The sequence below is a fragment of the Barbatula barbatula genome (genome assembly GCF_947034865.1).
Source record: "Barbatula barbatula genome assembly, chromosome: 9".
Lineage (NCBI taxonomy): Eukaryota > Metazoa > Chordata > Actinopteri > Cypriniformes > Nemacheilidae > Barbatula > Barbatula barbatula.
Window position 1 is genome coordinate 2559523 of NC_136772.1, and position 60948 is coordinate 2620470.

The 60948-nt window shown below is 38.3% G+C and overlaps 7 protein-coding genes across 9 annotated transcripts; 5 read left to right on the forward strand and 2 right to left on the reverse strand.

The window, feature by feature from the left end:
- Positions 1-17276: 17276 nt before the first annotated feature.
- Positions 17277-21293, forward strand: gpbar1 (G protein-coupled bile acid receptor 1). Its single transcript, XM_079464166.1, has 2 exons — positions 17277-17372; positions 18877-21293. Exon 2 carries the CDS (start codon positions 18937-18939, stop codon positions 19957-19959), a length of 1023 nt encoding a protein of 340 aa, XP_079320292.1. The 5' UTR covers positions 17277-17372; positions 18877-18936; the 3' UTR covers positions 19960-21293.
- A 3259-nt stretch (positions 21294-24552) lies between these two features.
- On the forward strand, positions 24553-29099 carry LOC306899133 (keratin, type I cytoskeletal 18). Of its 2 annotated transcripts, XM_079465187.1 has the most exons (8): positions 24640-25116; positions 25594-25676; positions 25760-25916; positions 26297-26461; positions 26570-26695; positions 26770-27008; positions 27504-27538; positions 28696-29048. In XM_079465187.1, the coding sequence occupies exons 1-8, from the start codon at positions 24772-24774 to the stop codon at positions 28893-28895; spliced, it is 1350 nt and encodes a 449-aa protein (XP_079321313.1). In that variant the 5' UTR covers positions 24640-24771; the 3' UTR covers positions 28896-29048. The 2 variants fall into 2 exon arrangements, with proteins under 2 accessions (XP_079321314.1, XP_079321313.1); XM_079465188.1 differs by lacking the exon at positions 27504-27538 and having other exon boundaries at positions 24553-25116; positions 28696-29099.
- Positions 29100-29210: 111 nt separating this feature from the next.
- On the reverse strand, positions 29211-35136 carry arpc2 (actin related protein 2/3 complex, subunit 2). Its single transcript, XM_079464557.1, has 10 exons — positions 34877-35136; positions 33994-34028; positions 33726-33838; positions 32465-32510; positions 32203-32389; positions 31862-31955; positions 30941-31067; positions 30256-30356; positions 29932-30032; positions 29211-29631 (listed from the first exon to the last, which is right to left on the reverse strand). Exons 1-10 carry the CDS (start codon positions 34948-34950, stop codon positions 29610-29612), a joined length of 900 nt encoding a protein of 299 aa, XP_079320683.1. The 5' UTR covers positions 34951-35136; the 3' UTR covers positions 29211-29609.
- Positions 35137-36778: 1642 nt separating this feature from the next.
- Positions 36779-39973, forward strand: cxcr1 (chemokine (C-X-C motif) receptor 1). Its single transcript, XM_079464942.1, has 2 exons — positions 36779-36985; positions 37448-39973. The coding sequence occupies exons 1-2, from the start codon at positions 36949-36951 to the stop codon at positions 38533-38535; spliced, it is 1125 nt and encodes a 374-aa protein (XP_079321068.1). The 5' UTR covers positions 36779-36948; the 3' UTR covers positions 38536-39973.
- Positions 39974-40601: 628 nt separating this feature from the next.
- cxcr2 (chemokine (C-X-C motif) receptor 2) lies at positions 40602-43123 on the forward strand. The gene is made up of 2 exons (XM_079464943.1): positions 40602-40665; positions 41615-43123. The coding sequence occupies exon 2, from the start codon at positions 41627-41629 to the stop codon at positions 42656-42658; it is 1032 nt and encodes a 343-aa protein (XP_079321069.1). The 5' UTR covers positions 40602-40665; positions 41615-41626; the 3' UTR covers positions 42659-43123.
- Positions 43124-44378: 1255 nt separating this feature from the next.
- mettl5 (methyltransferase 5, N6-adenosine) lies at positions 44379-55038 on the forward strand. 2 transcript variants are annotated; one of them, XR_013787090.1, is made up of 9 exons: positions 44379-44647; positions 45082-45196; positions 45310-45491; positions 45746-45828; positions 46028-46079; positions 46280-46329; positions 46435-46479; positions 52915-53079; positions 53404-55038. XR_013787090.1 is itself a non-coding variant. In XM_079463507.1 (7 exons), exons 1-7 carry the CDS (start codon positions 44548-44550, stop codon positions 46474-46476), a joined length of 624 nt encoding a protein of 207 aa, XP_079319633.1. In that variant the 5' UTR covers positions 44379-44547; the 3' UTR covers positions 46477-46661. The 2 variants fall into 2 exon arrangements, 1 of the variants encoding a protein (XP_079319633.1); XM_079463507.1 differs by lacking the exons at positions 52915-53079; positions 53404-55038 and having other exon boundaries at positions 46435-46661.
- On the reverse strand, positions 46475-51430 carry klhl23 (kelch-like family member 23). The gene is made up of 4 exons (XM_079463506.1): positions 51124-51430; positions 48765-49982; positions 47555-47707; positions 46475-47430 (listed from the first exon to the last, which is right to left on the reverse strand). The coding sequence occupies exons 2-4, from the start codon at positions 49975-49977 to the stop codon at positions 47120-47122; spliced, it is 1677 nt and encodes a 558-aa protein (XP_079319632.1). The 5' UTR covers positions 49978-49982; positions 51124-51430; the 3' UTR covers positions 46475-47119.
- Positions 55039-60948: the final 5910 nt, after the last annotated feature.

A 60948-nucleotide genomic window follows, 5' to 3' on the forward strand; every position in this document is an offset into this window, starting at 1 on the left:
AACGACTAACCAGAATTGGAATCATAAGATTCCTAAAGTGCACCTATCATGCCGTTGGCTATGTAGGCATCTCACTAGGTTTTGGAACAAACCCTATGCATCAAGAGGAAATACACAGCTAACCCAACTTAAACATTGTCTAGATCACAGAAAACTTTACAATGAAACAGCGAGACAGGTGCGGGCTTGACCTCAAAAATCGTAATCTTAACTTGAACAAATATTGCTGTGGCAGAACAGATAACCTCAGGTAACAGAGTATGCACAAGCACAAAGAATGACTTTCAGCGTATGCGGTTGTGGTGTTCTCTAAAAGTCAGCCAGGGGTCAGATATAGTTCCTGACACATTGATACTTTCATTAAAGGATGGAGGGAGCGGATCAGAGGTCACTTGCAGGAGTTGCCGTAGAGACCGCTCACAGAGGTAGCACTGTTTTCTGCTGGCCAGCAGGAGACTGGAATGTTGGGCGGGATTGAGGCTAACTTTCACTGCACCACATACCTTATCAGATAATTACATAGCGGAGGCGGGGGGTAACATTGCCGGCGGTCCGTCAATCGCAAACAACGCGGCACGGTGTCTGACAGACCTGCTGCTGTTCTGCCAATGCACATGTACAGGAAGTGACACTTTGTTTGTTTGAGTGACTTGAGTCGGTTGCCAACCGCATACCACTTTCAGTTTATAATGAACAATATTCTTTCATCATTTACTCGCCCTCGTGTCATTCAAAACCTGTATGACTTTCTTCCGCAGAACAAGAACGATATTTGTAAGAACATTGGTAACAAAACCATGGAGACATTTCTCGAGACAAAAGAAAGAGTCATATTCAGGTTCTGAATGACATGTGGGTGAATAAATGGCTTTCATTTTTATGTAAACTAGTTTTCAACATTACTTTTCAAAGCACCATGGAAAGAAGTAGAACACTATACTTAATTCTTCTGGTTTCATCTTAAAAATCACTTTGTACTGACTTAATGTACAGGGCTCCAACTCTCCAAAGCTTGAATATTAGAATACATTTCATTGTTTTTTGGCCAGCATCCTAACTCCTCTCTGCCCTTTGGCACAGACAAAGAAAACACTATCACAATGGAAAGTTTCTAATCAAACAAGCAAACAGTATTCAACATGGCCTTAACTCAACACACACATTTAAAGGGCCAGAATTAAAGGGATACTTTACTACCAAATCAAAATTTACCCATGTTTTTCTCATCCTCAAGGCATCCTAACTAAATATGGTTTTCTTCTTGAAGAATAATGCAGTCGGAGTTATAATACCACGTATCATTTTACTTCAAAGCAGTAGAATGGGAGTGAATGGGTATTGACTTTTTGAAGCTCCAAAAAGTGCATCCATCAGTCAAAGAACTTCTCCACACGGCTCTGTGGTCTTAAAGTGATAGTTCACCCAAATATTTTAATTATTTCATCATTTACCTCATGTAATTTCATACCTGTATTAATTAATGTATTTGTTCTGGCAAACACAGAGAATACAATTTGGAAGAATGTTAGGAATTTTCAATTTTCAGTTCTGGAACATCATTGACTACCATAGTAGGAAAAATTGTAATGGTAGTCGAAGTGCCCCAGAATTGTTTGTTTTCCTAAATTCTTCCAAATATCTAAAAAACACTATCATAACTAAAAAATATATAAAATAATTTTCTGCTATGGTAGTGGATGATATCCCAGAACTGCAAAATTGCTAACATTCTTCCAAATAGCTTTCTCTGTGTTCAACAGAACAAAGAACTGTATACAGGTTTGAAACAACATGAGTGTGAGTAAATGATGACAGAATTTCCAATTTTGGGTGAACTATTCCTTTAAAAATTGTCTTCTGAAGCTAATCGATGCGTTTGTTTAAGAGAAATATCCATATTGAGTGGGCTATTAACGTTGATGTCTAGCTTCATCTCTCGAATGCACGTGAACCACAGTGCAAAAGTGGCTATAAATAGTTTTTCCTGGTGTCATGGTAGCAAATGCATTGACTAATGTTAACAAATGAGACATTTTATAAAGTGTTCCTAGGTCTGGTTTCATGCTAACCGTTTTCTCCCTTGCAGGGTTAACAAGCATGGCATGCTAGTCTGCAAATAAAAGAGAACCGAAATACAGGTGTTCCACAAAATCTGCGTTCTTCAGAAAAGCACTTCACGAACAGGGCAAGGCTTCCTTTCTCTACCAAATCTACCACACCTGAATCTGCAAAACAAGTCAATCCAACACAAGCCGTAGCACCTGGGGCAGTAAAAAAAAGCTTTTCCTGAACTCGAGTCAATCCAAATGTGATTGCACGAGAAAGACCTCAAACAGGTGGAAGTGATTTAAATTGACTGTTTTTGTGCTCCTATTGGTCCTTCATTAGATGGGCACTGGCAGATTTATCATATAAAGCTTTTAATGGGTCATTATGAGCATCTCTTATTTTGGCCCCTGAAGGAAGCAATACGATCACTAGAATCGTCTTTAAAATTGTGTCAAAAATGGTACAGTGTGTACCCGGGGGATCAGAGAACCGTGAGAGGCTGCCTTTGATCTTCCAAGCCTAGTTGTAGCTAGAGGCTAGGGGTGTGTATTTTATGAAGATGGGTCTAAAAATAAAGAGAAGCCATTCATCTTGAGAAACAAACATGACATTGACCAAAACGGCGGACGTGAGAGCCAGGAAAAAAAGGGGGCGGGGCGTTTGGGAGATGACTTTAAACGGCACATGTTTCTACACCTGACTGGCTGTGTTTTTCACTCGGGAACCCTTTGTGTCGCACACAATCGCTCTGTGATAGCACAAAGATCCAGGCAGCCGTGTGTGGAATGACTGAACCGCGTAGTAGGGGAGGGAAAGCCGGCCCCTTTGAAGCTCTGCGCAGAAGTCAGACAGAAATACACGAGTGTGCGCTAAGATAAGACCAAAACACTGAGCTGACTGTCTGACAGAGGCAATGTGATTCAGCCAGGTGCTGACAGATCATCCAGAATATCCATGTGTGAGAAGAATGATGTATAAACACAGCTTCACAACATCTGAAAATCTTGGAAATGTAACTGTAATTTCTAAAAAAGAAGTTCACATTATTCAGTCACTCTATGTCATTGCAATCATCATTTTTGTCATCATTATTAAAAATCATAATTACTAGATCAATTTTTTAAACAAACTTAAATTTATATTAACATTTTATTATAGAGCGTTTCAGAGGCAACCACATAAACAAAGGCCAAACTTAACTTCTGGTGGACCTCAGCAAAGAATCTATAACTCTCACGTAGTTTTTAGTTTAAATTTAATACAATAAAATATTAATATTCATATAAAAACATATTACTAGCCAGATCAAAAACCCAACAGACCGTAAGGTAACTTAGGGCCTTAGTGTCCTGCGATGTCTGGTGTGACAGCAAAGATTCTGTATACAAACTGTATTAATTTAAATAGTCTATTTAAATCTATTTATAATATAAATAGCAGAAGAGAGATTTATCGTCATTATTAGTTTACAATGTCACACCATAGAACACAGATTATTTGTCAACAAAACTAAATCAATAAAAATTAAACGTTAAAATTTTGTTTTAAGAAAGCAATACCCCATGACTGAATTTCCTAAAACAGTAAAAGTACCAAAACATGGGACAACATTGGCTCAACAATTCCTTACATTTGGATCGAGTCTGATGACAGATGGAGAGAGTGTCTGAAACTTGTTTGAAAACAGTCATTATTTCTGCTGTTCTGCTTGGTGCCACTTTAACACAGCCACGCAAAACAACTGCATGAATAAACTCTTGCAGACAGGAAGCACATTAAGACATCAAAGATACCTAGAGATGCAAAAATATTCCAAAGAACCGCCTGGTGTTTCTGTCCTGCTAATGCAAACTCCGCTGATTACTCAAGATCAAGCACCTTTTCATAACCCCAACACAGCCCCAGGATTCATGAACTCAGTCAAATCACCACCCCAACACATAAGACTTCAAATTTTTGTCCAGACAAGTTAAAAACTAGAAAGTGTTGGGCGTATCTCACTGTGCCCAATTAAGGGAGCGGTTCTCCATTACCCTGGTGTAAAGTAGGTTAAGTGCCCTTGTTCTGTGCACTAACAAGTGTTCTAAACACAAACTACCCAGAGTCTTGACCTACAGAGCTACCTGCTGCAGGTAACTGGAATTTCCCTGGAATTTCCACCTCCCCTTGGTTGTCAGTCTACCCCCAACCCTGTCTAATCCCACCACAGCGCCGTCTGCTTGATTTATTCCCACTGGAGGGATGAAAGACACCTAATTCTGTTATACACCTCTGAGCTATTCCATCGTCTCATTCAAAGCACGTGGATGTATTCATCTATTTTTTTTAAACATTCTCATGCGCAAACAAATGCACATTACAAGTGAAGTGTTCCTGCAATGCCTCAATTTCCTCTCAGAGAAAAGCTTTGATATCTTATTTCAAATTTAATTGAATTAAAATGATAATTACATGCATAAGGATCATAAAATAGACTTGTATGCAAATGTTTTAAAAAGGCAGCAGCACAGGTCTCTAGACAAGTATTTATCGCTTTAAATAAGACACATCGCTCTCATGATCTCAATGCACATTCAAGAAAGGAACAGTACCGAGTCCATAAGACTACTACTACTGTATGATCACCCTAAAACATATTGGGGTGAGCCAGGTATAGAAGCCAACGTCACAATGGGAAATCCAAAAGGAAAAAGCATACAGCATCAGAATACAGGTCTTCAACAACATTCCTCTTGGAGCTGGTCCGGGTGAGAGCAAAGCAACAATGCAGACCTTGTTGCTCGATTCTTCCTGCCCTAAATTACGCCCTGACTGACCTTCTAAATCTGACCCCACCACCCAGCGAAAGACCACCCCATCACAAGGGTCCCATTTTAACCATCTTCAAGAAGCACAGATACACTTGTCAAACTGGTTGTGCAACAGGACAGAACATTTTGCCACAATATGCTATAAAACTAGACTTAGTTAGACTTAAATCTATAGGCCAACTAGTATGGGGTAGTTGACAAATATACTGTACCCCATTGTTTGACATTTAGAAAACAAACTGTTAATAATATATTAGTTTATTCTTTATAATAAAATAGCATAAGAGGGATTTATCTTGATTGTACGTGGGGTTTTTTTCAAAATCTTTGCTGTCACACCATAGGACACATTTATTTGTCAACTATCCGTAGATTTATACCTTCGAAAGCATCTCAGATGCACCCCATGAGGTCAGAGTTGTAGCCTGACTGTGACTACTTTCAATGAGCTCAAATATGAGATACTGTAGATTTTATTATGGTCACTACATCATTCCTATAGCTCCACTGGTGTTGTTTGATTTATGCTATTCCAAAGTGTGAAAATACTACAAAGAACGTGTAGGTGCGTCAAAACATTTGACTACAAGTGCATGTACTATTTTCACCCAGTAAATCGTGTTACCTGTACGATCGGCTGATTCGTTTTCTCAAATAGAAGCTGAACCCCCTTCTTACCTTAGACAAAAGCCCGTTTTCTTTCTTCTTCTCCACATGTTGATCCAAAGGCATCTGCAGAAAATCTTCTTCACAACAGATGAAGCTCACGGTGCATCCCATCCAGACAGGTTTAGATGAGAGCTATAACGACCCATTCAGCGCGAACTTTACAACCATGAATCCTCCTGAAGGTCAGCGCGACAGGTAAGAGGCGAGCTCCTCCGACGTGTTTTATCCGAGAGACCGTACAGTTACACTGGCTACAAGTAAGACCCACGCGTCTCTTTAAACTATCCGAGTCTATGAAAGCTTGAACGCGAACGAGGATCGTTTTCCCTCAAAAATCCCATTCATGATTCCGCAGGAGCGCGTTCCCGATTTTCAGGAACAGGAAGGATTGGAGTGCGAGAGGAAAAGTTGTTCATCTGGGATGTGTAACTCCACACTCCTTCCAGAACATGCGACTGGCGCTGAGTGGAAACGCGCCGCGCTACATTGTATCACTGTAACATTAACACTGTAACATCAACACTAACATTGCAACAATGTAACACGCGAAACTTATAGGCTATTTCATCAAGTGACGCGTAGTGTTCTTAAACGTGCCTCGGAAATAAAGACACCTGAATTGTACGTCAGATTTGAAGTGTTAAATCTGTAAGCACGCCTGGCATCGGCTATATTGCCGAAATAACTGATTATAACTTCCCTTAAAAAGCGAACTTTACCATTTGAAGGTTGATTTTACGCATCGTCTAGGCGCTTAAACGGTGCAGTGATTTAACCAATGGTGTGAGTCTGAGGCGGGGCGATCTGTTTGTCCGACCTATGACAGACAGAGGGAGTGTTCAGACGCGTATTTTTTACCTCAAACCGATGTGAACGTTTATCTGTCCTTTTATCAGTGAAGTAAAGTCGTAAACGGCGAGAACAAAGCGACAAACAGCAGGCGTTTACCTACAGTTACTGATCCAGGTACTGTTTTCATGATATGAAGCTTCAGAGGCTGGAATATAAGTGTGCATTAAAAGGGAATGCGCCATTTGTGAGGGGGTGAATGTTTGCCACGCCCATTAATGTTTGTTAAAATAACCAGAACAAATGGTGAACAGATCTCGGGGGAATTCATTTATTTTAACCCACAAGACTGTTTAGGATTGGGGTGAGAATGCCGCATTGTACTTAACATTTAGCACAATTCTTCTGATTTCTTATGTGTACGATCTGTAGCTTGTGTGTAATGTTTATTGCTATTTCAGGGCCGTAGCCAGCCTTGTGGTTCTTTTTCTTAAAAAGTGAACTGTTTTGTCATCTCCCCCCACATTTATTATTTAAAATAAATAATTAAAAATAAGAATTATACCTCATATTACCAATAAATGCTATAAGTCATTCAACTTGAATAAATATAATGAATAATAAAGTTAACAAATTAGAAACGTATACCTATAAACAGGGCTTGATACTGTGGCTAAGTTGACACTGGCATGCTGTGAGATCATGCGGAAAAATAAAAACGAAAATGTTCCCTTATGTTGTTGCAAAATAAATGCCTGATATGATATGCGAAAATGTAGAAGATAGTGTGGCAAAAGGTGGGTCCAAACCTGGTTGATAGTGTTAAAGGTAATATCACTTGACATACTATATGTCTTACTCACTGCGCCACTGAATCTGCTGACAAAGTAGTGTTGTTTTTGTTATTTAAAAGGACGCATTTTCACTACTAAAAACGTACTTAAATTCTGGACCTTTGACAGTGAGAGGTGGGTCTTTTGAACCACCCGAACCCCCCCCCTGGCTACGGGCCTGTATTTGTGCATTATATCTAACTGTATTCTGCACTGTCTGGAGCACTCGGGATTTCACCCACCTCTGTACACGTGCTGTTGGTGATGGGGATGATGAAAGTGATTTATCCTCAGAAAATACTTTTCTGTTTATTTATAGCTCACATTTATGGCAGTGGCTACTAAAGTGGTCTGAAATGGAAAAAACAGGGTTGTGATTAAAACGTGTGTTCCTGGGTCGCCTTTAGAGACCTTTTTTAATTGCGCTTAATGGACAATTTCAATCCCCAAATCGTAATCACATCAGTGATTCAACAGGAAGAAAGTGGTCCATGTGAAAGCTTTTATCCAAAAAGGATGGACACATACTCCTTTTACATCTGGCAGCTGAAGTACCCAATTTGTATCCTGTTGTGTTAAAATTTGGTTGTTCAGGCCAGTAGGCTAAATTGCATTGACTGATAAGTAGTATTTTATATAATGACTTCCTTCCTCGGACTTCTTATTAATGCTGGTTTGTTTTGGTTTTGCAGTGGGAGTTATTCTTTTATTTTGTGTTTGATGTGTCATCATTTATTTCGCTGGTAATTTGAATGGTCAAGTTTAGAATGGTCAAGTTTCGGTAAAATGCATTCGGCCATTTCACTTATAATGATGGAACACTATTCACGTTCGGTTGCCGAACATACGGTGCAACCCTACAACTCGCTGTCTTTGCAATGTGTCGTGTTTTGAGAAGTCATGCTATGAAATTGGTTGTCTGTTTTTATCTTCTGCTGTTGGCAATTTAGAGGACATTTAGCGTATTAGCGCAGAGGTGGGATGGCACCTAATGAAGGATAACTACATTAGTGCTGCAATAGCCAAGGTCAAAGATCAAAGGGCCTCTCTCAATTCATTACACAGCCCAATTTGTCTTCGTCCCTTTCCCGTTGACCATTGACCATTGATTCCATTAGTATTCAGCTCGGCTGAGGGAGAGAGTGAGAGTAATGACACTGAGATCATTGAGTCGGCTTCTTCCTCGTGCGGTTATCTGAGGCAGATGTATATACAGTACTTTTTTTTCTGAAATAATCATCCTTAAACATTATCATTAGTGCATCAATGAATGAAACATATGCTTTTGTATTTGATATTCTTGAGATTCAAAAATATTTATACAAAGACAAATGGCAAAATGCCATAAAATTGGTCTGTATGATTTAAGTGCTAATTATGGTGCTTGACAGCTGTGGTCTCTATGTATTATCTTTTTATTGAAATCATTGATCGAAAGACTCTTTAAAATACTTCCTTTTTAATGGAAAAAATGACAGCGTACTGTAGACATTTGCACCTCACAAATGCTTATTGATACACTTTACTTTCCTTACGGGATCTTAAGGATTGGCTATAAAAACAACCCCGATTCACAGAACCTGCTATCTCTTTTACAGTACAGGCATCCATGGGAACCAACTTTATTAGCTTGATTCTAGATCAGAAAGGTTATCTTTATTGTTATCTTTATAGGCAAAGTGCCGAAGTGTTGTTACTTTAAATGAGTCTTGGCGTATATAAGATTTTATAGTTATGTTCAATAGAGTTTGTATTAACGTGTATCTCAGCTTCGCATACAGTACCGGCCATAACCCAGCCACTGTCTATTCAGGAGCATTAGTCGTATACTTCAAACAACAAAACTAGGTGTTCCCGGATCGTGCTATCAAATCTTTGTAATATATATATATATATGTATATATGTTTGTGCCTGTGGGTTTGGGCGAGAGAGAAACATACATGTTTTCAAAGCAATGGAGGTGTACTGTAGATGATTCTTCACATTCCACAACTTGAAAGTAATCTTTTGGTCTGGTCTGTAAAAGATCGACAGAATGATAAGCCGCGTTGTCTGAAATTCTAGTGTTGTTGTTTTCGGTAGTTTGCCATGCTCATTGCCAAGAAACACACCTGAAATTGCACAATAAATCTGAAAGATATATCAAAATGCAAATAAATGAATCATTACTTGGAGAAATTGACAATACGGAATGTATCTTTTGTTTTTTGCCTCAATGTTTGCTTTTGTTCTTTTGTACCTTCCAGGGCTTTTATCTTTTATTTACCAGATGAAAGGCGTCTTGGGAGACAAAGACGCAGCCCTGTCAGATGTGTGTTGTCTTGGCACAGCCCTTGTTCTGTGTGTGGAGCAAAGCCGTTGTTGGTACACGTGGGAGAGAAAAATGATGCACAAATTGCATTACAGTTGTTTCTCAAATGCTTTTGGATTGATGTACAGAAATGCATGATCTAATTGGCTTTATAATAAATTGGTTTATTGTTGCAAAAGCAAATGTAAACATTATATATAAGGAAACGTTATTTGAATAGGATAGAATCGAATAGACTGTTCAGCTCCTCAGAATAACAGCACGCATAAGACCAACATCAGATTTATTTCTATAGTGCTTTTCACAGCTTTGAATTGTTGCAAAGAAACTTTACGGAAACATTAGAATAAAGCAGGGCTAGTCAACTGGCTTCCCGCGGGCCAAATACGGCCCGCCAATCATCTTTACCCGGCCCGCCTTAACATTTCGAATAAGTAGTGAGACTTTAAGAACGGTGTGCTTTAAGAAATGCACGTCCACATCTTTGAAAGTCCAAAACGCTTCAACATTCAATACGAAAGCAACCTATTTAAACTTTTGGAATCTGTTCCTCAAAGAAAAGTAGTTGAAGACATATGGGCATATGGGAAACTGTTTAAAAATAAGAAGGTAAACAGGAAAATGTAATTAAGATTTATGTATATATCAGATGTACTGTATATTTTATTTAGGTAAAAAAAATTGCATTCTGTCATATACTGTAGTAGACAGATTTTATTCCTGTTTTTTTATTTACACCAAAGTCACCCTAATATAAAGTCACTAAAATATTGAGATGCATAGAGAACCTTTTTCATGGAGAATTATTTTCATTAATCAAAACTGGATCGAAACCTGCAGGAGGAATGAAAGACCCCTCCCTCTATAGACCATTGGACAGAATAAAAGAACGCAGAAAGGTGATACATACTTAACCGCTGAATGACATGCGGTCATCTGAGATATTAATTTGCTGTGATTATTATGCCGTACATTATTCTGTAAAAGAACATCCTCAAATTACAGAATGCCCTACAATCATTCCCTGACCACAATACCCAATATGTGCTTTGCCCTACAACATCAAACGTCTTTGTTGAGGAATTGTCACAAGGTTATTTTTGTTAGTCCAGCAGGCGATATTCTGTTTCGCAGATGAACGGACAGAGAAAGAGAAATTAAGCTTTATTGCCCGGAATATCCTTTCATTTCTATGACATGTTTTGGGAAGGTTAGGCTGCCAGGATTTATGTCGGATCGTTGATCTTTGTGTACATTCTTTTGCCAGACATTTCCAAGAGATGGTAACACAACATCGGCAGGCCTTGTCATGTTTTGTTTTATGTTGGGGTCTCGAGCAGACGGCACTCTCATTTTTCCGATATATTCAAATGTCTTTATCTGTGTTCATCAGAACAAAGAAATGTATACAGATTTGGAACAACTCGAGGGTGTTTTCATAAACCTCATAAGATTTCACCACATACATTAAGTAAAGAAATGCGCCTGCAGTTCTAAAGTATATAAAATGAACATTGTTTTTTCTTTCAGATGAAACCATAAATCTGTACTCAGAGATAATCTTTCCTGTGCTATAATCCAGCACTGACAGCAACATCGAGATTCCCAACCAATGCCCATCGCCGGCACTACTGGGGACCACAAAAGGTCTCTGTGGGAGACGGATCTGGGGTCAGACCGGTGCTGCTTTCATGTCTGGAGACTTCGGGACTCCTCCGGTCACTTAGATCCACAGGTGCTGAGAGGCGACGTCTGGGCGCTGCTCGACCTGCTCAACATTCCCAGGGTGCTGTTAGATGCAAAGGTGAATCAGAACATCCCGGAGCTGACGACTAAACTACATCGAACTTGTTCAACAGCTCAGCAGTCACATGTACATCCTGCTCATGGATTTCAGATGCACGATCTCCGTTGTTTATTTTATTAACAGGTTAAATAGGAAGCACGTGGATCATGATGCAAGTTACATACCTTAAAGGGTTAATTCATCCAAACGGAAACTTCTGTCGTAATTTATTCACCCTCATGCGAGTCAAAGTCTGTGTATGACTTTCTCTCTTCTGTGGAACACAAATAAAGGCATTTTAAGAAACGTCTCGGTGGCTTTGTGTCCATACGTTGAAAGTCAATGGGTCATGTTGTTTGGTTACAAATATTCTTCAGAATATCTTATTTTGTGTTCCACAGAAGAAAAGTCATACAGGTTTGAAATACCGTGATGGCGAACACAAGATGTGTAGACAAACATCTTCCTGATATATTGTTTATAGGCGTGATATAAAAAATTTAAATTATCTCTAAAACCCACAATAGATAGCTGGAGAAGGATATCTAGGGAAAATACCATCATGATTCCTTGTCTGCTAAATACAAGGGAGGAGAGAAAAGGAGGAAAACAGAGAACTCTGAAAGAAATGGATTCAGGCATTGTCCTGTCAAAGGTCGAGCTCAAGTTACGAGTGGACATTAGGACACAATTGTGTTGGTGTGTAGAAAGGTGACATTTAAAGTCCAGGGCCTTAGCACCAATTACCATCACTCACTTAATCCAAACATGAAGGCTGGGGGCGGCAATGATGTGCGGAATTTGACTCCAAGCCGAAATTTGGCAGGCCTTTCAAAGGGGCCAGTTATAGCCGGGGCCCTGCGCTCTATGAATATACAACTCGGCTTTTAAGAAGAATGTTACAGGCCTTACGCCACAATGCAACACCACAGGATAACAAAAGCGGTCAGACCATAATGTCTGTGCCGTCCCTTTCCTTAATTAAAAAAATGTATCAAGTCTTTTGTGTTATATTACAGTAATGGACTCCAAATGCCCTCGCTGGCTTTCCATGAATCGCCTTTCCTCCACCAAACAAATGACAGCTTTAAGAGAGCAGAAAAGACCTTCTCTAATTTCTCTGCGGACTTTTCTAATTCATTTATATTGACAGAAATGAATTTTCTTTTTTGTAATGATATTGTGTTAACATGTAGGGTCAGCTGCTGTGTCAGCGGTTCTTTCTGACAGTAATATTAAATGTAGATTTTTATCAAAGACTGCCCTCTAATGGTCAAAGAGTAAAACAAGCTGGTTTGTATAATCATGGACAGAGCTGCTATTTTCATTCATCTCTGTGACAGTTATTTAACTGGCAAAGGTTTACCAGAAGTAAAGAATTATTTCACTTTTGATCATGGGCGTTATACTTTGGGTACCCTACAAAACTTCGGAAGATTTTCCACCTGACTTAGCCCATTTTGTGCTTTTATGATGACTCGCAACATATTTACATTGCATAAAGTAGAAGCTCTTTTTGAATGGCCATCAATGGAGAAAGATGCTTTTTGCCTCTAGATCGATGTAGTTACATAATCTACCACTAGGGGCTAGCTGGCCCATGCCATCAACCAGCCAAACCTTAGAAACACATTGGAACCCATTGTAATTTTACATTTTGTCCACACTGGATGAAGAAAACAGCTGTAGATGGTGCTGCCCAAACATGAAATTGTCCACTAGATGGTGCTGTACACACATCAACCTCTCATGCGATTTATTCAAGGGATAGTTCACCCAAATATAAAAACATCTGTTCATCGTCATCCTCACTTTTTTAAATTCTGTATATGACTCTTTCGTCTGTGGAACACAAAAGACGATATTTAGAAAAATGTTGGAAAAAGTGGTTTTGTGTTCATACAATGCAAGTCAAATAAGCTAATGATTCTTTTAAATATTAAAGTGTAATATATTACTTTGAAATTGTGAAATTACATATTTTTTCCCCATGACTCAATTTGCTGAAAATGATACTATTTTATGATGAGTGATGACTACAACTCCCATAATGCAATAGCCAAATAGTTATAGTTACATTTAGCAGATGTTTTTATCCAAAGCGACTTACAGAGAGTTCAGGGAGCAATAAGCGATATGTCAAACATACCTGCTGTTTCTAGCAAACCTGTCAGTTGGCAAAAATATTTGGCATTATTTTCCATCATTATGTAGTTTAACATAGTTTTTTAATAATAAATATAATTTCGGGGTGTCACACCAAAGCACAACATTACATAAAACATTTATAGTGGTTCCGAAAAAGTGAAATATTTTGTCACGTGCCTTTTGAATTGAGGTCTTTTTAGCAGATTAACGGATTTTGAGGATTTACATATTTAAAATCAGGATGACATGAGGATGACAGACGACGTGGTTTTCAGTGACACAATGTATCAAGTTCTATACGCTTTTGGATGAAAGAAATGATTTTGATCACTTGTAAGATGATGCCTAATATATTTATTAACATTGTTATGCTTTTCTTTTTAATTAATACAAGTTTTAATTTACTGAATCATGCTTGAGACAGTCACACCATACAGTTTTCAGATTTTGCTCAAATAAAAACAAATCTAAAACCAAGCAGTTTTATAACAACAGGTCAATGTAAGATAAAGATATGATTAACAATTTACTACAGTTTAAATGACGACCAAACTAATCATATTCTTTTTTTATCTTATATATAGCCTATATATCATGCTTTAGTGGATAGGACGGTAGAGATTGACAGGAAAGGGATCACGGGGTCTGCAAAGGACCCTGAGTTGGGATTTGACTCCAGTCACCAGATGTGCAGTTGCACTATATGTCAACAACCACTAAGCTTTAAGTGCCGACTAAATGATATGATTTGCTATTAAATTTGCAAATGATTCTGCATTCTCTGCGTCAATGAGTTAAAACTAAACATATAAAAAACATACATGTGTAAAGATTCACATGTAAATTTGCATTGCTTTTGCCACGGTAGGATATTTTTCCACATATTTTGGATGATGGATTTTTTATAGTAATTGCTTAACAGTTTTTGTGTTTGTTAAATGGATATAGCCTACTGCAAAAAGCCATTTACAACGTCATTTGACTGCCATGAAGTGCTTGACCTTTACTCTATTTCCTGTTCTTAGTGATAGTCAATAGAGCATTTGGCATGTATAAAATTGTTGTTAAACATTTTGCTCATTTTATAGCTTATAAGCGTATGTGAGCGGCAGAGCAATCCTCTGAAAGACTTCTGGGAAAAACATAGTAATTGTTTTTTGTGAGATTGTTTTTGTGGGAAGCTTCTTTCATGTTCCATCGAAAAACCTCCCTGTATTATCTGTGATAAGCTTTATTTGTAGGTTATTTGCACTAGATAGAAGCCAATTAGTAGTCGATATGAATATTACCTTGTATTTGACGTCATTTTATACTGAAAGGTATAGCGCATTGGGTTATAGATAGTTTTTGCTAAGACCAACTTTATAAAGTGCTGGTGGTTAAAAGGATAACTCATCCAAAAAGGAAAATTGACCACCTTTGAATGGACACAAAACCACTGAGACATTTCTCAGAATATCTTCTTTTGTGTTCCACAGATGTCACATGCAGGTTTAAAACAAAGTCGACAATAGCGAGAGGACCTGTTGATGGTCAAGCACTACTTTTATTTACTACAGGAAAAGTACAATTGGGGTAATAAATAAACGGCGCTCATGAGTTTCCGTAAACATCAGCATGTTTTCACGTGTCTAAAAATACACTTGAAGCATTTCTCTTCTGCAAGTCTTTGTTTCGTGACAATACTCTTTCCTTCTAGATGGTGAGCATCTGACATAAAATGAGGAACGTCTTCCATCCATAACCCTGTTCCACTTCTGACCGCTGAGAAAGAAAAAGTGTCCACATCCCGTCCTCATCTCTTACCCCGTCCCAACCAACTCATACACAATACATACTTCATGACGGAACACTGACACTTCTCTTCGTCTTCCTCTTAAAAGCGTGTTTATGTGCTGGTGTGTGTGCGTATAGAATTGGTTATACTTGTAAGCAGTGTTGGGCACGTTACTTTAAAAAAGTAAAAGACTCCGTTTTCAAAGGTGTGAGACTACTTTTTAAGCGGCATGTAACTCTGTGCGACTGTAACATGTCTCGTTTCGGAAGGCTGCGTCCTCCGGAGGTCTCATTTGAAGCCTGCTACGGCTCGTTTCATGAAAGCAAAAAGGACACTCCATATGCACCCTTATAGTGCGACCTACTTTCACAAGAATTCAGAGGACACATGAGGTGTATCCTTCCTTCTAGAGATAACCCACAATTCTTTGCGTCGGCCAACATCTGTTATTTGAACCAGCAGCAGGTTCACATATGACAAATATGTGGTGTTTAAATGTTACAAATGCAACTTGTCATGTTTTTTTTAATCTTAGCAGGCATATGTAGTAAATAGGTGTATGTAGTTTAAATGCTTTAAAACAGTAAGGCAAAAACGGTACATTTGTTGAACTCTTTTAGCATTGTTAAGGGTAGAAAGTAACCAACTTTTCACCTCTTAAAATCATGTACAAGTCATTTTTATTAATTAGACATGTTGTCATAGCAACGTGGTTCGTCCTTTTTCCATTTCTGCCAGTATGTCCTATGAAGGATGTCTCGTTTAATTCCAAGTTGAGGATCCTCGTATACCGCATTCTTTCGAGGCCTCCGGAGCACACAAGGACGCAACCTTCCGAAACGAGACACAGCTACTTAAAACCCGCCCTACTCTGCCTCTGGTTGGCATAAGGTGAAAATGTACTTTACCTAAGCCAATCATCATCAGTTATGCGGTTATCCCACCCAACTCACACAAACCAATCGAAATCAGTTGAAAAAAACTTTGCAGGTCCTTTGGATGAGAGAAGAGCCTACTAGTATTAGAACTGCTTCAGTGAGCTCAACTATATTAAGGCATGCAATGTAAGTCGCACACAATGTAAAGCGTCTGGCGAATGCATAAATGTAAAATGCAAACATTTATCTATAACGCCGTTATTGCCATCGCTGCTTGTAAGAGACACTGTTTAACAATTATTTTTAGTGGAATACTCTACGATTTTTTTTTAACTAGACTCAAAATCTGAGCAAAAGTCTTGGCCTGTATTTTATCCTTTAGAAATTTAGGAAATCTCTAAAATGCATCATGTTTTATTTTAAAGCGAATAATGGTTCAGGTTTGTACGATGGTTTAGTTCATGGGTTTTGAAATATGAATATGAACAGTCTGATAAAACAATGGAAGTCAATGACACGTTCTTATTAAAACAAGTGCGCGCGCGTGTGTGTGGTTTTGTGGTTTTTGTGACGTTGCATATCTCAGGCATGAGGCAAGCCAAGCGGAAGCTTATGAAAATGTGACACAGAGTTTGATAGATGTGTTTGAAATGGCAGCAGGCAAAGCAAGCCTGACTTTCATCTGCCTGCTTTTCTTCAGCAAACGCTGTGGTTTTCTCATCCATCACTGACGGTCATTTGTACAGTGAGTAAAGAATTTGAAGAGGTGAAGTGTACACAGTATGCAAGGCCCTGTGACTCATAACATTATATATTGTGAAATGTCACACAGCGCATTAAATGCAATACAGAATTGTCCAAGCAAGCCACACGGTAGCGTGTGCCAAAAGACTTCTGCCGTTTTAAGTGCACGGCAGGGCGAGATTTATGCGTGACACTTAAAAGATGAACTCTCTTGTGAGTTTTTGAATGTGTATTGCTTCGTTTTCGCAGGAGAAATATGTAATATGTCATGTTTTATTCCACGCACAGCTGGCCAACACTCGTATCGTAAATTGTGGGTAAACGTTGACCTCCTGAGTATAACACCTCTCCTGTGGTGTTTTTGTGTTCAAGTCAGAATGAGGTCACTGTTCCTTTAAGAAGCATCCTGCTCGACTGTATGACTTCTGTCAACTGGGAAAACTGGGCTGCAAATGCTGGTGTACGGTGAGCACAGAGACTGTTTACATGTGAAAGGATTAACACTGGATCACAGATCAAAACATGGCTGGAACATCACACGTGTCTCTGTTGAATGAAGCCTAAGCATTGTTTTCAGGTGAGTTTGTTTTACATTTACATTTTTGCATTTGGCAGATGCTAGAATTTGATAGTCTTATTTAATTAACTCTGCATATAGTAATTTATTGTGTGTCTGATATTTGAACTGTGTTTTGACTTCCATAACCTTTTATGTTTTACTTATAGTCAATGTTTTCTTGTACAGCTGCTTTGTAACAATGAAAATTGTAAAAAGCGCTATATAAATAAAGCTGACTTGACTTGACTTGACTTTTAGGCAAAGTGACTTACATTGCATTGTAATATAATTTTTTTGTTTCTGACTATGATCCCCTGAGATGAAACCCATCACCTTGGCGTTGCTAGCGTCATGTTCTAATGTCAAATGGAAAAAAATTGTTAAATGTGGTCTCAGACTTTTAGATCCCACTGTATAAACCACCAAAAAGCAACATAATTGAAATATGTGTTGAATTTCTTAGTATACTCTATTTCTAAACTATTAATCCCTTTTCAATATTAAGATAGTTATTGAATATGTCAAATAACATGTCATGTAAAAGGGTAAATTAAAATAAAAGCAACAAATCCAACAGATCACCTGCTATGATTGAACATAAAGTAGGACATTTTCTTGATAGTAGATTTATGTCTTTTTTAGTTGTGGAAAGCCAGGTGGGTTTTGTCTGAAATAATCGTTTAATACAAATGGCAACATGACACATAAATATTTAAACATTAGCCGAATGCGACCATGCAGCGTTGACCCATTCAAACCTGAGATAAAGTTTAAGATGCTCTCTGTTAGACTAACACATGATGTTGTGGTAATAACTATTTTAAGCAGATTGTATTTAATATGTCAATCATTAAACATGGTTTAAGTTTAAACTGTGCATTGAAGTTGTGCATCATGGCCAGATCAAATCTGTTATACAGTGATTAAAATATGAAAATGATGTGTCTATGTGATATTTTTACAAGCCTGAAACTAATTTTCATATTCACCATTGTTGTATTAATATTTATGTATGTTATTTCTACTTAAAATCATAGTTCTATTCATATTTGTTTCTATTTCCATGTTTGTATTCATATGCTAATTAATATTCATATTTGTATAAACATATGTTATTCATTTTCCCTGTTATACCAAAAATGAATATAAACATAAATGTCTTAAACAGGTTTTGATATAATTTATGTTGTTATAATTGCTTCCAATGTTTCCTCATCTGTAAGTCGCTTTGGATAAAAACTTCTGCTAAATGACTAAATGTAAAATGCCAACTCAAGAATGAGATCGTGGTGAAATGAATGTTTAAAAACGAAACTGTGCTATGTAAATACAACAGCATGCAGGTTTAAAATGACTCATTAATGATTAAATAATGTGACTATATACATTTGAAAGTTGACTATTACTTTTACACGCTTTTTGCGACCCAAATGCGTATATAAGATAAGGGCAGAAAGTATACAGCAGGTTTACTGTGTAGCTGATAGAACTATGCTATAAACATCTCTCCTATTTCTTTCAGTGTGAATGGGTTTAGTCCCGCCTTGGTTTGGTCCAGCGGAGAACAGGTTTGAGCTCCAGCATGAATCCGCTTGACAAGCCGAGCATTGAGAACCTAATCTTCTATATCACCGTACCACTGTCTTCAGTTATCATCCTGGCCAACCTCTTCATCATTGTGGGCATAGCCTGCAACCGCCAGCTGCACAACACCCCCAATTACTTCTTCCTGAGCCTACTGGTGGCCGATCTGTGCACGGGCATCACCCTGCCCTTCATTCCACGCATGGCCCTCGATCGGCTCCTGGATTTCAAGAGCTGCTTGCTGATGTACACATTACCCAATTTTTTATTTCTGTCCTTCCTCTTTAATCTAGTCATGGTGCATTACGAGCGCTACCTGTGTATCGTCAGTCCTTTGCACCACAGCCAGTTCTGGGTCCATCGCTGCTTCCCCGTGGCCTTGTTGATCGTCTGGCTCCCCCCGTTGCTGTACGCATCACTTCCTGCCTTCGGCTGGAACAACTGGGTGGACCTCAAAGGCAACAAGAGCTCCGACCTAAACGAGACTTTTGTGAGATCCTCCACATCTGGGAACTACTCTGGGACGGATGAGGTATGCTCCTACAAGCAGGTGTTTCCCGAGGTGTTCATTTACTTGGAAGTGTACGGGCTGGTGCTGCCCGCCATGCTGTCCATCGCCGGAATGACGGGCCGGGTGTTGTGGATCGCGCGAACACAGGTGAAGAACATTTGTAAGCTTCAGCGCGCCGTGGACCGTCTACAGCAGCAGTCGGACCACGAGCAGCAGCTCAACCTGCGCTACGCCAAATGCGTTGCCGCCGTGTCCCTCACGTTCCTGGTGTGCTGGGTGCCGTACATCATTTATCAGCTGATGTCCGTGACGGCCCTGCAGAGCGGCGTGAGCGCGTCCAGCTCCTCCTTATACATCATCATGTCCTGTACGGGCATCGGCAGCATGGCCATCATTCCACTCATACTGGGGCTGGCGAATAAGCAGTACACAGAGCCCGTCAGCAGAGTCATGCGTAAGCTGAGGAACCGCTGCAGAGCTGGACAGAACAGCAGAGATATTACTCTTTGATGAGCCGAAACATGTTTCAATTAAACGTGTCAAATGTGACTTAAAACTCAACAGTTCTGTGGTGCATAAAATGCTTTATAAAGTATTAGAACAAATATCTGTCTGTCTGTCTCACTCTCTTTCTGCCTATCTGTAGTATGTCTGTCTGTCTATCTTAATATGTCTGTCTGCCTGTCTATTTATCTATAGTATGTCTGTTTGTCTGTCTGTCTGTCTATCTATAGTATGTCTATTTGTCTGTCTGTCTATCTATCTATAGTATATATCTTTGTCTGTCTGTCTGTCTATCTATACTATGTCTATTTGTCTGTCTGTCTGTCTGTCTGTCTATCTATCAATAGTATGTCTATTTGTCTGTCTGTCTATCTATCTATAGTATGTCTATTTGTCTGTCTGTCTATCTATCTATAGTATGTCTATTTGTCTGTCTGTCTATCTATCTATAGTATGTCTATTTGTCTGTCTGTGTGTCTGTCTATCTATCTATAGTATGTCTATTTGTCTGTCTGTCTATCTATCTATAGTATGTCTATTTGTCTGTCTGTCTATCTATCTATAGTATGTCTATTTGTCTGTCTGTGTGTCTGTCTATCTATCTATAGTATGTCTCTTTGTATGTCTGTCTGTCTATTTGTCTGTCTATCTATCTATAGTCTGTCTGTCTATAGTATGTCTCTTTGTCTGTCTTGTCTGTCTATCTATCCATCTCACACTCTTTCTGTCTATATCCAGCCATCTGATCTGGTCTATCTTAATTTTTAGTCCAATAATGCAAACGTCTAAGGGCTTTTAATGTAAAATAAACAAATCTTTCAAGTCCGTTAGCAGGTGAAAAGCATCATGGATAGAGATTTTTGTGAAATTACACATCGAAATCTAGTTGACTATGATGTGTTAGTTTACAATACATGTCACAGCGTATAACTCGTACTCTAAACATTTGTAAAACATTTACAATGAGACATACTTTTAACGTCACGAAGAGCTTGTTGTCATTAATGAACAAATACGGAAAGCATTTTAATAGGAAAATGAAAGGCAAAAAACAGATGTATGAGTGTTTTCCAATAGAGCCGTATACATATTCCCAGAAAGTGTCTGTACGCTGACAAACTCATTTATCCCAGTGGAAGTCTGGAGAATGTGTGTTTCTGCCAAATTTGAATAGTGGCTAAACAAGAGACAAAAGACAAATTAAGATGCCTTTATAGTTTGTGTTAGATGTTGTGAAACTATGAAATATGCTGTGTACCTTGTGAGTATTTCAGTAACGTTACTACAAACATTGTCGACTGCACTCTAATGTTGATCATCACTCAAATACACATTTATATAAAGATAAAAGTGTTTCATGGTCATTTTTAGTTTGGGTTTGCCTTCTACAGAGAAATTCTCTGACTCATTGTTCCCTAATGGTTTAAAGCTAAACAAGGTCAAGAGTATTAAAACTGCAGGACACACACAAATTCATCTGTTGCACATTCTTCCTCTTCTTGTTTCTCACAGAGCTTTTAGCATGAACATTTATTATATCCCGGGCCGGCAAATTATTTTCGGCTTTTTTGACATTCATCATTTTGACTTTCAAGAGGTTCCCATAGCTCAAATGCATAATCTACCTAGAAACACCAACAATATCCTTGCAATGTTCTGGTCAACACCCAAAACACATTAGCAACTCCCTAGCAACCATTCAGAACATCCCAGCATTGTGACAGAGAGTTTTGAATGAGCACGCACCTGTTACCTTTTCATCAGAACATCTTGTTAATGATTAATAGTTTGGGATAAATACAAAAGTTAAGTACGCAGACAGTTGTTTTTGTGCCCACTGTTGGTGCGGTGACTCAATATGTGATGCTTCAGATGATGTGCAAAACTGCAACTTACAAAATGTGGTCCCTCCTTTGTTTTTGGTGCAAATACTGTAAGTTCAAAACAAGAAGTTAAAAAAATGAACATTAATGTTGTGCAACTTTATTTAAACGCTGTATTGGGTTAAGTATTAGATCAGAAATATTATTTTACATTTTTGCAGCATAAAAGGAGATAGACGGAAGTAGATGGAAGAAAGCATGAAAAGATATCTCAGTCAAGGTGAGGGAGCGCTGAACGGGTATGGTTCAGGTAAGAAATAAATGTTGGGGAAATAAATTCAGTACTGTGATGCAATAAGACTCGGGTTTACCTGAGATTCACCTGTGAATAGAATTGCTCCCTTTCATCTATTGGCAACTGTAATAACCCATTAGAGAGTAAAAGCCGAAAAGCAGGTGCAGATTCATTACCTGCTCGACTTATATTGTGCCTTCATTTTAAGATCCACATCCTATAAATCAGATTATTCTGGGGCCAATGATATTGCAGCGGTAAATCAGAACTTTACATCATAATATTGTCCTCAGACCAGGACAATAATTTAACTTAAAATGTAACTAGATCAATATAAAATATACTGAACCAAACTCATTGTTTAATGTTTCCTTGGCTCTCCATCTTCTCTAACTGCTTTACTGGCTGTCAGGATGTTATTTATCTCTATGTTCTTTTAGGTCGCCGAGGCATTGATGTTCAGCAGATCTTCTGAATCAAAAAGATATTCAAAACGTATTTATATTATTATAATATAAAGTTTTCATTATTCAGACTTAATAAAAGAGAAAAAGGGAAGTTCGTTTTTAAAATATCTGTACACAAATCGCTGAGGTCTCTGCACGGGACCCCGAACATAAAGACAGTAAAGTTTTTAATCCTTGTAATGCATGACTTTAAAAACAGAACAGTATAAAAAATAATAAACAAAACATTTAAAGGAACGCATTTGTAATGTGTCATGTCTTTATCGTCTTGGGTTTTTAACATGTTTATTATTTTATGATGTTTAAGAAATTGCCTTGTGAAGAATAATAAAGCCTCTAAACTTAAATTGTTGCTTTTATAAAGCATTGTCCACAGCAGTATGGTAAAAATGTCCGATAAAGAGTGAAATACTTTTATATTAATTATCAAAATAAACAATTATTCTACTGTCATATTGTTCATTGTGAGTTTTTGGTACCCAATAAACATGGCACATTATGGGTTGCATTATGAAATGTCACAGGTGTTTATCAGCTCTAAATCAGAATTTAAAATCTGAGTAAATCTGAGAAATCAACAGGTTTAAAAGTTATCATTATGTATGTCCCTGTGAAACTCCACTGCCAAGTTGACCGGCGCATGCAAGTCTGAATGATTTATACACCCTTAATGTAGATTTACACAATCACGTGTTTACAGTAGATTGAGTTACACCCATAATATAAAATCTTTGAGCAGAACCAGACAGCGGTGCGTTTTCTGCCCGTATCAGTACAAAAAATGGCCACACATTGACAGCAAAGTTAAGCCAATCTCCCAAATGTTCCTTTTTCTGTTAACCTGAAACTTCGGGGAGGCCAAGCCATAGTGGATGTTCATAAAATGTGTTTGGATTCAACAGTATTCTAGGAATTTCGAATCTAATCCTTTTCTGATTTCTTGTTTGAAGAAGACATCGCATATGTATCTTTCCCTGTGCTTTTATCATCAGTCTCTGGTGTTCTTAGAAGTCTCTGTTTTGGCTGTTCCGGGCTGTTTCTGCGTCGATCTTATCAATATTGGTTGTGTAAGGCTACACTCTCGTACAGTGTGTTTAGTCTGCATGAGTTTTTGCACTCCTTTTTAGTTCTTTTATCCGCACCATGGCCAACAATTTGAGACGGGTGATTGATGACATGAAATGTTTATGACGTGCAATCGCAGGTTTATCACACGTATGCAAGTGCCATTGAACGTAGCCTACTTCTCTTTTCATAATGTAAAATGATCATTATGGAAATCTACGAAAATGTAAGAAAGTCTAAAGAATTGTTAAACGTTTGTACCGATGCAAAAAAATAACCTTTGAAGATGCTTTTAATTTTGATGTAGTAAATATAAAATAATATATTTAATATTTGTATAGATATAAAAGTAACACAAAATGAATCTTAAGTATGAGCCTTCATTACACTTGCAATAAAAAGGTAGAGCGTTTTGCCATACTATACCTGCTATAACATCTCAAATAAAAAAGGTACACAGCAAAATAATGAAATACAAAAAACTAAAAATGATGTTCCCAACCGCTAGAGGGGGCTATAAAACCACGTATTCCCCATATGATGTTTTCTATACACAAACGACCTCTGACTTTAATCTAACACCTTTTTATTGATCGTTGATCATTAAAAATCATATATAAATAAATAAATAAATAGTGTTGAAATGTTACCAAACGTAACGCATTTTAGGAACAACAGAACACCTTTTGAAAAACTCTTTGCCATCTCATGCATCAAGCAATAAAGACGAAATAATAATTCAATATTTAGGATACACTTATACACAAGTTATTAATTGTTCTGATCATTTAAACAGAAGAACTTTATCTTTTAAAGTATCTGCTAAACAGTTTATTCTCTTGGGATTGCACCGAATAATCATGCACGAGGATGCATGTATCCTATTCATTTACTGCACGAAGGGTTTCATTTATTCATGCATTTAAGTGCAATGAATTCATTAATGCATATCGTGTCGATACAGCAGTCTGCCCTGCTCTTGTTTGTCTTGCGATGTTCGTTCGCATTTGGTAAAGCAAATGAGAGACGAACAGGTGTAGACTGACAGACCAATGACCGCGGACGGAGCTGAACGCATCACTCGGGTGATATATAAAGCATCCGTGCGCCAACCCCTCTTCACACTGTCTACCTGCTTCAGGTGAAAGAACAAACTCGAATCCGCACGATGTCGTTCAGGAACACCTCCAGGAGTTTCTCCAGCGCAAGTCTATCCGGCCTGGGTCAAAGAGGCAGCATGTTCGGGGCTATTTCATCTGCCTCTATAGGTAACATGGCCAACGCAATGCGTCCGTACGTGACCATTAACAGCAACAGCTTCGCCCCTGATGATAAAGAGACCATGCAGGGTCTGAATGATCGTCTGGCGGGGTACCTGTCCAACGTGCGACTCATGGAGGAGTCCAACAACACCCTGGAGGAGCAGATCAAAGAGGCTCTCGTGAGAAAAAGCAACGAGACTGGGAGGGACTGGAGCCCTTTTGAGAAAACCATCGCTGATCTGAGAAACCAGGTGAGCAAATAGAAGCTTTTGTCTGACTTTCATCCATTGTTTTACTGTAATGAACAATCGAAGCTTGGACACACCTCGTTCTTCTTTGTGATGCTTCCCACGTTTTGGAATAATGGTCTAGCAATATTTTTGCATTGTGCAAAACTGAAATTGCAAGCAGAGGTAATGTGCATGTAAAGACAGGAGACATACATTCAGTCAAGTGTGTCCCTGTGAAGCTTCAATGCAAGTATTTCATTTATTCATTTTGTGCAAGCCTGATGCTGAAAAAGACCAGAGCTAAGGATGAGCGGCTATTTAACCATTTGTTTTATTTTTGTTAGCTGGAAAGACAACAAAGAGAAAACAATAATAGAAAAGAAAAGTGAACAAACACATCAAATGATGCCCTATCATTGTATTTCTCAGCATGACGTTAAACGAGAACTATGCAAAATGATGATTTTTGACATCAGTGTCTTCATTATTCTACCTCAGATCCAGGAAATGACCATGGACAATGCCAGACTTATTCTGCAGATAGATAATGCCCGCCTGGCTGCCGACGATTTTAAAGTCAAGTAAGAAAAATGTATTTTTTTAAGCGAGATGAAGCACAGCGTCCTGTAGTCATTCATGTAAATGAACTGTTCCCTGCGGACAGGTTTGAGTCAGAACAAGCCATGCGGCAAGGGGTGGAGCAGGATCTGGCACGGCTGCGCAAGATGCTGGACGACACTTACATGAGCCGTATGCAACTGGAGGGCCAGATCGAGTCCATGAGAGAAGAGCTGGCCTTCCTTAAGAAAACCCACGAGGAGGTACACGCCTTAAATACACCGTTTTGCTCTGAAGAAACATCAACACCTGTGTTGAGTACATATATACTCGGGTGGTTTGTTTGAGATAGTAAACAGAACATCTCACAAGAATGTCATTCAGTTTCGTCAGAGAAATAGATCAAGGAGTTCGAGACAACCTTATCGTGAGACCTTATATAGAGATTCCAAAAAACATTTATGCAACTATTTTATTGCACACTTATTCATCTTGGTTTATAACTTTTGTGAATTCGATTTGGTTGAGAAAAAGAATCCAAGGCCAACAGACAAACCCACCCTGTCAAGAAGCCCAGTCCATGCCTTCGGGCAGGCAGTATGCATACTTCATACGCTTCATATTAATAGTCATATTTTTGCAGGATGTAGCCAACCTGAGTAACCAAATCAACGACTCCCAAGTCAATGTGCAAATGGAGAATAAAGACAGCGCAGACCTCCCTGAAATCATCGGCAACATCCGTACGCAGTACGAGCGAGCCGCGCAGAAGAGCCAAGCGGAAACCGAAGCTTGGTATCAAAACAAGGTCAGCACGAACCATAGGCCATAGAGAACCTCATATTTTGCATACCTCTGTAACTTCCTTCTGTTTTATCGACACGATCGTGCTTAACCCTTAAATGTCTTCATCCAGTTTGAAAACATCGCAGCTGAAGTGACGCAGAACACAGAGGCTCTGCAGACGGGAAGGACAGAGCTGAATGAACTGCGCAGACAGAAACAAGCTCTAGAGATCGACCTGCAGACTCTGCACAACATGGTACGATTCACACGTTGATCGAAGTCATCTGCACCATAACCTTTCACCAAACTGTTATTTATCCTTAAATGCAGATTCGATCTCTGGAGGATACACTGCATGAGACTGAAGCCCGCTACGGTCAGGAAGTCGGTGGGCACAACACGCGAATTATGCAGCTGGAGTCGGAGCTGGGCCAGGTGCGTGCCCAGGTGGAACGCCAGGCCGCTGACTATCAGGCCCTGCTTAACATTAAGATGAAACTCGAGGCTGAGATCGCTACCTATCACGGCCTCCTGGAGGGTGTTGGTGAGGACAAGGGGGACAATAACAGGTTAGAGATGCCATGAACTGAATCATAACCATTTATTCCAATCAAATCTTAAGCTTTATATAAGAATCATAAAGAAAGCTTATAAAAAATGTCTAAGCTATATTGCTCATCCCAAATACCAATGCTTTTGCAACGATTTGGTCATTGATTGCAGACCGTTATTTCTTTTAAATTACTGTGGTCCAATAGATAATTTCCCTTGTGAGCACAACAGATAAGGCACAAATTCTCTCGACAGGCTTGTCCTAAAACATGTCCCAGCATGCGTCTGTCCTTCTAATAACAGACATCCGGCAACACGGTTGTAGACATTGAGTTACAGAAGATGTGCCCGCCCATCCACCCCACAGAAACAGTTGATCAATGACCACTTCAGTGACCGATTCAGATTCACCCTTTGACCCCCTCAATTGTTGTCCGTCTGTGGTCACCCCGGTTAACAACATCTGTTCCGCTCTCTCTCTCTCCTCTCGTGTTTTCTCCTGCCTCCCACAGAGTGGATTTTTCTTTAGAGCAGGCGTTGTACGCAGGTAAGTGCCGTGTGTGTAGATTTCTGGTTTCAGTTGACAATCGTGCTTTGCTTAACCCAGATCCACCCAGCCTAAACACCACTAAAACCTAACCTTCGCTGTACTCACTTCTAACAAAGAGGAGTAAATAATGCTGCCTGCACCCTCTCTGACCAAATATACATCGATCAGTCGTGCTTTTAATGTTGTCCCTGCTAACCTCTTGTGTTCATTACATTTAATCAAGATAATTTAAGAATGAAATGGGTCATTCTATAGAAAAGGTGCCATTTGAGTTGTTAGATTTAAAGTGACTTTTCAAGCTACACGTTTTATCAGTATGTGTTTTGTTGAAATCAAACGGACGACCTTTGCGTTGCTTACATATCGGTGCTGCCATTTTTCATAATTTTTTCTTTCATATTTTCATTTTGTGATATTTAAGTCATTATTATTGGTCGCCCTTTATGTTTATCACTGGGTTTCTAACCAATATAATAAGTAAGTACTCGTCAACGTTGACAACACGGTATTTAATCATTTAAAAAGAACAGTGTCTCTTCCATTTCCTGAAAAAACTAGGTTTTGGAAGGACAGCGACGATATATAAGAATTTATATATATTCCTATATTATATTTGAAAACATAAAAAATTACTTTAGATAGCAAGTCTTACTCAGCTTAGACACATTTGACCAATGATAGTTTTTAAATCTGTGCATTTATCAAACCAAAGAAAGCATCATTTATATAGAATGGCCCTGCTTATAATAAAATATTGCTTTCCATTTTAAACTAATAAACATAGCTGTTTTGAGACTTAACATGGTCTGTCAAAACTTTATTTGCTTGCAATGTTTACCTTTTTATTTTGTTTAAGCTGCAATCCGTAATTGTTTTGGTTAAAATGAAGAGAAAAAAAACTGGTATAAAGCAATTGCATTAAAACCAATCTCCTACCTTACTCGGATTCACAATGGTAAGCTAATAAAGATGATTTATAAGTTGAGCTGTCGTGAATTTGACTTGAACCAATGTAAAGTACACAACGTAAACTGAAAGTTTACATTTCAAACACAGATGTCGATAGAGAGGAAATGTTACAGATTGCAGCTTTAATAACCTCTTCATAAGATAAACTACACCGAATGACTGTAATTTCCAACATCTGTCTCCAGCTCCTCCTCCCGAAATTCATAAGAAAACTATCATCATCTGCCAGGAGATAGAGGATGGAGAGGTGATCTCTGAGAGCACACATGAGCCAAACACAACTCATTTTAACAACCAAAACGCTCGTGTGGAGGAAGATGAGGAGACATCTGCTGGGCAAAAGGAGGATGAAGCTTCCTCTGATGCCGTGGAGCAAAACGAGTGACTTTCTTCTTCAACCACGCACTACATTTCTAGTCTTGTTATCGCAGGCTTATGACGCATGTGCATCTGTTTTTAGTTGCTTTCTCCACTCTCCTCTGTGACAATAAATAACTCAATAAACTTCATTTTTTGGTCAGTGTTTTCTGGTCTATCGTATACTGTGGTTGTGGTATGTTTTAAGTAAAGCAATAAACCACTTAAAGCCATCCGTTTAACCGCACTGCCTATAAACTTTAACCGAAATAAAAATCACTTTATCACATGCCCTCAAAAGGGTATTACAGGATTTAGAGTCAAGTTTTATAAACGTGTTCTTATGTAAAGCAAGTATTGTTTTTATTTAGTTTCTTAACAAAATACCAGACAAAGAAAACTGAGCGAAAGAGTTATATAGAGGATTGGTTTATTTCAAGTTGTCAAATATTGATGCATTTGGCGAAACAAAGGCGAAAGAGGAAGAGGAAAATACTGCATGACTACTGTCAATAAAACTCTGGCACACAACAGAGTCCTACGCAATGAAACACAAGAGCGTATCAAAAATGGTTTATCCAACATATAATATGCTATAAATGCCAAGCGAGGAATTTCTTTTGTCCCCCTGCTGAGGTGCAAATGACAGGATGACGGACATCACTGGCCAGCGGTGTATAAAAATCCCACGGATCTCAACGTGGTCTTGTGAGAGCATGTGCTCTGACCGTGTGACACGTCCTTAACGTGAGAAGGTCTTTCCCCTAAACAGATCATGTGAGTGTTAGTTTTATTTTCTCAGGCCAAAACAAGGCAACAGATGTTCAAAATAAAGCCAAACTTAACGTAATTCATAACTAAATATAACGCTGCATATTTGATTCGAAAAATACAATGAAAAATAATACTAATGTTCATAACTATCACAGGAGAATTTTCCAAATGTCTGCCTCTACTATTGAATAAAGTATCTGATTAAAAACACTTTCTTTTTCAAAATGTTACAAAATCTATCAGCTTTCTGTGGCTAGAACGTGTTAAAAGGTTGTGAAAACCGCACTTACGAGATAGTTTTCATCTCTTTCTTCTCCGCGTCTGGGCGAGCTCGGTTCAGTACCTTGAGGAAATCGGAGGTCTTGGCCCTCATGCGAGTGTGAATGTAGGCCTGACACGAGATAAACACGCAAGTAAAACATCAGCTTTCCCAGGAATCCATCAACAAAACTTCCCATTATATTTGTTTACATATGGTTGAATGATAGTTATGCAAACTGAGGAGCGCACTACAGCGCTTTCTATGAGCTCTGGGGCCTCGGTAAACACAGTCAAGTGTCTTTCGATTATCCGACTTAAACTATGCAAAGAGGAGATTTTAGGGAGCGTCTCACCTTGGAGCACTTAATGTGGTAGTGCAGATAGTCCCGGAAGGTGTGGATGAGGTTGATGGTGTTGTCTCTGGTGTTGGCGTTGGTGTGTCGCGGAAACAGCACTGGAGAAAATCAGATCAAAGCAAGCTTAGGATCTGTGCGGAAATGTATTTTTTTCAAATAATCTGAGATTTAAAAATACAAACGGTTCCTATTTCTAGCTATAGCTACTCCCATTGCCTTAGGTTAAACGGATAAAAAAAAAGCAGAACTTCATAAGAAGAAAAGTAAACACAGATATTTCCTCATTTGAAAAAGTAGAAGCAGTGAAGTACTGGTTTATACAGTCGGCTTTGATAAAAGGGTGTGTCTGTGTACAACGATTGAAAAGAGGCTGATGTTTGCTCTCGTGAATGGAACACAAACACAGAGCACCTGTTACAGGTAAGTACCACCTCTTTGTCCTGGCCTTGTATCCGTGGGTGACAAAAACTCAAATGAACCAGGAAAAAAAAAGACAAAGGGCTTTTCTTCACTATTCTTTGAAAAGGTCTACTCTTGTTTTAGGTGTCTTTAAGGATTAGAATTTCATGCTTCGTTTGATGCTAAACAAAGGAACGACAAAATCAGGACCTGCCAAACCACTTGTTGAACCTTCAGAAGGTCTCAGTTTGGACTTTTTACACAGAAGAATTTTGGTACGAACCGAACGTGATGTAGCCAATATTGTCTCCCACTGTAGCATCCGTGTCTTTCAGTTCCAGCGGAGGCTCTCTGTGACTGAACAGCACCTGAGGAGCCGTGTGGCTGGCCCTCCTCCCTTCCTTAAACTCCTAAACACGAAAAAACAGATGTTAACAGCGGACCGAACCATTCGGAATGCAGTTGTTCGACTATTTCAACGACACCTACAAATGAGGCTCCTACTCCTTACCTTGGATGTGTTTTATAATAGTTTTACTGTTATGAGTCTTTTGTCTTAAAATTGGCGTTACAAAATGTAGCTGTTTTTGTAGGGATGCCAGACTTCATTATTAATAATCCTCTATTATTCTACATAGGAAGATCTTTTTCTTTTAATGATCGTTCTGTTAAAACTGAAAAATAAACTGAAATCTGTTTTTTTATGAATGAGATTTGAGACTCAGACAGTGGCGAGAGATTCCCTGTTTCCAGTAATGCTCTTCCTAAAATGAGAATATTATCTTGATAAAGACAAAAATGTTCGCTTTTTCAAGATAAGAACGTTTTTCTTTTCACCAACAGAGACACACTGGATGAAATTAATCTACAGTAAGAGTGCATTTTCTTTATTAGGATGATTTCCCCCATCAGAATAAATTGCCGTAATAACAAGAGTACAACCCAAGAGTAACGTAGCGCTTCAAAAATGAGCTCAGACGTTTTTGGTTTACTGTAAATGACAGCCGTGCTTGACAGATGGTGGTTTAACCTTGTCATTTAAAAAGAAAACCATGATAGGAAACAGCTGAATTGCGAAACACCCGGAGGGCTTGTCTTTTCAATCGATAAACGTACAGAAGAAACCTGGAATGTTTGCAGAATGTGAAAATGACATCAGATAACTTTACAGTACCTCAGTGTTAGTATTAAAAAAAACTCAAACCTGCATGAACACTTTCCCGATGATGACATCATCGTCATCCTTGAACACTGTGCTGAAGACAACGGTTACTCTGTCTTTCTTAGCCTCGATATACCTGAAACATATATGCAACATGTTTTTGCTAATAGGGCAACAATTCAGCTTTCAATCATCTTTATATATCCAAAACTTCAAAGAAGGTCAAGAGAATGTAATGGTTAATATAAAGATATGTAAATCTTAAAGATTGTTGCAAATATGCAAAATAGTCTAAAAACAATCTTTCCAAAACAAGTTTATTTTTCAATAAAGCTATTCAATATACAATAATGCAAATATTACAAAATGCTGAAGTCCCTTACATAGACTCATCCTCCCTGTAATGCACAACAGCCCTCTGCTCTCCATCACGACCCTCCTCCTGGAACTTAAAATACTTCTCGAAGACGGAGGCAAAGCAGTTCCTCTTCAGAATGCCGGCCTGGTGGATCACCGCTTCTTTGTTGGGCGGAATGGCATCCAGGTCATAGAGCAGAGAAATATTGTACCCTAAAGAACAAAACCAGTCAAATGTTGAGAAGCAGAAGTCATGCAGTAAATAAAGAACAAGAAAACATGACCTACCGTCTTCTGGTGCCACAAGGAAGTTTCCATAAACACGTTTAAGCAACTGAAATAAAATACACACACATCATAATGAGAGGAGCAAAAATTTGAATATGTACATCGAAACATAAAGCCCTCGTGCTTTAAATAACAACAAAAAATATGATCAAATTCGTGTTTAGGAGTGTTTGAATGAGTATAGACGCCTGGTCAAAAAGTACAAGTAAACGGCTCCTGCACGAAGTTACAAGCAGTGGCTTGTCTCATTCCGTGCATTTTTGAGATGCCGTGAGCGCCCTGTATTTTGTCTATTGTGACCTGTATTTGTTTGTATGTCATAGGAGATGACAGACAGGATTTAATATATCAAACTACTTCATTGTTATCACAGAGTGTGTGCATGAGGACAGAAAGTTAAGGGACATTTCCGATTTGCATTGGTAGATCATTAGATTTGCATTAGCAATCCTTGCAACAGAAAGGCTGGACGGGGTTGGGGCATATTTTGAATGATAATTTGCATTGTGAGGAAAAGGTCATAACATCAACGCCAATAAAAAGAAGCAAAGTCACATCAGAATAAAACAAATGGACTCCGTGTTTAATAGCATCATCACGGTCAATGAACAACTCTTCTCAGGTAGAGCTGCGTAAAGAGACATTGCACTGATAAAAGTCTCTTCATTCTGTATCTTAAACCTTTTTACAATACATCTCAACATTAACGTATTTCCTTTGAAATGGTTCAATAGAACAGATTCAATAAACCGGTAAACAACTAACTTAAAGGAGGCTTCGTAAACTTGGATGAAAATAGGTGTAATAACACCAATATGTTAATGTAACTTAAAGTGATTCTCCCATATAAATCATCATGAATATTAGCTATATCGCAAAAATGGATTCTAACAAAAATTGTCCTGGAATGGGATGGTGGAATAAAAGCATCTCAAGTTAAACAGCAGCTTACTTCTTTTTTAACATGTGACTTCCTCCATCCAAAATGAGTCACAGTCACTTCCTGTTTCACAGTGAAACCACAGAGGACACTTAACACCTTAAATGGTGCGTAGATACTTTATAATTACCCCATACTCTATTATTACCATCACAGGACGGTACGAATTTTTTTTCCAAAAGAACAACGTGAAAGCAGCTTGTGTCATATGTCAGGAAGACTAGACTGTAACTTTCATAACCGGGAGGGCAGAACTATTTTACAGCCTACGAAGAAAATTGCAAAGTTTAAGAGAACGACATTAATCTTACGAAATCATACCTCATCGGCACCATGCACCTGCAGCTCCTTGTAGAACTTGAGAGAGATGCTGACCATTACTTTTGTTTTGTCTCCATTAGGGTTGGAGATGTGGTAGAGTACACCATCAAAATCTAAACAACATCAGATCCCAATGTCAATACACATTCGTAACATTGGAATTGCAAGCAGAATGGTGGTCAAAGAAATACACGTCTAGGCTGTTTTTACATTGAAAAGACAAAGAAAAGCTATAATGCTGCTAAAGTCATTTGTACTTTTAGCTTACCTGCAAAGGTGACTTCTACTGCTTCAGGCTTGTTCCTGAACGAAACAGAACACGGATATAAGTTATTGTAGTTTGGTAACGGGTAAGAAAAGCGGTGGTTTGGTGCTTTAACTCTTCGTTTTCCTAATGCCAGCGTTGTGGGAGACTGAAATTCAGGTTAATTTTTATTGCATATTTTTCTGAATGTCTTATTTTTTCTGTATTAGTATCATTTGTAGGTATCAGATCCATTATATCATGAACCATTCCAATAGGAAGTATGTTCCGGGCCTTATTCCGGTAGGATTTGATGCTGTTCTACTTCCAATGAACATCCTACCAATCGAACCCAACACGTTACCAGTAGAGACCCATTATAGTTCCCAATAAAGCCAATACAGTTCCTTTTATAGCGATGACTTGCAGTTGTTTTTGTCATGGGATTCTTTTAGCAGGCCAGAGTATTTGCACTGGCTAGTTTCTGTCATGCAGCAACATGCATTACTGCGATGCATGATCAGGAAGTGACATCAGTCTTCCCTGTGGCATCGCTAGATTCCCAAAGAACAGTTCATCTTAAAGCGACAGACGCAATGATCGCAATTCATTACGCGTAATTTCAACGTAACGTTAATTAATAGGCAGATCATTCGCTGGGTTAATCCCGAAGAGAGATAAACTGGTTTTCTGTGTAACGTGTAACGATGGACACACCCCAGTCATAATGCTTTACTGTACAATCAAAGGCATTCATTAAAACTGACAGAACAAAAGCGATCGATGCATCCATTTTGTGCTGTTATATCCGCGCACAAGGATCTCTGTATCGTTTAAAGGCATGCAGGCATTGAATTGTTCATCTTTGATGCGAGTTCTGACTCGGACAGGATGATAGTTATCTTACCCGTTGCTCGCGCTGTCGAATTTAAGCGTTAGAGTTTCCTCTATGATCCGATTGTTGATTTCCAATAAAATCATGATGACCCGAAATAATGTTTAACGGCGGTATGGAATTAAAAAATAAACGGCAAATGTCGTTATTTCCACAATTCTTCGAGCCGTTTTGGTTTTCCTGACTTCCGCCTACTTCCGCATTCAATCGTAGGACCTGCGGGCTGGCCGCGTCAGTGCCCGTCCATTTGTAGTAGACGTTCAAACAAAACTACTAAGTTTCTAGCACTCGTGCTTTTTAAATGTTATGTTTAATTATTATGTCATTGATTATTTTCTATTTTAAAAGTCAATCTTGTGGATTTCGACAACTTTCGATCAGTTCATTTCCATAGCTAACAATGATTTTTATGTCAATTTTGTGTTAAAGGTCTAACCTGTTTAAAACAGGCTAGAGCACAGGCATACTGCTAAATAATGTACAGTTATAATTGTTTATTTTGTGCTCGAATGCAAATACCACCATATGATTTTTAAACGACACAGTGAGAATTGTTATTTCTGGTTGACCTGTTCTTTTACCAGGACATCTCAGTTGGGATCTTCTTGCATTTGGTTGCATGAGTGCCATTAAATAGCTTTTTATTTTTATTGGCAAGAGTCAAAACATACAGTGCAGTGCATTCCGACGATATGATGAATAATCACATTTTGACCTCTTTCATATTTATGTCCCAGTGGAAAGCTACTGCATTTTACACACACTGTAAATAAAGAGATGCGGTCTATAAGTGTGTTTGTTGAGTGCATCAGTCTGGTCTCTACATATTCACAGCTTTGCTTGTGATCTTTCAACGTGGAATAAAACCCTTCCTATGCTCTTAAATAGTCTAAAACAGATACAAACCTACGTAGAGCATAAACGTATAACATTCTGTGGTTTTAGTCTTTAATATCACATTCCTTAACATCATACTTCCCAAAACAGACGTGCCCCTTCCTGTCCTGAATACAACAGAAAGGGGGCTTTGTAAAAAATAACATTCTCTCAACTTGAAAATTCACAAAAGTGTTTAACTTGTGCTAGACCAATGTAATTCTGGGAAAAACAGTATAAAGGCTGTAAATAAAAAAGCTGAATGAAAAGTGTGAATGAAAAACCTGAACACTTTTTTGATTATTGGGGGGAGTCTATAGGCAACGTGTTAAGAAATAAATTCATTCTCAAATGTCCATGTCAACTCCTAAAGAATTGTGTTTATTAATAATAATAATAATACATTTATATAATAGCTTTCAAGGCAAGGACACTTTACAGAACACATCAAACTTTAAAATCCCTAAAAGCTGTTCTACACAAATATGTTTTAAACTGGGAAACGCAATTCTTGCCATTCTCACACTTAAACAGCGGTGTAATACACTGGCTGCTCCTCATGTGATTAACAAACATGTTCTGAAAGTTTTAAGACAACAGAGTTGCTCAATTTCCTTTTGGTTGTGATAAGTGATTTTGTGTGGCTTCTCATCTTTTCACACGTGATCAATCTTCTATATGTTGAAAGTCCCTTCCACGTCATTTTTACACATAAAGATTAGTTCTTTATTGATCCGCATTTTTGTTTTTTGTCTTGCGTAGTCATTTACTCTAAAAAGACATCGTACATGTTTTTAGGATCACAAGTTTGACTTTGATTGTTTTGATCATGTTTACGTACATGGAACACGAGGTGTTGATCTTGTGACACTAAGAATGTTTGAAATTTTCCCCACCAAACATCTCTGCGATGTTCTGCTTTCTTCTGGTCACATAAAAGCAACATCATCCAGCATCCTCAACTTCTGCATCTGCTACAGATATTGGATTCATCCGTATGAAGCCTGTCTCCTGTTGAAGAGAAAATGCTTTCGAAGTCTTTTCTCTTTCTAAAGGAATTACACGTGTATCCTTTAAATAGTATTGCGTTCTTAACCAGAAAATTTGTTGGGCTGGCACCCTCTAAGTAATCTTCAGTCTTAGGCAAACAGGATATATCCACATCACCCAAAGGGTATAAAAGAACGCAAGCATCTGTGGATTTTCATATGCGGCATTATCATATAAAGCAAGTTGCAATGACTGGTAAGATCGAATCATCATTTCAAAATCATTTATTGGACTCATTGGGTCATTTAAAATACTTCAATTCTGATTTTTAAAACTTCTGATTTTTAAACGTTACACTGTACTTGTATGTGTGTAATGACAATAAAGTTGAATCTAAATCTATCTAATCTTCACCAGTTTTGTTTGTTTGAAAGGTCCTGTGGTTAGTTTTTTTTTAAATCTTCCTTCGATTACTTTTGGAGTTTTGAAATGAAATGAAAACCCAACAAATGTAATTATGTAAAGAAAGAGTTTGAGTTTAGAACTGCTTAAACCTTTTTTATTGTTATAGACATTATCTCTTTATTTGATTATAAAACAGCCTATGATTCAATCCCTTTCAATGTAGACTAAACTATAGACATAAACACTAATTTACCAAACATTGTCGCATGTTTTGCTGACTTCATGCTTATTAATTCAACAAATTGTTTACAGATCCAAACACTTCCCATCAAATAGATGACTTCGGTGATTTCTACGAGGAAGAATTCAACAACAGTCTCCAAAACATCACCGACTTTGATTTGGATGAGAACACGCTTATTTGTTCACCCATCAATATCGCCGATGCGGTCAACATCTCATTCTGTGTCATCTACGTGATCATCTTTCTGCTGGCTGTACCTGGGAATCTGATCGTGGGCTGGGTGATCGGCTCAAACAAACGAGCTCTTTCCTCCTCGGACGTCTATTTGTTCAACCTGATGCTTGCCGACACATTGCTGGCTCTAATCTTGCCCTTTTCAGCAGTGTCTGTGGTGCACGGCTGGGTGTTTGGAGATGTCATGTGCAAACTGGTTTGCCTGGTGAAGGAAATCAACTTTTACACCAGCATTTTGTTTTTGGCGTGCATCAGCGTGGATCGCTACATGGTGATCGTGCGCGCTATGGAATCCCAGAAGGCTCAGCGGCGACTGTGCAGCGGCGTCGCGTGCGGAATGGTCTGGGTTTTGAGTTGCGTGCTCTCCTTGCCGTCACTTTACAACGAGGCGTTTTATTCCAAAATGGGCAAACAGACCGCATGTGCGGAACGCTTCGAGGTGAAGAATGCCGACGAGTGGCGACTGGCCACGCGTATCCTAAAGCACCTGCTCGGCTTTCTGCTTCCTCTGGTCGTCATGCTGATCTGCTATAGTGTGACGGTGGCACGCCTCTTGCGTACGCGGGGTTTCCAGAAGCACAGGGCCATGAAGGTGATAGTGACTGTGGTTGTGGCTTTCCTTTTGTGCTGGACCCCGTTTCACGTTTCCACAATAGTCGACACGCTGTTGAGGGCCAAGGTTTTTCAGTTCAGCTGTTCTACGCGGACCTCTGTGGACGTCGCCATGTTTGCTACGCAAAACCTAGGCCTCGTGCACTGCTGCGTGAACCCGGTGCTGTACGCTTTTGTGGGTGAGAAGTTTAGAAAGAGATTTATGCAATTACTCCAAAGGAGAGGAGTTCTGGATCGCTTTTCAATCTCTAGATCGAGCAGGTCCTCTTCTTTGCCACTGCCATCGGAAATCACGTCGAGTTTCCTTTGAGCTGCCGATACAATGGACTTCAACGTTTGTGAATGAAGACAAACTGACCTGTGTAGTTGGTGTTAGCAGTGCAAAGGCCATGGGTTATATCCCTGGAAACGTATAGGCCTGCCCGTAAATCACTTTGGAGAAAAATGTCTGGCAAATGCATTAGTGTAAAACCCTTGCTTGCTTCATTTTCAACACTGTTGTATTGCATATGTCATAATGTGTTGGCTCCCTCTAGTGGTCAGAAAGGGCGTAGTCTTTATTAAGCTTTTCCCTTTTTGATTGGTTTGTGGTTTGGGCCTGGAGGGGAGGGCTAAAATGCCTGGCCATTGGACTGTTTAGTCCTACCTCTATTTTGTTGCTTACGTCATGTGGTGGACAGTTGTTGTTGAGAGGGGGAAAGGGGCTTAATGTTTTTGATTATAGATTACAAGTGCAAATTAATTTGGAAAAAATAATGGTGTACACTGATAAATCATTTATAATGATCACTGCAACACTGTGTAAGATGCCTAGAATTTTCCTGTTTGATTTCATGGGGACTTTAAGTATCCCCAACCGGAAACTGCTGAGGGTTCTGAACGTGAAACACGGAAGTCACGCTTGCACATAGCCCATTGAAGCAAACACTATCACTGTCATTGTAATAAGACCACTTCGCAAGATGTAAACATTGGTCCAGAAGCACTTACGGTTTTTATTTATTTATAATTATTTCGAATATTACATATTTAATTATGTCTTAAAGTTATTTGTTAAACAACATCAATCGGTTAAAGATATTATCTTGGTCGTATTGTGTTCAAACGTGTGTGTAGTTCAGATGCAAATTAGTGGTACCCCCCATGAGGGGGGCCCAGGTGACTATCAAGAGGGCCTCAAGGTGACCAATAGTTTAAAATTAGACAAAATTGACATTGAAATTCAATAAAAGCCATTTTTATACATTACATTAACATTTAATGGTTAACATTAAGCTATAAAATGTTTTATTGGGTAGAAATGTTGATGTTTTGGGAGTGGAACGGGGTCCTATGAATATTGAGATGAGAACCCCTGCTCTGAATGTCACATCTGTCAAAAATGAGATCAGTTACCGAAATAATTTTGCTTCAAAACCCGCTTAATACCACACACTGCCCAGTCTAAAATATCTAGTATTGCTGAAAGTAAATGTAGGAACCTGATGAAAAATGGAAAGCGGAAATTACGGATTTAGAGGGTTTGCATCTGAACTCTGGACAAGTGAGAAAGGAAATGGACAAGTGAAAAAAACAGTGTTGTTGCATCATCTGAAGTGGTCTGTTGTGTGCAGGGTTAAGAATTCAATCAAACTTTAAATTACATTTTGTCACCCAGAATCATTCTTACAAACACCGATATCGCCCTCATTGAGTAGCTTGTTGAAAAGAGATGGGTGAATTAAAAGAGAAATAAAGTTAAGTTGAGCAAAATGTCTGAAATTTCTCATAGCATGTTTAAGCGCAAAATTCTCAACGGCCATGGAGTTCCACAGAAATCAGGAAGAAATTAGTCTGCTGACTGTCAAACATACAGTTTAAAACGAAGGTAGGCTGTATGGTGTTTTTAATGTAGACTACATAAATGGTGATAACTTTTTTAATGGATTGATGAATATGTTATTTTTTTAATAACATTTTTTTTTTAAGAAAATAAAAAGAATTTATCTTAATATGGATTAATAAGTAAACATGTACACTATACATATGATTTATAAACAATGTATATTTATTTTTAGATATATTTATAAAAAGAAAACCACAACCAATAACATTTATAGTCAATGTGTTCATTTTAAGAAATAACATTCAGCAGCAAATGACTAGTTGTATGTGTAAACATTTGGGTTCATTGGAAGACAATATATTTGAACTTGGAAAGGCTAAATTACTAACAATTAGCATTAATCATGAATCTAAAATAATAGAATCTTGTTTTTCTTAAAAAGCTGTAGTACTGATCATATCTCTTGGTTACCGCCCACAATCAGCCCTCAGATTTTTCGATTAATCATACAGGAAGGAAAGAGAAGAGGTAGAAATAAAAAAATATTCGCAAGTGACTCTCACATTGACCTGAATGGCCATATGTTTCACACACGTTTGAACAGAAGATCAATTGGTAAGAGCGTAAATGCTTCAATCTGTTTTACCTTCCAAAAATGATCAATTAAGAATTAGTGATGTTGTGGAAACGTTGTGATTAGAACATATTTGGTGTAATGCCTTTTATGTTTTCATGCACATTTATGCATTTAAATATACATTATGACTTGAATGTTTGGCCACACCTGTTCATCATGTTTTATTCCTATTTTTTACATCCTAGAATTTAACAGTTCTGTCATTTAACACATTACGCCTTTAAGTCATCAGTCATCTAATTGCAATTTATAAATATGGCTTTCCAAACTGTATTTTTTCATTAGATGCATATATGCACACATATAGAAAGCATTTCAGGACTACCCATGTATGCAGGACACCTCTATTCAGTCTGACTCTTTATTTTAAAGTGACAGAATAAGGCTTTAGGATTGTTTTTTATGTTCACAGTAAACATTAATGTAAGCATACAGACTTTTGACAGATTTTAAAGTGAGTTATGTAGTTTTAATAAGGGTAAGATGCAGTGCTGGACCAAAGTTAAACTTAAAAAGGATTACATTTTCACCTTTATGTTATTGAAGATGTATAAATGTGTATGCATGTTGTGTAGGGGTGCTTGGAGTGTAAAGTTAAGTTCAACGTTAAGTAAAGAATTACAGCAACACATGTGAGTCAGAAGAATGACTACTGTAGTCAAAAATGAGATCTACAAGATACACATTACAATTGTTGTTGCATAATGCATCTTTGCATTGTTTCCTGTGAGCTTTTTTGTTTTAAATGCATTTTTTACATTACAACTATTGTTCACTGATATCCTGTATAACTTTGTGCATTAAATTCAAGCTTGAACGTTAAGTGTTTCTCTGTTCTGTACACGTTTCATAATTTGATGTTCAATCAAACATGAGGGAGCATTAAAAGCTAATATTTTTTATACTATATTTTTTCTTGATTTGCAGCCTGACTGTAACATGGAAGCTACTACGATTGATGACATATACTCTGGAATGGTGTCACCGTGCTCCAACAGCGTAGAGCTTCTGAACGGCACAGTTTTTATGGTTATCTACATCATAGTCTTCTTCATCAGCTTGCTGGGGAATACAGTGGTGATACTTGTTGTGTATTTCATGGAATGCCACAGAGCGTCCACCGACATTTACCTCATGCACCTGGCAGTGGCCGACCTGCTCTTTTCTTTGACTCTCCCGTTCTCGGCCGTTGACCTTCACCTTAATCATTGGATGTTTGGCACCTTTATGTGCAAACTGGTATCGTGCGTGCAGGAAGCCACGTTTTACTCCTGTGTCTTCCTCCTGGCGTGCATTAGCATCGATCGCTACCTGGCCATCGTTAAAGCCACCCAATTCCTTTCCAGACAGCGCCACCTGGTACGGGTGGTTTGCGCGGTGGTGTGGCTGTTTGCCATTCTCCTATCCCTGCCCATTATCGTGCACCGTGAGGCCCTCTGGTCTGTGAGCGTGGAGGACGCTTACATATGTCATGAGAATCTGACCGAGACCATGGACGACTGGAGGGTGGGCCTGCGGATTCTCCGCCACACGGCTGGATTCTTCCTTCCGCTGGTTGTGATGGTCTTCTGTTACGGCTTTACCATGTACACGCTGTGTCACTTACGAAATAACCAAAGGCAGAAGGCCATGCGGGTCATCTTCTGCGTCGTTGTGGCGTTTGTCATCTGTTGGTTGCCCAGAAACATCACAGAGCTCATTGATAGCCTGATGCGTGGTCAATGGATCACGGATGACTGCGTGCTGAGAGACCGTTTGGATATGGCGCTGTCTATCACGCAGGCTTTGGCGTTCACCCACTGTGCCATCAATCCCATTCTGTACGCATTTATTGGGAAGAAATTCCGCAACCAGCTCCTGATGGCGCTCTTTAGGAAAGGCCTGCTGGGGAGGGAAACTCTTTCCAAATATAGAGTTGGATCTGTCTATAGCTCTGCGAGCTCAAGGCAAATGTCTATTACAGATAGGTAAAAATGTCAGCAGAAGTTAAGTGCTCCTGTGAGGTCTGCGGTGTGCCGAAAATGCATGTTTTATCACCCATAGTACTTAGATCTCTGAAAATGGGCTGAAAATGAAGTGTACACCCATATCAGTGCAAGCAAAAGAGCTTGGTGTCTGCCACGTGTAGATACATTTATTATTTACTCACCCTTGTGTCATTCCAAACTTGCAAAGCACAAAAGTATTAAATTGTTTTGTATGGGCACAAAATATTATTTTTGGGCAAACTGTTCCTTTAATGTTGATTTCAGGAGAATTCAATCCATTATAATTCACAAGAGTCAAACTGTTATACATTTTATGCCAAAGCTTTGCTTGCTGCCATTTTACTTACTCGATGTGTGTGAATGTTGTGTATAAACTGGGTATAAAGAGCAATTTAGCTTCTGTTACAAATTCTTCTTTTATTTTGGAAATAAAAATGTCATATCATTTAATAAAACAAATGTTCACATTTTTTTAATCTCAATGTGCATAATGTCTATGTTTGGTTAAGGCATTTTATGTTTCCTATTTTAAAAATGCATAAAGGTGTTTGGTTGGTTGGTGAGGGTGGGGGGACTTGCAGTTTCATGTCTTTGGAAAATGTATAAAACATTTTCATTACATTTCTAGAATGTTACTGTTTAGAGGTATGTCTGTTTTGTCATGCGATAACATGATTTCATCAACCAGTCCACTTCCCCTCAAAAAACACAACACAGAGAAGTGAAGTAATCCATTTTCTTTCTCAACACACCCCTACACAACACCGTGCTCGTAAATATAATTGCACAAATGATCCTAATGCAGTAAATAATTATATTCACGTTTTATCCTTCAAACACTATTTCAATTAATAAAAAATTTCCGCCAGGAAAGTCTTTGTCCGCCAGGATTTATTTCATAGCTATTTATAATATTCAATGATAAAAGTAGACAAACAATAACTTGCATTACATTCACATCTATATTGATGTATACTGATGCATGATCAGTATACTTTTTAAGATCGTTTCATTCAATTTATTCATTATCAGAATAATTTAAACAATAATAGTAGGCTATAATAGTTGCTGTGCTGCTGCATATATAACTGATGCTTATCAAAAGAGACATGTTTTTTTAGTCTGTGTGTCAATGTGTTTTGTTTAAGGTTCAGGATGTGGTAGGGCCTCACAAGTTTTCCACTGTCTGTGAAAACAATATTTAACATCAATGGGTTTTTAGTTAGGGTAAGGATCAGTAAATCGAGAGTTTTAGGTTTGGTGCATTTCACTCGACCAAATGTAAAATATTAAATTGTGTGGTTTAAATGAGAACAATCGAAAATACAAAGAGAACTTGAATTAGCTTCATTTTGCACACACACCCTTATAGAAATTACACATTCATTTAATTTGTTTTCATGTGATTACTGCGTAAGTCCAATGTGAAACCTATGGAATTCATGTAGTTTTTCTGTAAGGAACAAGACATTTCTTGCGTACCCATTACAAGAAATAAACAAATTGAATGTGTGAAATTGTGACAGAAGATATTAAAACACCAGGATTGGAAAACTGAATTTTAATCAAATATATTGCACAAGTTTTTATGGATATTATTAATGTCGTTCTTAACATATAACGTTAGTGCTAATCATTACTATTTCTTTTATATTCTTTATTTATTTGCCCTTAATGTTAACGCTTCACACTCCAGTCCATTTGGTGGCGGTATTGCGCCGCAAGCCGCCGTTCAAGCGCAGCAGAAGAAGAAGCGCTTGCACGCGTACATGTTTTCAGAAGAACTCTGCTTGTCAATAATCTGTTTAAACGTTTGCGATTCGTGTCGAGATTATTAACATGGATTTGTGAAACAAGGGATCTCATGTGGACATGAAGCTGAAGGAGTTGGAGAGTTGTCTTCAGCAGGTGGACGGGTTTGAAGAGCCCAAAATCCTCTTGGAGCAGTACCCCACCAGCCCTCATATAGCAGGTATTCTTCTTCTGTTGATGCAATGATAAGTAATCATAAACGAATGTAAACAATACGTTGTGAATACAAGACGATATAAGAATTATGTTTCGAAAGAAAATTCAATATAAAATATATGTTTTTTTATTAAGCAGCTTACATTGAGATGCAAGATAGTTTATTATATATATTTTTATTTTAGCTTTATAATAACCTATTGTTTTCTAATAGAATGTAGTTATTATATCAGTTATATTTTTGTGTACCCAAATAATCTTAAACATTTAAGCTTACATATGTATATTACATTTCATGACAGGTCATGACAAACATTCACTGACCCTAAATATAAACTGTTCCATTCACTTTGTTTTTGTCGTTTCTAACGAACTTCAAAGTAGAAATGTCGCAATTTTAAACATTTCTATGTAATGATCAATGTTCTCTCACTTCAGGCTGTATGTTATACACCATCCATAACACATTTGATGACATACAAAACAAGCTTGTAGCTGACTTGGGCTGTGGCTGTGGGGTGCTGTCTATAGGTGCATCAGTCCTTGATGCTGGGTATGACGGCTTTTCTTATACTGTATATATGGCTGATGCTTTCATCCAAAGCGATTTTGCATTCAGGGTATACTTTTTTATCTGCATTTGTCAGTATCTTGCACTTCCTACAGGTTTTGTGTGGGATTTGACGTTGACGAAGACGCTTTGGAGATATTCAAAAGAAATGTCGAAGAATTCGAACTGCCGAACATCGACGTCGTCCAATGTGACGTTTGTTCTATTGGATTGTTGTACGACAAGAAGTTTGACACGGTTATCATGAATCCTCCGTTCGGCACAAAGCATAACCAGGGTTAGTTTATGTAATAATCAATTTAACTTCTGTAAGTGGATGTATTTTAGAGCTTTAGAGGTGGAGGACCTTTCTGTCACAATTTCAAAATAATGCATGAAAACATAATTTTCTTATTTGGAATACTTATCAATTGTGCATAACAACACACAGTTTAACAGCTTAAAGTATGGGGTTTACTTTGATTTCACCATGGAGTAAACCTTGAGATTTACTGAAACGTTCAGCACTGTTTCTGTGTTTTTAATGTGAAGGTATTGACATGCAGTTTCTGAGGACGGCGATATCCATGGCCAGAACAGCTGTGTATTCCCTTCACAAGACCTCCACGCGAGATGTAAGTGGCCTCAGAATGGGAACACACATTGCATCTTTAAGCGCTGGGACCGCTCCAGTTTCAAACGATCTCCAAATCCAGCGTTATATCTATTCACCGCTTCTATGAACATCGCAACCATACTCAGAATGCATGAAACACCATTGCACATCCCCTTTAACTCTTCTTCGGTTTATCATTGAATTGTATTTCTCTGCAGCACATTCAGAAGAAAGCAAATGACTGGAAAGTGAAAATGGAAGTCATTGCAGGTAATATTTCTGTGTCTGGGTTTCACATGTGTATGGTGTTCTATGCTTTAGCGTGTAGGTTGTGATATGCATTATATAATAAATCATAAAGTAAATAAATATGCACATTTATCCATTTAGCAAATGCTTTTATCCAATGTTACTTACAAATAAGGATCAGCAAAACTATGATTTTTTATCCTGGTGTTGTTTCTCCACAGAGCTTAGATATGATCTACCAGCATCTTTCAGGTTCCACAAAAAGAAGTCGGTAGGTCAATATGTTTTCCTTTTACAGACCTGTAAGTACCCCCACATTTAAAGTTGCACTGGAAACATCCTGAATACGTGTTTATATAAACATTTTTCATTTTAGGTTGATATTCAAGTGGACTTCATTCGATTCACGCCAACATAGAAGGCAAACGCTTTTTATTTTTTTAACTCCATTCCTCAAAATTAATGTTATATTGTATCATAATGATAAGCAACATTGTTGTAACTACTTCACATTGTAACTTTTCACATTTTGGCATCATACACAGTTGAACAATAATCTCATAATATCTGAGAATATAATAAGAATAAATGATTACATCATAACCTTTGTACCACGAACCATGTTTCATATATAACAGTCAGGTTTGCATTGTCAGTTATCTGGTGTAGTGTTGCTGAATCATGGCTTACTGTGGCATTTGAGAATGACAGTTTCACATTCGATTGCCTCTAACAAATGAATTCAAGACTATTGAGTTCTAAGTGGACGTACCTCCATTGACATTTCCTTTTACTTTTTCAAGTGCTAACACGCTATTTATTTAACCATCCCAGTAGTACACAATTCAATTATTCATTTCATTTTGCAATGAGCATTTAGTGTAGTTGTTCACTTCTGCTGTGTAAAGTTTGCAGAAGTGCCGTTATCAGACGTAATCTGTCATGCTATTCAAATGTTGAAATATCCCTATCTTCCTGCACAGAGAACAGGCCAACCATCTTTAGTGCCTGTACATATTACACACAAAGATGTTACCACATTGACATCATCATAAGACACTTTACAAACTGAACACACAAACGCATCCGTGAGAGCGGGCGGCCGACGGAAGGTTTCCTAAAATTTCCCAGCAGTCCATCTCAGGGTCATATCTCTCTATACTCTGCAGGTACGCCCCCTTCGAGTATGAATATCCCCCCGCTACATAGATGCATCCGTTTATTACTGCAGCGCCACACTCCATCCTTCTCTCCTTCATCTTTGCGATCTGCCTCCATTCATTCTGCTCGGGGTCGTAACAGTCTGTGATGGTAGTCTGACCGCCGACGAGATACAGTTTATTGTTTAATGGCACAGAGCACAGGCCGTATTCTGAAAGAAGCAGAGAGTCTTTATATCACAGGTGATGGTGAAGTGTGTTAAAGATGTGGTTAAACTGATTAGCCAAAGTAACATGTTTTAGGCAAGTTTATTCAGATGTCTGGATCTGTCTTACCAGGATGTGGACATATTGTTATAATGCTCCATTCATTTACATCTGCCCTGTACATCTGAATCTTCTCAAAAGTGCAGCTTCCTCTGTACCCATAATGCCCTCCGGTAACATAGATTCTGTCATTTATTACACAAGCACTAGAATTTCCAACACCTGTAAATGTCGAAAGAGAGATACTTCAAACAACTTAAGTTTTTTTTGATAAACCATATAATATATATTTTTATATGTATGGTAAAACGGAAGTTCTGGTCATTGCAGGAGAATAAGTTAAGACATGACTTTTGACCGGTTTTCTTAGTTTCTCAATCACAGGGCTTTAAGGTGACTTAAAATACTAACTAAAAAAGACAGTGCTAGCATTACAATAAGCTAAAAACAAAAAACAGTATTTTTTTAGGGTTATTTTTTATCTTTTTTGTAATGCCAAGCTCTAGAGTTTTTGGGGTAGAAATCGTGGGGTGGGTGGGTTTCCTTCTACATGTTTTGCTATGTTGTTACTCTGGTAACTTCCAGCATAAGTAAAGGTCATCGATGTAATATCAGAAATGATGGCATTTACTATAAATTTACATCTTTTGCTGTTGTATATTGTTTATATAGACAATGTCATTTATTGTTTGTTGTCCTTCTCATGAGGAAAAACTAAATAAGAATACCATTATACCAAAGTTGCATAAACGGTTAGATCTTAAATCCTGAATGGGTTTTGTTTAGTCTTTATAGAGAAAATGAATTGGAAAAACTTCCAGAAAGGGGCTGTCACAAAACCACACTAGGACCATTGTGGTAAAAAGAATGAGCAACATCTACAAAATCTGAAAAATAAATAACTAAATAAAATGAAAAGTAATTAATCGGCCTTGATTTGGGTCATTTGTGTGTTTTCTCTTTTTTTGCACAATGAATCGTACTCAAAATACAAACGTCTGTAGATTATTTACAATATCATGTGTAATAGTAACACAATGTTAAAAATCATGTTTTCTGTGTCTAGTCAAGATACATACAAGATACTGTGTCTAGTCTAGTCACATCCTTAACCTTGTGTTGTCCCTTTGATTTATTTAACACAAAAATGTTAGCTCAAGAAATGTGAGGTATTAATATCACGGTTCTTATCAATACACAATCCAAGGCAGCTGAAAAAGTGTGTGATTATAGATCCATCGTGCTGTAAAAAGAACAAAAAGAACTGCGTTTCGCATACCTTGTATCATATCCGCCACAGGGAGCCATTTCTTTTTCAAAGGGTCATAGAATTCAGTTTCTTGTGTAGGGGCTCCTGCTGTGTATCCACCTATGGCGTAAATACATCCCTGTAAAGCCACCGAACAATGATAATACCTGGCTGTAAGCATTGGGCATCCTTCCGTCCATTCATCTGTGTCTGTTTCATAAATCCATACGGTATCTAAAGCATCCACAGTTTCTGTCCTGTAGCCCCCGGTCACATAGATATTAGGGCCCAAGAGTACAACACTGTAACTCTCCCGTGCAAAATCGGGCATGTCTTTTCTTTGAGTCCACGTGTTGGCGATAGGGTCCCATGTGTGGACTTCGCTCAATGGATGCCAGTAATATCCTCCTATAACGTACAAGCTGCTTGTCAGTGTCTTGCAGCAATGAGATAAATCATTGCTTGGTTTTAAAGAGCTGACGATGAGAGAGCGAAGTTTGTTTTCAGGGCAACGGCTGTGTAGATCTAAAGCAGTTCTGAGGTAAACGTCATCCACCTCGAGATGAACGCCGGCGAGAAGCTCCTGAAGGTGGCCTATTCGAGTCAACGTGTCATGAGCGACCCACTTCACCACTGCCTCCAATAACGTCTCTTCTTTCCATACGTTGAGGTTCTCTGTGGTCAGCATCACCTTGAGCTTTTGGAAATCCACCTCGTAAAACTCCTCCTGATCCGTGAGCTCGGCAAACCGTCCCAGCATGACCCTCAAAGCTTCTCGCTGCAGGGCGGAGCACACGTGAAGCTCAGCGAACGAATGCATCCCGAGGCAGTTATCGATGTCCAGCAGGCGAATAAGAAAGTTCTCGCAGGCTTTTTTGACGGAGGTGAACTGAAGTAGGTCTGCAGCCTCCAGAAGGCTCTGAACGTTGGTTTGGGTTATGCTGATCTTTGAGGTGTAGACGTAGTTTATCAAAGAACCAAGAATGTTTCCGTCTGTGCAAGGCAGGCTGATGATGTCATTCTCACGCTCCCTCATGTCTAATGTGAACATTAACTTGAAGTAGGAGCTGCGTGCAGACAGGACCACCTTGTGACAGTGGAAGACCTGACCTGATGAGGACCGCAGGGTGATGTCTGTGAACACACCGCTGGTGTGAAACTGATGGAGAACGTCCAGCAACTGGGATGAGTGCGTCTCATCACAGAACTCGTAGGAGTAACTGCTGTGACCTTTTACAGACATTTTAGCTGGAAAGAGAAAGTGGTCAAATTAGTTTTCAATGTCACTAAACAATTCATTGGAAAATAGAAACCCTCATGATAATATGGTGTGATAACTGTTGTGAATCTAATATAAGCTTCACACAGTCAGATAACACGTGGAATATCGGATAAATCGGATAAAAACTCAGGCATGAGTAAAATGATATTAACACAATTTTTAAAAGTCATGTGATGTCAATATCATTTTTACATATGTTCCCATATCTTGAAATCAAGTTGTCAGGAGTCTATAACAATAAAAACTAAAATAATTCTAAAAAATCATTATTTAAAATAATAAAAAATGTGCAAAAGAATGCAGTGAAACATGTTAGCAACCCATATGATATTTTTGTCGTTTAAAATATTAATACAAATACTTGGATAACAATTTAAAACACAACATACTTTTATCAATAACCAATTTATTTGGAAAAGATATGAATATAGTTATAGTTGACACATATCCAGTACAGGTGTCCTATGGTGTGACACACAATAAAAAAAATTGAAAACAAATTGTTATAATATTTTATTTATAATATATAAAAGCATAAGAGAGATTTATCTTCATTGTTAGTTATTTTTCTACATTTTTGCTGTCGCAATAGGACACATGAAGGGTATATTTGTCACAATTATGAATTCTAATTATGAATTATAAGTAAAATACACTTAGCATATTTATATTACATTTTTGAGGGGCGAACATGGCACTTGTTGAATATCAACTAAAACAAACAGCATACCAATGCAAAGATGTGGATTTTCAAAATGAAAACCTTTCAAAATGACATTTCTGTTATATAAGGAAAGGGAATGCATTAGGGTATAAATATGAGATAACACCTCTTCGTTGAACAAAAGATGGAGTGGTTCAACAATAAAGACATGTGTACAGCCGTCTTTGCTCATCTTTCCAAGGGTGACCTCATAGATGCATGAATATATAGCAGTTCAATTACCCCAAAACCTTCACATTTATGATTAGAAACTGTGAATTAGATCTCAACACACAAAACTACTACTAGAACAAGAACAAATGTACATGCAATCTTACTGAGAAACAGCACTTCCCCGTGTGACAACTAGCCCCGGCGTACCATGCATAATAAAACAAGCTTACCTGGCCAATGATCGACAGCCTTTCTCTTTCAACGTCGCGTTGTTGTAGTTTATTCTCACCGTGCGACTTCTCCTCGGACATATCAGACATGTGGCTCCTGTATTTAGCCCCATGCAGTCACTAGAGAATGCAGAGCTCCTATTTTGGTCTCTGTGTATATCTGGACACGCTCTCCGCTGTCAAAACAGCAGCGTCCTTCACCCACAATACCCCCCAAGCATCATTTATTGCATTTGCTCTTAAATGGCACAACCTGATGGCTTTTTCCGACACATGTGACCTGCTGAATTCTTTTCACGTTGTGGTCGTCACGGATGGCTTGAATCTTAATCCTAATACGGTTTAATCCCGTTGCATAACGAAGCCTGAAGGTTACAGAAATAAATCTATTTCTTTATCGTTTTCTGAAGGCAAGAGGGTTTGTTTATTGCTCGGCGACTGAATGAATTATGAATTATTTGCGTGTAGTTACTATTTAGTCTACAGGGTCCATAAAACGAGCAAAACATAACCCACGGTTACCATAGAAACTGCTTGAGGGTCATTCTGTGATGCGAATGGAAGATATTCCAGTTTATTTTACAGTAAACTCTGCTGATAAAAACAATATCAATTATAACGGATTTATTACAAACATCCTATACAAACCATCCGTTATTTACCATAAAAACATCGAGTGTTTTGTGTCTTGGTCTTATTTCAGTATAGGATGCAGCAGATACTTTTGATTTTGACAAATGTAATATAAATATGTCTATTATATAAAACATATATGACATTATATTTAGGCTACATATGATTGAACCAAATTGCCGAATGTGGTAAGTAGCCGTGCAAGCGGGATAATAGAAGCAGCCGGATGTTACAAGACACAAGGGCTTATTTCTGCCTTACATATCCGTCATATATCCCCACCTCCTACATAAAATGTCAAAACTGTCCTTGAGGTTAATTAAGAGTGATGACGTATATGTCTTAATTGAGTTAGTTCATTATTACAATTTTGGTGACAGCACTGACACATAATGTGACACGGTGCGCTTTTATTGTAAACTTAAACCCAAAAATTAGGTCAGTTTGTATTTACATCTATGCATTTGGCAGACGCTTTTATCCAAAGCACCCTACTATACATTTGTATCCGAGTATGTGCAATCCCCGGGATTAAACCCCTTTTCTGTCACCAAGCTCTAACCTAAGTTTATAATGTTATAGACAGGTTAATCTAGTTAATATCTTTACCATCACCTTTCCCGGTTTCACTGGCTTAGAAGCCGGACTATGCAGGAATTAAATTGGGATATTTAAGAAAACATGATACAAGATATGTCAGGGCAAATTATTTTCTTTTAAGACAGCTCAAACATTCAGTTTAGTATGGGACTAGCCTTCAGCCTTGTCTGTGAAACCAAGCAAAGGTGCTTTAACACACATACATATGAGGGCCGAACATTGTTGAATGTCAACTAAAACAAACAGCAAACCAATGCAAAGATGAATGCAAAAACCTTCAAAATGACATTTCTGTCATCATTTTCACGCCCTGCTGTCATTTATAACCTGTATGACTCTTGCGCAGAACACAACAGAAGATATTTTGAAAAATGTTGTCAACGGCCCCCCATTCACTTGCATCGGTTACAATACAAGTGAATGGGGGCTGTGCAGTTCTGTTACCAACATTTTTCAAAATATCTTCTTTTGTGTTCTGCAGAAGAACGGAAGTTATATCGGTTTGAAAAGGGCGTGTTAATGAGGACAGAATTTTCTCCCAATTTTCTCCACACACAGGACCTCCCATCAGAGTATATCTCCATGCAGTACCGCTGATTACCACTGGAGGACTCTATTTCCACACCTGCAGCTGTCAAAACTCCTGAGATTTAAACAGCCTGCTTCACCAGCATAACCAGCTAAAACCAGGCAGGCAAGGCTGGTTTTTCAGCAGTGATACTGGTAAGTCCAACCAACTCTTTAGTCAATCTGTGTATAAATAACACAACTTTATACTTTCCATTTACGTGTAATGTGTGCATGCGTGTGATCCTTCTCATTCACTTCTGTGTAGACCATGATGACATAAGTCGTGGTGTCATTTTGACATCATGCCGTTTTTATAATGTCACATTTTATCACACGATTGTATTTTGTGTAGGTTTGATTTAGTCGGCCACACGTGTATATGTGACATGCTTTGCGTGTTTATTCTGTAACATTCAGCTACGCGAACTCACACAAAATATGTTTTCCTATCACCTTTGATGTTATCTGATCTACCAGAGGAAGATGCGACAGGCAGGACACGAGAGACACTGTTTGGAGTCGGATGTTATTACCCTCAACAGAAAAGCAGAAAGAGTGGACACGTCTTATATGAATAAAGGACGATATAAATACCATGCACCATAGAGGGAGGTCAACCATTCTTCTGGACTAAACAGGTCATGAGCACGATACTAATGTGACAGACAATATTGCTAATAGATGGGGAAACTTACAAGTCTGACATTAATAGCGAATGCAGGAAAAACATTCAAGGAAGCAAATCAAATATAATCAGGATATGAGGGGAACAGTGTTTTCAGTCTTCCACGCAGGTTTTGGTATTTCAAATGACATTGTGATGAGCTCTCATGTCATGACTTCACTGCAGCTACTTGATTTAGACTTTCCTTGGCAGCATGATACAAAATATAACAACAGCAAAGCCCTGCAATCATTTATCAGAGTTCTGTCATGTTTTGTTCACCAATGCTATGCAATGAAGGAAAGAAACACTGGAAAAACATTGGAAATGGAATTTGACATAAGTGACAGAGTTCAGATTCCACTTCATCAATACAGTACACTGGCCAAAAACGACTGGTCTCTGCTTCCCTCTACTGGTCTAAAAGAAGAACAACTAACCTCTGGTGCACCTGACACATGAATAATCTATTTCATTCACGTGGTTTGCTCCACATGATTCTGGTTCATGATTCTGGCCTTCAAGAATCAGTTGAGGAAGTTCAACCTACCGCAGGAGCTGACCCAGTTCTACTCAGTGGTCATCGAATCTGCTCTGTGCACTTCAATAACTGTTTGGGATGGCTCAGCCACCAAATCAGACCTATGAAGACTATACAACGGACAGTTCGCAGTGGTGAGAAGAGTATAATTGCTCCCTTGCCAACATATCAGGACCTGTACGATTCCAGAGTGAAAACGGGGCAGGGAAAATCATCATTGACGCCACAAACAAATATTATGAACTGTTGCACCCTGGTCCTTCGGAGCACCAAACGCCGGGACTTCCAGACACAGAAGCAGCTTCTTCCCCCAGGAAATCTCCCTCCTCCCTGCTCCTTAAAATTATAATTCACCCAAAAATTTGTAATTTGCTCACTTCATGTCATTTCATACCTGTATAAAAAAAATCTGATGAACACAGAGAAAGATATTGGAAGAATGTAGGCAATTTTGTGACATCATTGACTGCCATAGTAGGAAAAAGTGACTGGTAGTCAATGGTGCCCCAGAACGGTTTGTGTTCCTCAATTCTTCAATATATCTCACTTTGTGTTCAACAAAACAACAAATTATAAAATATTTGTATTCCTGTCACAAAACTGAAAATTGCTAAGATTTGTACAAATATCTTTCTTTGTGTTTAACAGAACAAATAAATGTATATAGTTTTCAACAACCTGAGCGTGAGTAAATGATGACAGAATTTTTATTTTTGGGTGAACTATCCCTTTAAGTGCTGTAATATAAAAATATATAACAAATAACTGCTAAAATAATAAAGAAAGAAAATAAACACGCTTTGGTGTATTTTAATTGGTCGGAAACAATTCAAATATACATATTTAGCTTACTGCGTCTGTAATATATACAATTATACTATTAGCTATTATAAAATGAGTTTTATCCAGAATTTGTCTTTTTGATGTTCTCTCTCTCCTTTATTAGATGACGGAAGCTGTTTATACCTCACATTCGATGGTGCAAGCATCTTGTTACTGTGTTTATAAGTGTATTCTCATGGGGCGGTTTCCCGCACATGGGCTAGTGTAAACTAAAAACACTGACACATCTTAAAATACGTGACAAAAGGTGTCATTGAGGTGTCTCAGAAGTAATGATTTTTTTGTAATGCATGTTTGTAATTATATACAAAATATATGCATTATCAGCTGTTTCTATGGGCCACTATACATCCGCTATATTGTAACAGTGCAAGCCGGTCTGTGTTGCCACAGGATTGGGTTACTTTTAAACCGTTGCTGTGTGTTGTGGAAGAATTTTGTTATTTGGCTTGCAATCTTAAGATTATTTTTTTTATGGAAGTTAATGTCTGTTATTTGGACTAGGGACATTTGTCTAGTGAAGATTGATTTTATTTACACAGCTGTGGGAACTGTGAGTGACGTCAATGGACCGTTCCAAGATGGCGGACTACGTGTCTGAAGCACTCAAATTAGGAACCTAGTTATATATATCTATATTTGAACAGACCCTTACTGTCTGAACGCGTTCTTTTATAGCAGGCAGGCTTGTGTCAAGAGGACATATCACCACCTGATGACATAAATTTGAAAGTCTTCATCTTGAAAATGTCAGATAACATTGATAGAAAGTATGTAGCTGTCAGTGGTTAAATTTAAGTTAGATAATACTAATTTAGGGCAACCAATTACCAAGCAATGTTTCATTTTTCCCAGTCTGTGGTGTAAAGAGGTCGCATTAGCAAGTAAAGAAAAAGACACTGCAGCAAAACACGGTCAGGTCAGTTTGTCTGAATCATCTGGTCGTTCATTCGCTTATCCAGCCACAGTTTTATGTGAAAAACCTGTCTAACCTCATCCAGGGTTCAGATAACTTCTCGAGAACCTGTGTGTCCATCTGGAAACTCGAACCAGTCGTGCAAATGTCTGATATTGTTTCCTTGCAATTACAAAAAGATTCCTGCTTCCAAAAGTACAGGTGTGCGAGACTCGGGCTAGAGAAGAGATGTAAAAGGTTAGATGGCAAAAGGTAAACTTTTATTTGACATCATTTCAATTAAAGTAGTTAATAAATGAACACTAAAACAAATATATATATATTTATCAGATTGTAGCAATTTACCACGACCCAAAGTCCACACTTCTTTCAGGATCATGAATACATTTGACAGCCTCCTGCAAAATATAATTCGATTACATTCAGTGGACCGTCAGTCTGTAGGTCTTGATCTGAACTCTGGACCCTCTGGAGAGAGTAAGTTGTTCTTTAAATACTGCAGATGTTACCTCTTGGCCATCAATTTGGCAGATTGCCTCATAAACCCTTGAATTGTTTCCGGATCTAATACACCTGTCATCGTGCACTTCATACCGGGAATTAAAGGACTCTGAAGAGCATACAAAAATAACATTATGGTAACATTTCATAACCTGAAATACGGCACAACCATATCCTCATGCGTGAGAGAACAATCCACACCTCGTGTGGAAATGTAGGAGGATAATTCATTATTGTGTAATTCTGTGGAGCAAGTGTTTGCAGTTGTGGTTGTTGTGCGGTTCGCAGATATTTCAGAGGTTATATCTGACTCAGATATTTTATAATAATAAACTTATTTTATATATGGTTCGAACTTCTCTTGGCACTTTAAAACAAAAGTAAAGAAATTAATAAATAATAAAATAAAATGTTTAGTTTATCACTTGTTAAAATGGCACTTAGCTTGAGCACTTAAACGCTGCAATAACAAAGGTGGTCCATACAACTTGGTTTATACAAATGCTTACAAAATATAAAAAAGCAACTTAGTGTCATTCTGCTGCAAAATATCTATGTAAAGCTGCGTTGAAAAGCGTGACAAGTTCCATATAAATTCAATTATACCAAAAATGATTTACTGGAATGATTGAAATGTGTCATATCGCTGTAAATTGAAACACTCGCCTATTCACTGTTAGAGTTTGCTGCCCTTATTTTTCTACAAGAAAGTATTTTAACAGCGATGAATAACAAACACAGTAATGATGGTGTTAGTGGTGCTGTGAAGACCGTGACTATTGTTCATTATCATGGGTATGGATTTCTCAAAACCCCTTACCTGAATGACATCTCAAATCGTATGTTAAGAGATTATTTATAAAAGCGCTCATTTTGATTAGCAAATGGGAGAAAAATCGAGCTGATACTAGCTCTGTAAAGTTGAATGTCCATTGTCATTTTGATGCATGGCATCTGTCTTATAGTCCTGTTCTCAAAGCTCACTGGCCAGACTGGCCGAGTGCCCACCAGTGATGATGTCCGCCTGCTTTTGAATTGATCTCTTCCTGCCATGCGAGTCCATGGATCCTACTACATTCCATTACAATGAATGCATAAGCACAGACACAGAGGAGTGTAGATGTTATTGCCAGACCCTGTCATTACTCAGCCAGTCGCTAGTAAAGTTGTACATACAGTGAACTGGCGGATGGGGGTGAGACTATCAATCAAAGTGATGCTGGAGTTGCGTTCGTGTGTCTGAGCGAAGATACTGATCAGACCTTTTACTACCAACATTCTGCAAGCCAGCGAGGTGTTTATGAACAAAGTATGTCAAAGGTCAGAGAGGAGAGACAGGTGATGAAATGTCTGGATGTTTGTCTTGTTTTAATGGTAGGGTTGTCACTTCACTGTTCAGTTGCTTAGCTTTGTGTACCTTGGAGGAACACTTTTTTGTTATTTATTATCAATACTTTTGTCTGTTCTTTCTTGGACAAAGATGACTAACTATGGAACTTTAAGTCATGCTGCGATGAGTCAACTATGTGTCATCTATGAATGGTCAGTTAGCTCATGCTTTCTTGAGATAGGGTTAGGGATTGCTGTTTTAATTTCTTAACCATGAATGTTTGTCTTTTAGATCTTCAAGCAGAAGCCGGTCCTTCTTAGTAAACAGTAAAACAGATCTGACGTGTTTTGACCAGGATGTTGGCCGGATTACTTACTGTATTGTTGGTTATGTAGCCTCTCTGGGTGTCTCCCTGTAATCGTGCGTATCTTGTACAAGTACAAAGACATTATCACGCCAGTAATGTGTACCCGCAAAGCTGTTTGTGGAAAAAAGAATGCACTTGTTCAGACATGATGGAACATTCAGCTTAGCGCACAGTCAACATTTTTGTGGTAACAGGGTGGATGGGGTCCCTGTGAGTTTAAGCACTCACCCCCTTTTTGAAGTAAAAAGATATCAGGACAGGAGTTTCAAAAGGGTCATGTTTCATTTTAAAGTCAGCCTATTGAAATCCGGATAGTACAATCTTGATATTGACTGTTTTGAATGGTCACATATCTCAAAGTACTTGAATATACAATGCAAACAAAAGTAAAGAACGGGTGAAAGATCATTCTGAACAGATGATGCACAAGAAGATCAGACATTGATGAATATATTGTGTCTGATGCAAATGAACACTCTCCGATCTCTATCCACACTTAAATGTCATGTTGAGTGTTTAGACTAGTCTCAATTCTCAAAGCACGTAAAAATGCAAACAAGGGGAAAGAACAGGCCAAAATGTCCACTCCTCACACAAGACAAAAGATCATTCAGACGATTTACTGAAAGACGTCATGGTTATGGCAAATTACACTAAAGTATTAATGCAAACAACGACTATAGCTAAAATGAACCAGACGAACCAGTCTGTTTAAAACTGAGTAGAACCCGACGAGGAAGCTTAACGTCTTAGATCCAAACAAAATATTAATATTTTAACAAATGTTTTTCAAATGTTGTCATCATTTACTTCATTTATAGATATTATGGAAACAATTTTAGTGACTCAGAACCCCAGTTAACACTTTTCTTGTACAGACGTAAGAACAGTGATTTGTGGGGTTAGAAAAACATGAGAGCAAGTGAATGCGATACATCTGATATAAAGTCGTTTAACCAGCTCTTCTCAATAGTCCGCCACACCCCCAACATCTGCTCCTTTTCCGGTTCATTCGTTTCCATTCAACAGACTCCTGAAAATCACGGACTGCATTCCCCATAATCCTTTGCACCAGCTTGTCACCATGATTGCACCCGCACCTGATCATCATTCCCTGGACTCTTCTGTTCAATGTCAGATCTAGTTTTACAATTTTGTTCTTGCGCCGACTACTTTGTATTTCCGTGGCTTTACTCACCTGTCTGCACTTGCGTCAACCCTTGAAATAAACCTCTACAGTATACCTCAGTTCCCCTGTGTGGCATCGTCCATCTGTCCTCTGGTAGTGTTACAAAAATAACTGAGAATTTCCAGGAATAAAACAAACAGCACAACGGTTGCACCAAAACCCATTTTTAATGTCTTAAGACATTTTGACCTTTTTAATGAAGTCTCTTTGAATGATGCTCGATTTGGCAGCTGCGTTATCGATCAGATCAGTTTGCATTCCTCTTACTCAGTCAGTCAGATAAGATATGCTAATTTTCTTAAATGAGCCTTAAACGGTTTAGCCCCTGCCTACATAACAGAGCAGCTATCACATTACAACGCATCACGCTCTCAAAGATCTCAAAACTCTGGACTTTTGAGAACACCTAGAATAACTAAATCCACCAAAGGGGGTCGAGCTTTCTCATATGTAGCACCTAAACTCTTCCTTCCCGACACCATTCGAGGGTCAGACACAATCTCCCAATTTAAATCTAGATTAAAGACACATCTTTTCAGCCAAGCATTCTCTTAATGCATACAGCAGCTACGCTAATTATTCTCTTTCTGCCTTCCTTCCCCGCCTCGGGATGCCCGAGGTAGGGAGAGATCAGACCAGACCCAGATGAACGTCATATGCCCATCCCTAACTAGAGATTAGGTCAGCTCCATCTGAACATACTTTTCCATCCTCCTGCGAGAGCCTGCGGACTAACTGACCATCCCAGCTCCACCTCAGTCAATTCCATCTCCACCCAAGAGCAAAGACGGACTACTGGTCACATTAATGTTAAATTTACAACACTTAATATTTAATGCTAAACTTACATGACATGACAGCAGTTTGAAGTAGCTGCACTCAGTAACATTAAGCCATTACTATTTGCCCTGCTTATAACATTCCTCTGTTGTCTGATATTGATCACAAAATTTGATCAAAACAGTTTAAACAAATTAAATTTCCTAAATTTGAATCAAAGATGCACGATGTGAAATGCGCTATATACATTTAATTGAATTGAAATATCAAAGGAATTGTTCTGGCCATTTCAGAGGGAATGTTGTACCCTGGTCATTCACTGGTTTTTTACACCAACAAACTCCTTAACCACAGAATCACACAAAAAAGATAATTTAAATGAATAAATGTTAGGGAGTAGCTCATTCAAAGTATCAATGACATTGCTTTATTTAGAAGACAATCAAGTGCAATACAAAGGAGTGTTTTCAACATTTTGTCTAATCCGCAAACAAACAGGTGGTGTCTACAAAGCAATGTTTACAAGTAGGACTACTAACTTCATTGTTCAGTTGTGTAACAGTTGATCTGCTGTTGTCCCAGATTTTCAAGTAACAAGATATTTGTTCTAACATGTATCAGTGTTGCACAACAAACTGTATTTTACAAAACACTGCATTGCTCAGAGCTTCATTGTCAAGTGAACTGTACAATCAGCCAATGTCATCAATCAAACCATCCCTCTCACACGTCTAGTGTTGGGAAGACTCATTTCTAGTTAGTGGGCTTGATGAGGTGGTTCATGTGAACCAGTTGAACCAGAAACGATTCGCCTACACAAGTTCATTTGAGGATTTTTATGCACTACCATACCAATTGTTTTATTTCTTATATACACATTTCATTAAACAC

What these genes read in the sequence shown, in the direction of transcription:
- gpbar1 (XM_079464166.1), top strand. Translation starts at nt 18,937, where the DNA reads ATGAATCCGCTTGACAAGCCGAGCATTGAGAACCTAATCTTCTATATC.
- LOC306899133 (XM_079465187.1), top strand. Translation starts at nt 24,772, where the DNA reads ATGTCGTTCAGGAACACCTCCAGGAGTTTCTCCAGCGCAAGTCTATCC. An exon ending in AAGCTTGGTATCAAAACAAG is followed by an intron (nt 26,462 to 26,569) that starts GTCAGCACGAAC and finishes GTCTTCATCCAG; the next exon opens with TTTGAAAACATCGCAGCTGA. An exon ending in AGAGCAGGCGTTGTACGCAG is followed by an intron (nt 27,539 to 28,695) that starts GTAAGTGCCGTG and finishes ATCTGTCTCCAG; the next exon opens with CTCCTCCTCCCGAAATTCAT.
- arpc2 (XM_079464557.1), bottom strand. Translation starts at nt 34,950, where the DNA reads ATGATTTTATTGGAAATCAACAATCGGATCATAGAGGAAACTCTAACG. An exon ending in AGTAGAAGTCACCTTTGCAG is followed by an intron (nt 33,839 to 33,993) that starts GTAAGCTAAAAG and finishes GATGTTGTTTAG; the next exon opens with ATTTTGATGGTGTACTCTAC. An exon ending in AAAGAGATGAAAACTATCTC is followed by an intron (nt 29,632 to 29,931) that starts GTAAGTGCGGTT and finishes TGATCTGTTTAG; the next exon opens with GGGAAAGACCTTCTCACGTT.
- cxcr1 (XM_079464942.1), top strand. Translation starts at nt 36,949, where the DNA reads ATGCGGCATTATCATATAAAGCAAGTTGCAATGACTG. An exon ending in AAAGCAAGTTGCAATGACTG is followed by an intron (nt 36,986 to 37,447) that starts GTAAGATCGAAT and finishes AATTGTTTACAG; the next exon opens with ATCCAAACACTTCCCATCAA.
- cxcr2 (XM_079464943.1), top strand. Translation starts at nt 41,627, where the DNA reads ATGGAAGCTACTACGATTGATGACATATACTCTGGAATGGTGTCACCG.
- mettl5 (XM_079463507.1), top strand. Translation starts at nt 44,548, where the DNA reads ATGAAGCTGAAGGAGTTGGAGAGTTGTCTTCAGCAGGTGGACGGGTTT. An exon ending in ACAAGACCTCCACGCGAGAT is followed by an intron (nt 45,829 to 46,027) that starts GTAAGTGGCCTC and finishes ATTTCTCTGCAG; the next exon opens with CACATTCAGAAGAAAGCAAA. An exon ending in GGTTCCACAAAAAGAAGTCG is followed by an intron (nt 46,330 to 46,434) that starts GTAGGTCAATAT and finishes TTTTCATTTTAG; the next exon opens with GTTGATATTCAAGTGGACTT.
- klhl23 (XM_079463506.1), bottom strand. Translation starts at nt 49,977, where the DNA reads ATGTCTGTAAAAGGTCACAGCAGTTACTCCTACGAGTTCTGTGATGAG. An exon ending in TGTGGCGGATATGATACAAG is followed by an intron (nt 47,708 to 48,764) that starts GTATGCGAAACG and finishes CGACATTTACAG; the next exon opens with GTGTTGGAAATTCTAGTGCT. An exon ending in AACAATATGTCCACATCCTG is followed by an intron (nt 47,431 to 47,554) that starts GTAAGACAGATC and finishes TGCTTCTTTCAG; the next exon opens with AATACGGCCTGTGCTCTGTG.